Genomic DNA, 72,089 nt, shown 5'->3' with positions numbered 1-72,089 from the left:
TTTTCTTTTTCTTCTGTAATGAATCTGCTATTGTCCGGTTGGAATGTTATCGAAGTTTTACGTTAAAAACACCCTAAAGATTGATTGTGAACATCGTTTGACATGTTTCTACAAACGAAAAGCTGAGGGAACTTTATAACTTTTCATCAACGGTGGAGAGACGCGCTTCATGCATTTTGGAATGGTGATCTGGACGCGCCAACAAAGTGACTTATTTCAACATAAATGATGGACTTTATTGAACAAATGAACATTTCTTGTGGAAATGGGAGTCCTTCCGAGTGCATTCAGCCAAAGATCAGCAAAGGTAAGAAAATATTTCTAACATATTTTAGAGTTTTGTCGATGCCGTGGCTGGACGGCTAACTGTATAGCTTGCATTGACGGTGGGGCTCAATACTCAGAATATTGAACAATGTGCTTTCTCCGTGAAGTTATTTTGAAATCTGACAAAGCGGTTACATAAAAGAGTAGTTTATCTATAATTCTTATATTAATTGCTATATATTTTGTCAATGTTTATGATGAGTGTTTCTGTAAATTGATGTGCCCATTCATCGGAAGTTTTGGGGTGACTACATTTTCTGAACGTCATGTGCCAATGTAAAATGTGGTTTTTGGATATAAATATGAACTTGATAGAACAAAAAATGCATGTATTGTCTAACATGATGTCCTAGGAGTGTCATCTGATGAAGATCGTCAAAGGTTAGTGCATCATTTTAGCTGGTTTTCTGCTTTTGTTGACGCCTGTCCTTGCATTGAAAATGGCTGTGTGTTTTTTTTTGTTTAGGTGGTGTCCTAACATAATCTAATGTTTTGCTTTCGATGTAAAGCCATTTTGAAATCGGACAATGTGGTTGGGTTAACTTGTTATGGATAGGGGGCAGTATTTTCACGGCCGGATAAAAAACGTACCCAATTTAACCTCTTAGGGCTAGGGGGCAGTATTGAAACGGCTGGATAAAAAAACATACCCGATTTAATCTGGTTACCACTCCTACCCAGTAACTAGAATATGCATATACTTATTACATATGGATAGAAAACACCCTACATTTTCTAAAACTGTTTGAATGGTGTCTGTGAGTATAACAGAACTCATTTGGCAGGCAAAACCCTGAGACATTTTCTGACAGGAAGTGGATACCTGATGTGTTGTATTACCTTTAAACCTATCCCATTGAAAAACACAGGGGCTGAGGAATATTTTGGCACTTCCTATTGCTTCCACTAGATGTCACCAGCCTTTACAAAGTGTTTTGAGTCTTCTGGAGGGAGATCTGACCGAACAAGAGCCATGGAACGATGATGGCCCATTAGACACCTGGCGCGCGAGTTCATGTTGGGTACCCTCGTTCCAATACGTTATAAAAGAGTATGCATTCGTCCACCTTGAATATTATTCATGTTCTGGTTAAAAAGGCCCTAATGATTTATGCTATACAACGTTTGACATGTTTGAACGAACGTAAATATATTTTTTCCCCTCGTTCATGACGAAAGTCCGGCTGGCTTAGATCATGTGCTAACAAGACGGAGATTTTTGGACATAAATGATGAGCTTTTTTGAACAAAACTACATTCGTTATGGACCTGTGATACCTGGAAGTGACATCTGATGAAGAGAATCAAAGGTAATGGATTATTTACATAGTATTTTCGATTTTAGATCTCCCCAACATGACGTCTAGTCTGTATCGCAACGCGTATTTTTCTGGGCGCAGTGCTCAGATTATTGCAAAGTGTGATTTCCCAGTAAGGTTATTTTTAAATCTGGCAAGTTGATTGCGTTCAAGAGATGTAAATCTATAATTCTTTAAATGACAATATAATATTTTACCAATGTTTTCTAATTTTAATTATTTAATTTGTGACGCTGACTTGACTGCCGGTTATTGGAGGGAAACGATTTCCTCAACATCAATGCCATAGTAAAACGCTGTTTTTGGATATAAATATGAACTTGATAGAACTAAAAATGCATGCATTGTCTAACATAATGTCCTAGGAGTGTCATCTGATGGAGATTGTAAAAGGTTAGTGCATCATTTTAGCTGGTTTTATGGTTTTGGTGACCCTGTCTTTGAATTGACAAAACATTACACACAACTCTTGTAAATGTACTGTCCTAACATACTCTAAATTTATGCTTTCGCCGTAAAACCTTTTTGAAATCGTAAAACGTGGTTAGATTAAGGAGATGTTTATCTTTCAAAGGGTGTAAAATAGTTGTATGTTTGAAAAATTTGAATTTTGACATTTATTTGGATTCAAATTTGCCGCTCTTGAAATGCACCTGCTGTTGATGGAGTGCACCACGGGTGGCACGCTAGCGTCCCACCTAGCCCATAGAGGTTAATCTGGTTATTACTCCTGCCCAGAAACTAGAATATGCATATAATTAGTAGCTTTGGATAGAAAACACTCCAAAGTTTCTAAAACAGTTTGAATGGTGTCTGTGAGTATAACAGAACTCATATGGCAGGCAAAAACCTGAGAAGATTCTGTACAGGAAGTACCCTGTCTGACCATTTCTTGGCCTTCTTTGTCATCTCTATCCAAAACAGAGGATCTCTCCTGTAACGTGACACTTTCTAAGGCTCCCATAGGCTCTCAGAAGGCGCCAGAACGTTGAATGATGACTCTGCAGTCTCTGGCTGAAAAACAGTAGCGCATTTGGTTAGTGGTCTATCTAAGAACAATGAGACGGGTGCACGTTGTGCACGTCAAGAGGCCATTTTCTTATTTCAGTCTTTGAACGAAAACAACGACTCCCGGTCGGAATATTATCGCTATTTTACGAGAAACATTGCATAAAAATTGATTTTAAACAGCGTTTGACATGCTTCGAAGTACGGTAATGGAATATTTTGAATTTTTTTGTCACGATACACGCGTATCGTGACAAAAAATCACCCTTCGTCACCCTTCATTACCCTTCGGATAGTGTCTTGAACGCACGAACAAAACGCCGCTATTTGGATATAACAATGGATTATTTGGAACCAAACCAACATTTGTTGTTGAAGTAGAGGTCCTGGGAGTGCATTCTGACGAAGAACAGCAAAGGTAATCCAATTTTTCTTATAGTAAATCTGAGTTTGGTGAGTACCAAACTTGGTGGGTGTCAAAATAGCTAGCCTGTGATGGCCGGGCTATCTACTCAGAATATTGCAAAATGTGCTTTCACCGAAAAGCTATTTTAAAATCGGACACCGCGATTGCATAAAGGAGTTCTGTATCTATAATTCTTAAAATAATGGTTGTTTTTTGTGAACGTTTATCGTCAGTAATTTAGTAAATTCACCGGAAGTGTTCGGTGGGAATGCTAGTTCTGAACGTCACATGCTAATGTAAAAAGCTGTTTTTTGATATAAATATGTTCTTGATTGAACAAAACATGCATGTATTGTATAACATAATGTCCTAGGACTGTCATCTGATGAAGATCATCAAAGGTTAGTGCTGCATTTAGCTGTGGTTTTGGTTTTTGTGACATTTATATGCTAGCTTGAAAAATGGGTGTCTGATTATTTCTGGCTGGGTACTCTCCTGACATAATCTAATGTTTTGCTTTCGTTGTAAAGCCTTTTTGAAATCGGACAATGTGGTTCGGTTAAGGAGAAGTGTATCTTTCAAATGATGTAAAATATGTTTGAAAAATTAGAATTATGGTATTTTTGATGTTTTGTATTTCGCGCCATGCTAATTCACTGGCTAATGGGAGTGTGTCCCGCAGGTGTGACGCTAGCGTCCCACATAGCCCATACTAGTTAAATATGATTTATGGTGATGGGAAGAAAAAAAATCCAACACTAAACTTCATCTAGTAATAGTTTTCCTTTGTTATTTATTCCTTAACTTCTAAATGGATTGTGTGGAGGTGAGCTAGTGGTGTGGGTGAATATTCCAGTTGTGTTTAGGCATCTTCATGTCTGACATCCCTCAGTTCTGTTCAGACCCATTGAACTGAGGTTCTGCTCACGGTCGGTGAACAGGTAGGAGCTTAATTTATACATTCTTCTTCTAGAATGACCAAAGCTGTGGTTGTGTTCATGAAAAGAGCAAATTTGGTTGGTAGGCTAATTGCTAGCGGAATATTTGTAAGGGATGTGTTGGTGCCAGTTTCACCTCTCTCTACCCCTTCAACAAGAGTGGTTGTTGCAAATTTGCCTCCGTTTTTTACGGATGATCAAATCGGGAAAGATCTGAGTCGTTTTGGTAAGTTTGCTAGCGGTTTTTGTGTACTGTCGGCAGGTTTTCAGGCAGATGCCGTTAAGCACGTTGTTTCGTTCAGGAGGCAAGTGTTTATGTTTCTGAATAACAATGAGCAACAGCTAAATGTGCATTTTAAAGTGAGGAATGGGGAAGGGCTCTATGCAGGGTTTGCCAGCACAGATAGTGTACGGTGTTTTGAGTGTGGGGATTTGGGGCATAAGAGCTTTGCGTGTCCACATAAAGGCCGTAGACAAGGTGAGGGTACAAGCGCCTGTGGGGGAAATCGAGGTCAAAGTGCAGGGGGTAATGAGATGCAGACAGCAGAGGCTGGGCCTAGTCATGCCAGGGATGGTGATGTAGATGAGGCTGGGCCTAGTCAGGCTAGAGATGGTGGGGTAGCTGAGGCTGGGCCTAGTTATGCTAAGGAGGATGGTGTAGATGATGCTGGGTCTAGTCAGGTTATGCTGGTGGATGAGGAGAGTATAGTGGGGAAGTGTAAGAGACTAGGGGGGGAGGAGGAGGGTGTCAAGCGGAAAAGGAAAAAGGGTGTGGTCAAAGGCACCATGGAAACGTAGCTTGTTGCAGTGGGGGATGCCCTGACCAGAGAGGAAGGGCAGGTGGTCAGGGTGGGAGATAGAGATGAGGAGGAAAGTGAGTCTGAGGAAGAGGAGTTATTTTTTTCAGACTCCTCTTCAATGGGCTCGGAGCTGACAGCCAGTCAAGCAGAGGGGTCTAAGTACACGGTGAGAGAACTGACAAGGTTCCTGAATGAGACCAAGGGGAAAAAAGTTCATCTTGAGGCTTTTTTTCTGATCCAAGAAAGTTTGTAAGATCAGTACAACATGCTATGAAAAATGAGGGGCATGGTGTCCTCTCACCCAGGAAACGGTTTAGGTTGAGGAAGTGGGTCACAACAGTGCGTAAAGGTTTACCTTCAGACACTGTTTAGATGTATATTTTATTTCTGACACTGCGGCTTTTTGAGCTTTGCTATTGGTCTATTACTCTGCTGGCTTTTCTCCCACTTCTTATGGAGACTCTTCGGGTAGGCTCACTCAATATAAATGGCACCAGAGATGCGGGAAAGAGGAGTGTGTTGGGTGAATATGTAAAACAAAAAAAGTACAGGTGTTGTTTCTGCAGGAGACACATAGCGAAGTGTTGAATGAAGTCGATTGGGGGCTCTGGTGGAAAGGGGCAAGTGTGTTGAGCCATGGGACAAATGTTAGTGCAGGGGTGGCAGACATTTTGCACCGGGTCTGTCTGTAAAAATGTGCTCCTCAAAGGAGGTGTGTAGGGGTAGGCTGCTTGTTGTTCAAGCAGAAATTAACAACATGGGTTTTGTCTTTAAAAATGTGTATGCGCCTAATACAGGGAGAGAGAGAGAGGGGTTCTATTTGGGATTCTGAGACAGGAGCTCTCACAGGTAACGCCTGAGGAGACGCTGGTGGTCGGAGGGGACTGGAACTGTACAATGGATTTTACAAAAGACAGAAATGGGGAAGAGCCTCATTCAGTGTCAGTGGGAGTATTAACCAGAACATGAATAATATTCAAGGTGGACGAATGCATTCTCTTTTATAACGTATTGGAACGAGGGTACCCAACATGAACTCGCGCGCCAGAGTCTAATCGGCCATCACCGTTCCATGGCTCTTGTTCGGTCAGATCTCACAGTAAAAGACTCAAAACACTTTGTAAAGGCTGGTGACATCTAGTGGAAGCAATAGGAAGTGCCAAAATATTCCTCAGCCCCTGTGTTTTTCAATGGCATAGGTTTAAAGGTAATACAACACATCAGATATCCACTTCCTGTCAGAATCTGTCTCAGGGTTTTGCCTGCCAAATGAGTTCTGTTATACTCACAGACACCATTCAAACAGTTTTAGAAACTTTAGGGTGTTTTCTATCCATATATAATAAGTATATGCATATTCTAGTTACTGGGTAGGATTAGTAACCAGATTAAATCGGGTACGTTTTTTTATCCAGCCGTGAAAATACTGCCCCCTAGCCCCAACAGGTTAACTTCTCAGGGCTACGTGGGACGCTACCGTCCCCCCCACGGTTCACAGTATTCAACAGCCAGTGAAAAATCAGAGCGCCAAATTCAAAAACAACAAAATGGCATAATTCAAAGTTCTCAAACGTACGACTATTTTACACCATTTGAAAGATAAACATCTCCTTAATCCAACCACATTGTCCGATTTCAAAAAGGCTTTACGGCGAAAGCATACAGTTAGATTATGTTAGAACAGTACATAGACAAAAAATTACACACAGCCATTTTCAATGCAAGGACAGGCGTCACCAAAAGCTGAAAACCAGCTAAAATTATACACTAACCTTTGACATTCTTCATCAGATGACACTCCTAGGACATTATGTTAGGCAATACATGCATTTTTTGTTCTATCAAGTTCATATTTATATCCAAAAACCCAATTTTACATTGGCGCATGACGTTCAGAAAATGTATTTCCCCCAAAACTCCCGGTGAAAGGGCACATCAATTTACAAAAATACTCATTATAAACGTTGATAAAATATTAAACTGTTATTCAAAGAATTATAGATTAACTGCTTTGACAGATTTCAAAATAACTTTACGGGGAAAGCACACTTTGCAATAATCTGAGTACTGCGCTCAGAAAAAAACATCAGGCAATACAGATACCCGCCATTTTGGAGTCATCTGAAATCATAAATAGCATTAGAAATATTCACTTAGCTTTAATAATCTTCATCAGTAGGCACTTCCAGGAATCCCAGGTCCACAATAAATGTTGTTTTATTCGATAAAGTCCATAATTTGTCGAAATACCCTCTTGTTGTTTGCGCGTTCAGTAAACTACTCCAAGTGTAAGAAGCGCGCGGAAAATGTCACAACGAAAAGTCAAAAAAAGTTCTATTTACGTTCGTTCAAACATGTCAAATGTTGTATAGCATCAATCTTTAGATTATTTTTATCTTAGAACTTCAATAATATTCCAACCGGAAGATTGCAATGTCTTGAAAAACGTTTTGGAACACAGCTACCTCCTCACGTGAACGAGCGTCAGAAACCCATGTCATTTTCTGAGTCACCTACTTCCATGTCCTCTTGTTCGCTCTGTGTTTACCGCAAAAGCCTCAAACAACTTTCTAAAGACTGTTGACATCTAGTGGAAGCCTTAGGAAGTTTAAAATGAACCCTAAGTCACTGTGTGTTAGAAAGGCAAATACTTGAAAAGACTACAGGCATCAGATTTCCATTTCCTGGTTGTATTTTTCTCAGGTTTTTGCCTGCCATATGAGTTCTGTTGTACTCACAGACATCATTCAAACAGTTTTGGAAACTTTAGAGTGTTTTCTATCCAAATGTACTAATAATTTGCAAATATTTGACTCTGGGCCCGAGTATTAGGCCATTTACTCTGGGCACGCTTTTCATCCAAAAGTGAAAATACTGCCCCCTAGCCCAAACAGGACATCATTAATCAGTTCAACCTAGTGGATGTTTGGAGAACTAAACATCCAAACACAAGACAGTATACATGGGTGAAGGTTTTTGGGGCTAGGGTGAGTGCAGTCCGACTTGATCGATTTTACATGTCTAGGAGTCGGAGCAATAGGCTGTTGGGTGCTACCATTCTCCCGGTGGGGTTTTCGGATCATCACATAACCATGGCTCAGCTGTCTATTTCACCAGGGCCCCGGCAGGCATCCTATTGGAAGTTCAATGTAAAGCTCTTACAAGATGCCACTTTTTGCTCAGGTTTCCAGACCTTTGGGAAAGGTGGGGGCAGCGAAGAGAGGATTATGAGTCTCTGAGTAAATGGTGGGATGTGGGGAAAGTCCAAATTTGGCTTTTCTGTCAACAGTACACAGCTCTCTCATCCTCAGAGGCTAGGAGAGTAGTGGGGGAACTAGAGCGATGTATTAGTGAGATGGAGGTAGAGATGGTGGGGCAAGGCAATGTAGGCCTCCAGGCTAATTTAGCTGAATTACGTAGGGACCTGAGCAGTTTTTCCATGTTAAAGCAAAAGGAGCACTTGTAAGAGCTAGGTTCTCCATGCTCAAGAAGATGGATGCTCCCTGCTCCTTCTTCTTTGGTTTGGAAAGACAGAGCAGTGAAGCCAAGGGTATGCATTGTCTACGGCTGTCTGATGGGCGGGTGACCTCTGTGGTGGGTGAGATGCGGGAGCGGACTGTGGAGTTTTATACTGAATTGTATAGGGCAGAAGTGTGTGATCCTGTGTGTGCTCAGGTCTTGTTCGCAGGACTCCCTAAGCTCTCTCTGGCACAGAGGGATGAAATGGACATTCCTCTGTTGTCCCATGAACTGGCAGAGGCTGTAACCCAGATGTCCCCCGGTCGTGCACCATTGGTCGATGGACTCCCAATGGAGTTTTATAAAAGATTCTGGGGAATAATTGGACAGGACTTCTTTTGTGTGTTGCATGAATGCATCGGGGTAGGAGAGTTGCCGATGAGCTGCCGTCGGGCGGCTCTGACTCTCCTGCCCAACAAAGGGGACTTGTGTGAACTTAAGAACTGGAGGCCTGTGGCATTACTCTGTGCGCACTACAAGATATTTGCCAAGGTCATCTCTAACAGACTGAAGTCCCATTTGGACTCGATAGTACATCAGGACCAAACATATTGTGTACCAGGATGCTCAACCACGGACAACTTGTTCTTAATCAGGGACATGTTGGACTTGTCGAGAGGTTCTAATGTGAACTTTGGACTGGTCTCTTTAGATCAAGAGAAGGCTTTTGATAGAGTGGACCATGAGTATCTGTTTAATGTGATGTCTGTGTTTGGGTTTGGGAAGAGTTTTTTGACCTGTGTGAAGCTGTTGTATGCTGGGGAGTCATGTATGGTTAAGGTGGGAGGGGGGCTCAGTAGGCCAGTCTGGGTGAGACGGGGCATTAGACAAGGATGCCCTCTATCTGGACAGTTATATACACTGGCCATTGAGCCTTTTCTGGGCCTGCTACGCAGGAGACTGCAGGGAGTGTGCTGGGCAGGCATGGGTGTGGTGACAGGCATAGCAGTGTCAGCATATGCAGATGACATTTCTGTGATGGTTAGGGGCGGTCAGGATATGCAGGCACTAGAGACTAGTCTGGAGGCGTACGAGGAAGCTTCGTCAGCTAAGGTTAACTGGGGCAAGAGCAAAGCTCCGTTATGTGGGGCATGGGGGGATAGGGCTCCTCCTCTGCTTTCAGGGGGTTTGCAGTGGAGTTGGGAAGTGCTTAAAGTGTTGGGGGTGTACCTGGGCTCAGGAGGGGTGGGTCAGGAAGAACTGGAAAGGGCTGTCACAGGCAATGGTGTCAAGACTGGCCAGGTGGAGGTGGCTCCTGTCCCAAGTGTCATATGGAGGGAGGGTGCTGATAATAAACAACCTGGTGGCATCTTCCCTGTGGTGTATTTTTTCTGGTCGGGCCATCACTGGCTGATGGCGGCAGTGTTGTACATGACCGTCCACGAAGGAGGACAGGGTCTGGTGGAACTGGAGAGCAGGATGGCTGCCTTCCGAATAAAGGCGGTGCAGAGACTGCTGTACCATACTGATGTTTGCTGGAGGGAACCAGCACGCACACTGCTGAGGAGAGCTGGCGGATTAGGGTTGGACTGGCAGCTGTTCCTCATGAAGCTGGAGAGGCTGAGTACAGCAGGTCTCTCAGATTTTTACTCTGCAGTGCTGAGGGCCTGGCAGCTGCTAAGGCCCACACAAAAAGGGGGTGTGGAGCCTGGGCTGTGGGTGTGGGAGGAGCCTATCTTCCACAACCCAGCCATCCCTTTGAGATTGGTTCAGTCAGCCACCCTGCAGAGGCAACTGATGGCAGCGGGTTTACAAAGGCTGGGTGACCTGCGACTGCTGGGAGAGGAGGGGTGGAAAACCCCGGTAGTCCTGGCACAACAATCAGGAATAACGTCTCTTAGGCAGCTGGAGAGATTCCTGGAGGAGGTCCAGAAGGCACTGTCTGAGCAGGTAAGGGGGGTGTTTGAGCGGCCAAAGGGGGAGCGGCCACCAATGTTTCCACTATTGCAGGTGACGGCAGAGACTGGAGACTGGCAAGGGGGTCTGGAGGACTTTCTAGATTTTAACCTCTTGCATCTACACGTTCCGCTAGCGGAACCCCGTTCCGCCAGCGGGACACCTAGCCAAACCAATGGGATCGCATGGCGCGAAATACAAAAACTACTAAAATACCACAATTCAATTTTCTCAAACAATCAGAAATTTTACACCATTTTAAAGATAAGACTCTCGTTAATCTAACCACATTGTCCGATTTCAAAAAGGCTTTACAGAGAAAGCAAAACATTAGATTATGTTAGGAGAGTACATAGACACAAATAATCACACAGCCATTTTCCAAGCAGGGAAATATGTCACAGAAACCGAAAACACAGCTAAATTATGCACTGACCTTTGACAATCTTCACCAGATGACACTCCTAGGACATTATGTTACACTATACATGTATGTTTTGTTTGATAAAGTTCATATTTATATCCAAAAACAGCATTTTACATTGGCGCTTGATGTTCAGAAAATGTATTTCCCACCAAAAACTTCCGGTGAATTTACAAAACTACTCATCATAAACGTTGACAAAATACATAACAATTATTTTAAGAATTATAGATAGACTACTCCTTTATGCAACCGCTGTGTCAGTATTTAACCTCTATGGGCTAGGTGGGACGCAAGCGTCCCACCCGTGGTGCACTCCATCAACAGCAGGTGCATTTCAAGAGCGGCAAATTTGAATCCAAATAAATGTCAAAATTCTAATTTTTCAAACATACAACTATTTTACACCCTTTGAAAGATAAACATCTCCTTAATCTAACCACGTTTTACGATTTCAAAAAGGTTTTACGGCGAAAGCATAAATTTAGAGTATGTTAGGACAGTACATTTACAAGAGTTGTGTGTAATGTTTTGTCAATTCAAAGACAGGGTCACCAAAACCATAAAACCAGCTAAAATGATGCACTAACCTTTTACAATCTCCATCAGATGATACTCCTAGGACATTATGTTAGACAATGCATGCATTTTTAGTTCTATCAAGTTCATATTTATATCCAAAAACAGCGTTTTACTATGGCATTGATGTTGAGGAAATCGTTTCCCTCCAATAACCGGCAGTCAAGTCAGCACCACAAATTAAATAATTAAAATTAGAAAACATTGGTAAAATATTATATTGTCATTTAAAGAATTATAGATTTACATCTCTTGAACGCAATCAACTTGCCAGATTTAAAAATAACCTTACTGTGAAATCACACTTTGCAATAATCTGAGCACTGCGCCCAGAAAAATACGCGTTGCGATACAGACTAGCCGCCATGTTGGGGAGATCTAAAATCGAAAATACTATGTAAATAATCCATTACCTTTGATTCTCTTCATCAGATGTCACTTCCAGGTATCACAGGTCCATAACGAATGTAGTTTTGTTCAAAAAAGCTCATCATTTATGTCCAAAAATCTCCGTCTTGTTAGCACATGATCTAAGCCCGCCGGACTTCACTTCATGAACGAGGGGAAAAAATATATTTACGTTCGTTCAAACATGTCAAACGTTGTATAGCATAAATCATTAGGGCCTTTTTAACCAGAACATGAATAATATTCAAGGTGGACGAATGCATTCTCTTTTATAACGTATTGGAACGAGGGTACCCAACATGAACTCGCGCGCCAGGTGTCTAATGGGCCATCATCGTTCCATGGCTCTTGTTCGGTCAGATCTCCCTCCAGACGACTCAAAACACTTTGTAAAGGCTGGTGACATCTAGTGGAAGCAATAGGAAGTGCCAAAATATTCCTCAGCCCCTGTGTTTTTCAATGGCATAGGTTTAAAGGTAATACAACACATCAGGTATCCACTTCCTGTCAGAAAATGTCTCAGGGTTTTGCCTGCCAAATGAGTTCTGTTATACTCACAGACACCATTCAAACAGTTTTAGAAACTTTAGGCTGTTTTCTATCCATATATAATAAGTATATGCATATTCTAGTCACTGGGTAGGATTAGTAACCAGATTAAATCGGGTACATTTTTTTATCCAGCCGTGCAAATACTGCCCCCTAGCCCTAACAGGTTAAAATAGCTTTACGGAGAAAGCACATTTTTCAATATTCTGAGTACATAGCTCAGCCATCACGGCGAGCTATTCAGACACCTGCCAACTTCGGGGTCACCTAAACTCAGAATTAGTATTAGAAATATTGTATTACCTTTGCTGATCTTCATCAGAATGCACTCCCAGGACTTCTACTTCACACGAAATGTTGTTTTTATTCGAAATAATCCATAGTTATGTCCAAATACCTCCGTTTTGTTCATGAGCTCAGGTCACTATCCAAAGGGTAACGCGCGAGCGCAATTCGAGACACAAAAAGTCAAAATGTTCCATTACCGTACTTAGAAGCATGTCAAACGCTGTTTAAAATCAATTTTTATGGTATTTTTTTTTGTAAAATTGCGATAATATTCCAACCGGACAATAGCGTATTCATTCAAGGAGGAAAATAAAAAACAGCGTGCTTTCGGAGGAACGCGCATATCCAATCTCTTTGTCCTCAGGCAGACCACTCAGTAACTGAGCTCCTATACTCTGCCCAGAGACAGGAGACTGCTCAATCCACTTTCTGAAGGCTTTAGACAGCCAATGGAAGCCTTAGAAAGTGCAACGTAACAGCACAGATACTGTAGTTTCGAAAGGGACTAGAAAGAAGAACTACATTTCTCGAACCCTTCACTTCCTGGTTGACTTTTTCTCAGGTTTTTGCCTGCCAGACGAGTGATGTTATACTCACAGACACCATGTTTTGGATATACGGATGTAGGATGTTTTGGATATACGGTTGTAGGAGTGGGTATTGTGATGTTGGTTTGTATCATGTGGTCGATGGAAAGGTGAGTATGGTACATGTATGTAGCACAGGATATATTTGGGGTTTTATTTTTTAGGGGGGGTGAGTTTTAAATGATATGAGAATGTTTCAGTAAAGAAAGACATAAAGTCTCTCTCTCGCTCTCTCTCTCTCTCAGATAGCAGACAACCTCAATATGGTTTAATTCCTGTAGTTATCAGTACACATGGGGTGTGTCCCAATTATCTCCTTTCTCTCTAAGTGTGAACTTGTCCACTTCCCTTCATGTATTTAAAAGGAAACGACTGGTATATGTAAACTCCCTCTACCCCATGTCAACACCAATCCAATGCTTTTTCATTTGTGAGGAGTAGTGAAGGAAAGCTACACTTCAGGAGGAAGGAGACATTATTGGGACGCCCCCATGGAGAGATGATAGAGGGATGTGAAAGAGGAGAGAGGTAATGGTTGGACTCCCCCATGGAGAGATGATAGAGGGATGTGAAAGAGGAGAGAGGTAATGGTTGTACTCCCCATGGAGAGATGATAGAGGGATGTGAAAGAGGAGAGAGGTAATGGTTGGACTCCCCCATGGAGAGATGATAGAGGGATGTGAAAGAGGAGAGAGGTAATGGTTGTACTCCCCCATGGAGAGATCATAGAGGGATGTGAAAGAGGAGAGAGGTAATGGTTGTACTCCCGCATGGAGAGATGATAGAGGGATGTGAAAGAGGAGAGAGGTAATGGTTGTACTCCCCCATGGAGAGATGATAGAGGGATGTGAAAGAGGAGAGACGTAATGGTTGTACTCCCCCATGGAGAGATGATAGAGGGATGTGAAAGAGGAGAGAGGTAATGGTTGTACTCCCCCATGGAGAGATGATAGAGGGATGTGAAAGAGGAGAGAGGTAATGGTTGTTCTCCTCCATGGAGAGATGATAGAGGGATGTGAAAGAGGAGAGAGGTAATGGTTGTACTCCCCCATGGAGAGATGATAGAGGGATGTGAAAGAGGAGAGAGGTAATGGTTGTACTCCCCCATGGAGAGATGATAGAGGGATGTGAAAGAGGAGAGAGGTAATGGTTGTTCTCCCCATGGAAAGATGATAGAGGGATGTGAAAGAGGAGAGAGGTAATGGTTGTGCTCCCCCATGGAGAGATGATAGAGGGATGTGAAAAAGGAGAGAGGTAATTGTTGGACTGGACTTATTTATTCTCTTATTTCTGACTTATTCTGTTTCAATAACATAATTACAATACACAAACTAATTACATTCAAGGAATTATTGTATTAAAGTAAATCTGTATTAAAATTCACCATAAAATGTACAGTTCATTCCATAGCTTAACATTGGAAATGCTCCCTCCCTCCTATAAAAGTCATTGACGTGTTGGATGAGATAGGACCCTGCCTTCACCTGGGGATATTTGTTGGACCCATCACAACAGGTGATGAGGACCTCATCCTTCAGCTGCACAAAGCCAGGGACTGCAGTGTGCTCCAGTCTCCAGCAGGGGGCAGTAAAACCCTATGGACCTGAAAGAGAAAGTGAGGAGGCAAAGGTGAATTTACATTGATGTTTCCACAGAGACCTGAGTCATATTCACTAGGCACCAAACTGAAGAAAATTTACTGAAATTAGGAGGTGACTAATGAACGTAAGAAAATGAACTAAATATTTTGCTACAGTGTTCCCTATCTAATACGACCCTGGATTCAAATACCATTTGAAATCATGCAAATATATATATATGTATGCAGGGGCTGAGTTATTTGAATTAACAAATGACAATGGGGTTTCCGTTCTTGTATTGAAGTGATTGGATTACGAGATGAAAGGGCGGGTAAAGTTCAATGATGTTTTGGTGAGATGGGCTGAAGACACTGTAGAGAGAAGGTCGACTGGAATGTGTTCAGGAGAACATTAAATAAATCTGTTACGTTTATTATAAGCACAGAAGGATAATGACCATTAAAAACAACACAAATACAGAGATGAAAACAAGCAGACCATTTTTAAAAAGCCAGAGTACATACACTGTATAAACTCTATCCCACTCCCACAATAATATGACCCAGGAATACACTGTCTAAGCTCTGTCCCACTACCACAATAATATGACCCAGGAATACACTGTCTAAACTCTGTCCCACTACCACAATAATATGACCCAGGAATACTGTCTAAACTCTGTCCCACTACCACAATAATATGACCCAGGAATACACTGTCTAAACTCTGTCCCACTCCCACAATAATATGACCCAGGAATACTGTCTAAACTCTGTCCCACTCCCTCAATAATATGACCCAGGAATACACTGTCTAAACTCTGTCCCACTACCACAATAATATGACCCAGGAATACACTGTCTAAGCTCTGTCCCACTACCACAATAATATGACCCAGGAATACACTGTCTAAGCTCTGTCCCACTCCCACAATAATATGACCCAGGAATACACTGTCTAAACTCTGTCCCACTCCCTCAATAATATGACCCAGTCTCTTCTACAGGGCTGGGCAGGGTGGTCTGGCTGGGAGCCTCTTCTACAGGGCTGGGCAGGGTGGTCTGGCTGGGAGTCTCTTCTACAGGGCTGGGCAGGGTGGTCTGGCTGGGAGTCTCTTCTACAGGGCAGGGCAGGGTGGTCTGGCTGGGAGTCTCTTCTACAGGGGCTGGGCAGGGTGGTCTGGCTGGGAGCCTCTTCTACAGGGGCAGGGCAGGGTGGTCTGGCTGGGAGTCTCTTCTACAGGGGCTGGGCAGGGTGGTCTGGCTGGGAGTCTCTTCTACAGGGGCTGGGCAGGGTGGTCTGGCTGGGAGTCTCTTCTACAGGGGCTGGGCAGGGGTGGTCTGGCTGGGAGCCTCTTCTACAGGGGCTGGGCAGGGTGGTCTGGCTGGGAGTCTCTTCTACAGGGGCTGGGCAGGGTGGTCTGGCTGGGAGTCTTCTACAGGGCTGGGCAGGGTGGTCTGGCTGGGAGTCTCTTCTACAGGGGCTGGGCAGGGTGGTCTGGCTGGGAGTCTCTTCTACAGGGGCTGGGCAGGGTGGTCTGGCTGGGAGTCTCTTCTTCAGGGCTGGGCAGGGTGGTCTGACTGGTCCCAAGCTGGAGACTCTTCGTGACGGACCACCGCTGTGGCATTAAACACTTGCTGCAGGACCAAACACATTTCCATCAGAGACTTACGCATTTATAAATGATTCATTCACCATTAATAAACTAATTATAAACCTTTTATAACCCACTTGTAAAGAGACCCTTGTTGTAAAATGCCATTTTGCACCATAAAGCTGCCAAAATGTTCCATGAAGGTATAACAGTTGATAGCAGGAGAGGACAGTAAGAGTTGCCCACCCTCCGTTTGCTCTTGGTGAAGTTCTTGTTGATCTGGGCGCTGACAGACTCATGGATGTTCTGATCCAGGGCTGTGTCTCCATCAATCCTGAGGGAGTGAGAGAGACATGAGGGCCAGGCTGGAGGACAACAATATGTACCAGAAGGTGTGTGTGTTCACTCTACCAGGGCTGCTGAAGAGCCTGGTCACATGTGTAGCGTAACCTTGGGTCATTCTTTACCAGGTGGACTAGAAAGTCTTTATCTAAAAAACACCACAGGGACACACAACCATTTCTGTCTCTCTCATCTGAGAGACAAGATGTAAAAGACTGAAGACTGGACATACTTGATGTCTATGTGGGAACAGTAGCACTTACAGGACCAGAGGAGGACTGGACTGCTACCTACAAGACTAATGTAACTTACATTGTGTTTAAACGTGACCCTGGATCACAGGTCAACATCATTCCAGAGACTGAATTGTTACAGTTTCAGGTAAAACCAGTGGGAAACACAAAACAAAGGAGAAGATTGAAAGATTACAGTGGTGAAGCAATTGTCACTTCAGGGACATGAACATTGGTGCTGGAGGGAGATGATACATCTCACAAGGTTCAGTTTGTCATAGTAACATGAGAAAAAACAGCCATCATTGGGTTAAAGTCATGTAACTTACTGGGTCTAGTGAAACGAGTTCATATGGTAAATGACTCATGTTGAGGATGCAGATGCTGATGTTTTTCAGGGAAGATGGGAAGCTGCAGCACAACATGGAGTTAGAACAGCCAGATAGACCAGTGATCCATGTACCTACAAAGTTCTCATTATCACTAAGAGACCAGCTAAAAGCAGAGATACTGTAGACCAGTGATCCATGTACCTAGAAAGATCCCATTATCACTAAGAGACCAGCTAAAAGCAGAGATACTGTAGACCAGTGATCCTTGTACCTAGAAAGGTCTCATTATCACTAAGAGACCAGCTAAAAGCAGAGTTACTGAGGCTAGAGGCCTTAGATATCCTAGACAAAGTAGAAGAGCCTTCTGAATGGGTCCACTCACCGGTAATAGTGGAGAAGAAAGACGGCTCTCTCAGACTGTGTATGGATCCAACAGAGATAAACAAGTATGTAAAAAGGGAACACTTTCAGCTGCCTTCCAGAGGGGAGATATTCAGGGACATAACAGGGGATAAACACTACTCAAAGCTAGACGCCTCATCAGGGTTTTGGTAGATCAGTCTAGACAAGGAGAGTACAAGGCTTTCTACTTTCAATACTCCTTCTGGTAGGTTCTCATTTAAAAGGCTCCCGTTTGGTCTCACTTCAGCACCAGAAGTCTTTCATAGGACAGTCCAACAGATATTTGAGAGTGTGCCAGGCACCACAGTGTCCATTGATGATGTGTTAATATGGAGTCAGACTTTTGAAGAACACAACGCCAGGTTGAAAGCAGCACTTGATCTAACCAGAGATAACGGACTAAACATAAACACAGACAAATGGCAATTCAAAAAGACACAAATAACCTTCTTGGGTGAAAAACTAACATGTGAAGGTGTTCAGATAGACCAGAGCAAAGTGACGGCCATCAAGAACATGCCACCCCCTACCGATCAAGAGGGTGTACAAAGGGAGAAGTGTACTGTGTAAAACTACAGAGTGGTGTTGGAACAGTAATCAGCAGAAAGAGTTGGAGCAGCTCAAGGCATTGATCATGCATGCTCCAGTACTGAGGTTCTGTGATGAAAAGCTCAACACCAACATCTCAGCAGATGCCTTTAAAGCAGGTTTAGGTGCAGTGTTGTTACAGCAGTATGCCACTAGATGGCGCCCAGTCACATATGACTCCAGGGCTCTGACAACTTCTGAGTGGAACTATGATCAGATTGACAAAGAGGCATTGGCACTGTCATATGCATGTGATAAATTCCATGTGTTTATCTATGGTAAAACAGTGTGGACAGAAACAGATCAGAAACCTTTGGTTACTATTGTAAAGAAGGGTCTAACATACACACCACCAAGGCTACAGAGACTGTTTCTAAAACTCCACAAATATGACTTGCAACTGGAGTACAGACCAGGGAAAGAATTGTTAGTGGCAGACACATTGTCCAGAGCTTTTGACAGCTCACAACCAAACCAGATATACGAGCAGGACGACACCATACATGTAAACCTTATCAGAAAGAGTTGCCCTGTCTCAGATGAAATGTGGACCGTTATTTCACATGCTGCTGCAGAAGATGAGTGTTTGTTAAAGGTGATTGAAGCCATAACATGCAGGTGGTCTGTACAAGCTCTATCCTTATGGTCAATACAGGGATGAGATATCTGTACTGGAGGGAGTTGACCTATACCCTACCATTATAGTCAATACAGGGATGAGATATCTGTACTGGAGGGAGTTGACCTATACCCTACCCTTATGGTCAATACAGGGATGAGATATCTGTACTGGAGGGAGTTGACCTATAGCCTACCATTATGGTCAATACAGGGATGAGATATCTGTACTGGAGGGAGTTGACCTATACCCTACCATTATGGTCAATACAGGGATGAGATATCTGTACTGGAGGGAATTGACCTATACCCTACCATTATGGTCAATACAGGGATGAGATATCTGTACTGGATGGAGTTGACCTATACCCTACCATTAAGGTCAATACAGGGATGAGATATCTGTACTGGAGGGAGTTGACCTATACCCTACCATTATGGTCAATACAGGGATGAGATATCTGTACTGGAGGGAGTTGACCTATACCCTACCATTATGGTCAATACAGGGATGAGATATCTGTACTGGATGGAATTCTGTTTAAGGGTTCATGAATTACAGAAAAACATGCTGATCAAAATACACCAGGACCATCCAGGGATGGAAAAGTCAAAACGACGTACAGAAGCACTGTTATTCTGACCCAAGATGAATGCTGATAAAGTCAGAGCCTGTGGAACATGCAAGAAATGCAGGTCAAAACAGAGCAAAGAGCCAATGAGGGTTGAGGAAGAAGAGGTACAGAGGATCTCTGTTCTCTGGAGGGAGAGAACGATGTTCTACTGATGGACTATTACTCTCATTACTCAGAGAGCTTTGCTGCAGGACACCACTGCTAGTCAGCTGGTAACTCACATTGAGTCATTCTTTGCTCGTCATGGGGTCTCAGAGGTAGTCTGTATGGACAACACCTCACAGTTCAGCTGTTCATCTTTCAGTGATTTTGATCAGCTGTAGGGTTTCAAGCATGTCCCCTCCAGCCCACTGTACCCACAATTTAAGTGGGTTAGTGGAGAACGGTGTCAGACTGTACCCACAATCTAAATGGGTCTAATTGAAGCTTATCCTCAATACTGACAAAACTATACTAATGGTGTTTTCTAAAGCAGGAAATTGACGTCTGAACCTTTCACCTATTACTACCTGTCAGGGCAATGAGATTGAGACTGTAACCTCATATAAATATCTTGTAATTGTAATTGATGATGGCCTCTCTTTTAAATTGCATATTCAACAACTTACAAAAAAATGTAAGCTGAAGTTGGGATTTTATTTTAGGAATAAGGCCTGTTTTTATTTTTTTTATTTCACCTTTATTTAACCAGGTAGGCCAGTTGGGAACTAGGAGGAGGCTAGAAGGAGGGTAGTATCAGATACATTTATGCCTTTACTAGACTATGGGGATATTTTATATATGAATGCTTCTGCTCAGTGTTTGAGATCAATTGACACCGTTTACCATGGAGCATTGAGATTTATTTTAAACTGCAAAACCCTTACGCACCACTGCACTTTATATACCAGGGTTAGCTGGCCTTCTCTAGTCACTCGTAGGCTCAGTCACTGGTATACTTTTTATTTACAAAGCCATTTTGGGTTTACTACTATTTTATTTGGGCCTTTTTATTGTTCAGAAATGTGGTCGGTACTCTCTTCATTCGCAGGACTTTATCCTGCTAACTGTTCCAAATGTCCAAACTGAATTTGGTAAAAGGGCTTTAATGTACTCTGCACCATCGGTTTGGAACGCCTTACAAAATACTTTTAAACTGGAAGAACTTGTCCCGATTGGTGTTTTTAAATCACTGATGAAGGATTTTGAAGCTGATTCCCTGACCTATTTTTAATTAGCTGTTTTATGATTTTATAATACTCTTTTGAATGCTATGTTTTTTACTAGATTACTTGTAGTGTTTAATGTTGTCTGTGTGTAATTGTGTAATGACTTGGTGCTGCCTATCTTGGCCAGGTCACTCATGAAAAAGAGATTTCAAATCTCAATTAGCCCTTCCTGGTTAAATAAATGTTCAATTAAAATAAAAATAAAAAATGCACAAAGAAATATGTGTTATAGATCTGTCATTCTCATTGAAAGCAAGTCTAAGAAGCGGTAGACCTGTACTATGTGCCTATTTCTATGCTTCCCGTTCTTAAGTTTAGTTTTTGCATCTTTTACTTTCGGTTTGGTACATCAGCTTCAAACAGCTGAAAAACCTATATTTTGATTATGAAAAATATATTTCACAGCAGTTTAGATTATACAATGATGGGAGGCATTGAAACCATCATGCAATCAGAGTTATACGTTCAGAAAAGCGAAATGGTGGCAAAATCTCAACTTTGAATCCTCGTCTGGGTCACTCTGGGGACTCTATGGCTTCAGAATCTCTTAGATGGTGAGTTATCAGACTAATTTATAGTTAGTGTTATTGTCTTTAGATATTTTAAATATTCTGTGTCTTGAATGCCATGCCTTGAGTAGTTTGAAAAGGGTGAATATCCAGATGTACAGTACGTAATTAGTACGTGATAGAATGCAGTTGAGGCTCCTCAGAGGATCGGGGAGGACCATCCTACCTGAATTTCAGATATTATTTTAGAGTGAAATATTTTTTCAAGTTAAACTTTTTAGAAAAAAACTATACAAAAATATTAACGTCACCAAATAACTGATTTAAACATACTGGTTTGCAGTGAAGGTCTACAGTAGCCTCAACAGCACTCTGTCGGGTAGCATCATGGTCTAACCGGAGGACAGCTAGCTTCCGTCCTCCTCTGGGTATATTGACTTCAATTACAAACCTAGGAGACTCCTTCCATAGACTTACACAGTAATTATGACAACTTCCGGACGGATCGTCCTTCAACATATCAGAGCTATTGCAGCACGAACTGACATGTTGTCCACCCAATCAAAGGATCAGAGAATGAATCTATTCCTGAAAGCATAAGCTACAGCTAGCTAGCACTGCAGTGTATAAAATGTGGTGATAGTTGATTCAAAGAGAGAGAAAGGCAATTGTTGAATAGATTTTAACAAATTAATTGAAATTAATGTTCATTTACATGCACTGTAATATAACTTTAGTTAACTGAAGAGGAAACGTTTATATTAACTTGAATTATTATTCTAATAGTCTGTTGATCAAAACATCATGAACATCCTCTGTTGTCTGTCTAGAAATGGTGCTGTTAAAGATACTGCTTTGTGTTTTGTCATCAGAGAAAAGTTCAAACCAGGTTCATTCAGCCCACTGGATGCTGCATCTGCATAGCTTGTAAATAACCAATAAGCATTTATACAGTACCAGTCAAACGCTTGGACACAAGGAAATTCTAATCAAGTAAGGGAGAAGAGACTTTCAATTTCCTCAAACAATCAACCTTTAATATTGATTCATTATTGCAATAATGGAGCTGGTCAACGACCTCCCGTAGGTGATCATTGAGAGCCCAATAATACAGAAAATACAAAACAGCTTAGTCGTTGTTGGTTCCACCCTCCCCGGCAGATCGGAGCATCATGAGCTACCTTGTTTTCTTCTTGTGGTTATGTGTATCAGGTCTGTGAGGTCATAGTGCAAAAACAAGTGATAATGTCAGATCCGTTAGTTCTTTCTCTACCAAGCTAGCCTCTGTTCTCTTCATATCTCCACACAGATGTGCCACCTGTAAAATACGATAATAACAGGATGGGCTGAAGAACTGTGGTCACTCTCAGAGGCTCTTTGTCTTATGCAGTGTGACCAAGTTACTCAGAAGCAAACATGATTGAAAACAATACAGGTCTATTCTGTTCCTCAAGTTTATCTCTATTCGATGTACTTGACCACACGCCTAGACCAGCTCCGGGGAGTGAACGTGGAAGAAAGGAACCAACCCCAGTCGGGGGAAGTGGTTAAACTATAGTTTCACTCCTCCATATGTGCACAGCAATATGCCTTATTTATTCCTATAAGCAGAGATTTCTTTACCATCTCTAAGCCCCTATACTAAAGTCCTATTATCAAACTACACATAGTCTATAGCATCTAATAGATCAAGGCGTAGGGTGGCTACTTTGAAGAATCTAAAAGAAAGTTTGATTTGTTTAACACTTTTTTGGTTACTACATGATTCCATATGTGTTATTTCATTGTTTTGATGTCTTCACTATTATTCTACAATGTGGAAAACAGTTTTTTAAAAAAACTTGAATGAGTATGTGTTCAAACTTTTCACGGGTAGTGTACACTACTATCGTACACTACACTACCGTTCAAACGTTTGGGGTCACGTAGAAATGTCAAATTGGCCTTCTAGGCAGAGTTGCAAAGAAAAAGCCATATCTCAGACTGGCCAATAAAAAGAAAAGATTAAGATATGCAAAATAACACAGACACTGGACAGAGGAACTCTGTACCTTGACTAATCAAATTATTCCATGTATATAATTGTCTTTTTTCCCCTTCTGTGTAGCCAGATGAAACTTCCTGCTGACCAACCAATCACATCAAAGCACTCCCTGCTGCCTGGTGTGCTCTCTCGGGAGACCATCCCTACGAGCAAAAGACGTTGAAAAAACACATCTTTGTTTACTTTGCTCAATGGGATCCTTCCAAATGTCCTTTTGTTGATCTTGAGTGAAGCCTGGGTGTCCAAGGCTACCGATGTGGAGCCTGGGTTGGTGGTGATCACAGGTCAAATCAAATCAAATCAAAATCAAATCAAATCAAATGTATTTATATAGCCCTTCGTACATCAGCTGATATCTCAAAGTGCTGTACAGAAACCCAGCCTAAAACCCCAAACAGCAAGCAATGCATGTGAAAGAAGCACGGTGGCTAGGAAAAACTCCCTAGGAAAAACTCCCTAGAAAGGCAAAAACCTAAGAAGAAACCTAGAGAGGAACCAGGCTATGAGGGGTGGCCAGTCCTCTTCTGGCTGTGCCGGGTGGCTATTATAACAGAACATGGTCAAGATGTTAAAATGTTCATAAATGACCAGCATGGTCAAATAATAATAATCATAGTAGTTGTCGAGGGTGCAACAAGCACGTCCGGTGAACAGGTCAGGGTTCCATAGCCGAGGGCAGAACAGTTGAAACTGGAGCAGCAGCACGGCCAGGTGGACTGGGGACAGCAAGGAGTCATCATGCCAGGTAGTCCTGAGGCATGGTCCTAGGGCTCAGGTCCTCCGAGAGAAAGACAGAAAGAGAGAATCAGAGAGAGCATATTTAAATTCACACAGGACACCGGATAAGACAAGAGAAATACTCCAGATGTAACAGACTGACCCTAGCCCCCGACACATAAACTACTGCAGCATAAATACTGGAGGCTGAGACAGGAGAGATCAGAAGACACTGTGGCCGCATCCGATGATACCCCGGACAGGGCCAAACAGGCAGGATATAACCCCACCCACTTTGCCAAAGCACAGCCCCCACACCACTAGAGGGATGTCTACAACCACCAACTTACCGTCCTAGGACAAGGCCGAGTATAGCCCACAAAGATCTCCGCCATGGCACAACCCAAGGGGGGCGCCAACCCAGACAGGAAGACCACGTCAGTGACTCAACCCACTCAAGTGACACACCCCTCCCATGGACGGCATGGAAGAACACCAGTAAGCCAGGTGAGTGCTGTTTCACAATGTTTCACAATGAGGTTGCAACAGGAAGCTGGATGGTACATCCTGAATAAAAGAGCTGCAGTTAGTTTCAGAGCGGGTGGCAAGGAATAAGTTAGTCCAAAATATTTCTAAAACTTAAAGCATTGTATTTGGGACAAATCATTCACTAAACCCTAAACCTCAACTAAATCTTGTAATAGATAATGTGGATATTGAACAAGTTGATCAACAAAGCAGGTCCTACAGGCTCTAGTTTTGTTGCACCTGGACTACTGTTCAGTCGTGTGGTCTGGTGCTACAAAGAGGGACTTAGGAAAATTACAATTGGCTCAGAACAGGGCAGCACGGCTGGCCCTTGGATGTACACAGAGACATAACATTAACTATATGCATGTCAATCTCTCTTGGCTCAAAGTGAAGGAGAGATTCACTTCATCACTACTTGTATTTATGAGAGGTATTGACATGTTGAATGCACCAAGCTGTCTGTATACCCCACAAGACATGTCACCAGTGGTCTCTTCACAGTCCCCAAGTCCATAACAGACTATGGGAAGCAACACAAACACATACACATGGATTTTGTGTTATAGATATATGGTAGTAGAGTAGAGGCCTGAGGGCACACACTTAATATGTTGTGAAATCTGTTGTGAATGTATTGCAATGTTTTTAAAATGTGTAACTGCCTTAATTTTGCTGGACCCCAGGAAGAGTGGCTGCTGCCTCGGCAGGAACTAATGGGGATCCATAATAATCCCCAGGAAGAGTAGCTGTTGCCTTGGCAGGAACTAATGGGGATCCATAATAAACCCCAGGAAGAGTAGCTGCTGCCTTGGCAGGAACTAATGGGGATCCATAATAAACCCCAGGAAGAGTAGCTGCTGCCTTGGCAGGAACTAATGGGGATCCATAATAAACCCCAGGAAGAGAAAGATGTTCAGGGGAATTACTGTCTCTGTTCCAAATGCTTCCCTATTCCCTACGTAGTACACTATGGTGCTTCTGACCAGGTCTAAAGTAGTGTTCTACATAGGGAATAGAGTGTAGATGTATTACAATATCATGCTTTAGTGTTTGGCACAACAATACATTTGCTCTCCACCCTCCCACTTCATGTCTGTCATCCCCCAGTTCTGTTAAGACTTCCTCTCATTGAACTGGGCCTCGTTCTAAATGGTCACTTTGTATTGATAGTCCATAATGGGCTTTACTATGGTTCTACATACAGTATCTGTATAGATAGTCCATACTGGTCTTTACTATGGTTCTACATACAGTACCTGTATTGATAGTCCATACTGGGCTTTACTATGGTTCTACATACAGTATCTGTATAGATAGTCCATACTGGGCTTTAATATGGTTCTACATACAGTACCTGTATTGATAGTCCATACTGGGCTTTACTATGGTTCTACATACAGTATCTGTATAGATAGTCCATACTGGTCTTTACTATGGTTCTACATACAGTATCTGTATTGATAGTCCATACTGGTCTTTACTATGGTTCTACATACAGTATCTGTATTGATAGTCCATACTGGGCTTTACTATGGTTCTACGTACAGTATCTGTATTGATAGTCCATACTGGGCTTTACTATGGTTCTACATACAGTATCTGTATTGATAGTCCATACTGGGCTTTACTATGGTTCTACATACAGTATCTGTATTGATAGTCCATACTGGACTTTACTATGGTTCTACATACAGTATCTGTATTGATAGTCCATACTGGGCTTTACTATGGTTCTACATACAGTATCTGTATTGATAGTCCATACTGGGCTTTACTATGGTTCTACATACAGTATCTGTATTGATAGTCAATACTGGTCTTTACTATGGTTCTACATACAGTATCTGTATTGATAGTCCATACTTGTCTTTACTATGGTTCTTCATACAGTATCTGTGTTGATAGTCCATACTGGTCTTTACTATGGTTCTACATACAGTATCTGTATTGATAGTCCATACTGGACTTTACTATGGTTCTACATACAGTATCTGTATTGATAGTCCATACTGGGCTTTATTATGGTTCTACATACAGTATCTGTATTGATAGTCCATACTGGGCTTTATTATGGTTCTACATACAGTATCTGTATTGATAGTCCATACTGGGCTTTACTATGGTTCTACATACAGTATCTGTACCTGGAGGGTTTCTGCTCACATATTCCTTTATCTCCACAACTTTATCTGATTCTCTCTCTCCCACTTCCCTTCATGTATTTTAAAGGAAATGACTGGTATATGTAAACTCCCTCTACTCCATGTCAACACCAATCCAATGCTTTTACATTTGTGAGGAGTAGAGAAGGAAATCTACACTTCAGGAGGAAGGAGAGATTATTGGGACGTCCCCATGGAGAGATGATAGAGGGATGTGAAAGAGGAGAGAGGTAATGGTTGTACTCCCCCATGGAGAGATGATAGAGGGATGTGAAAGAGGAGAGAGGTAATGGTTGTACTCCCCCATGGAGAGATGATAGAGGGATGTGAAAGAGGAGAGAGGTAATGGTTGTACTCCCCCATGGAGAGATGATAGAGGGATGTGAAAGAGGAGAGAGGTAATGGTTGTACTCCCCCATGGAGAGATGATAGAGGGATGTGAAAGAGGAGAGAGGTAATGGTTGTACTCCCCCATGGAGAGATGATAGAGGGATGTGAAAGAGGAGAGAGGTAATGGTTGTACTCCCCCATGGAGAGATGATAGAGGGATGTGAAAGAGGAGAGAGGTAATGGTTGTACTCCCCCATGGAGAGATGATAGAGGGATGTGAAAGAGGAGAGAGGTAATGGTTGTCTCACAGAGTCTATTCACTCCTTCCCATGATGGCCATTTCTATAGACCAGGAAGAGTTGTGTTAAGACAGTGAAATCAGAGCTACAAACAATATGGGATATAAACTATGAAGTGATTTGTAAACTTTCAATGTATTCCTCTGGGTGGCCTGTTGAGTTCTGTTGCTAGATGGAGTTCTATCAGCCTGGTGAGTTCTGTTCCTAGATGGAGTTCTATCAGCCTGTTGAGTTCTGTTGCTAGATGGAGTTCTATCAGCCTGGTGAGTTCTGTTCCTAGATGGAGTTCTATCAGCCTGTTGAGTTCTGTTGCTAGATGGAGTTCTATCAGCCTGGTGAGTTCTGTTCCTAGATGGAGTTCTATCAGCCTGTTGAGTTCTGTTGCTAGATGGAGTTCTATCAGCCTGGTGAGTTCTGTTCCTAGATGGAGTTCTATCAGCCTGGTGAGTTCTGTTCCTAGATGGAGTTCTATCAGCCTGTTGAGTTCTGTTCCTAGATGGAGTTCTATCAGCCTGGTGAGTTCTGTTCCTAGATGGAGTTCTATCAGCCTGGTGAGTTCTGTTCCTAGATGGAGTTCTATCAGCCTGGTGAGTTCTGTTCCTAGATGGAGTTCTATCAGCCTGGTGAGTTCTGTTCCTAGATGGAGTTCTATCAGCCTGGTGAGTTCTGTTCCTAGATGGAGTTCTATCAGCCTGGTGAGTTCTGTTCCTAGATGGAGTTCTATCAGCCTGGTGAGTTCTGTTCCTAGATGGAGTTCTATCAGCCTGGTGAGTTCTGTTCCTAGATGGAGTTCTATCAGCCTGGTGAGTTCTGTTCCTAGATGGAGTTCTATCAGAGTGGATGAACTCTGTATATGGGTCACAGTGAGGTCAATCACTTTGTACCTGAACACTTATAGCAACAACAACCACAGCAGAGAATTTGGCTGAGTCTACAGCTGTTGCAATAGGCAGGCAGGCAGGCAGGCAGATGTTGTTTACTATGACAGTAATAACCACACTGTAATGTAAAGTATTACCTCATTCTCAATGATCAGTCAATACATACAGTATTCATTTCAACTACAGAACATTGTATCACTATCAAATCAATAATTATAATATGTACTTCATAGAAACTGTTAACCTTTATATATTCTAACAACTCACATTTGTTAGATTTATTCCATATTAAGGGCCCTAACCTAGGAACTAAAATATTAGTCTCCTTCTCGATGTTGCATGCAGTTCTCTCTCTCCTCCCTCTAACCCCTCCCTCTCTCACTCCCTTCCTCTAACCCCACCCCTCTGGCAGAACCAGGAAGTCCCTCCCCTTCGCAAACTATTTTCTGAGGAAACGAAACTGATCTGAGTCTCTGTGTTGTCTGTCTGTGTGAGAGTGAACAACTGTCCAAATGGCTCAGCAGGGAGTTCTGCAGGACCAGGACCAGTTCTGTTGTTCTGTCTGTCTGGATCTACTGAAGGAGCCGGTCACTACTGCCTGTGGACACAATTACTGTAGAATCTGTATTGAGGGCTGCTGGGATCAGGATGTTCTGAAAGGGGTCTATAGCTGTCCTCAGTGCAGAGAGACCTTCACTCCAAGGCCTAATCTGAGGAAAAATAACATGTTGGCTGATATGGTGGAGAAACTGAAGAAGACAGGACTCCAGGCTGCTCCCCCTCCTGCTCTATGCTATGCTGGACCTGGAGATGTGGCGTGTGATGTCTGTACTGGGACCAGAAAGCAGAAAGCCCTCATGTCCTGTCTGGCGTGTCTGGCCTCTTACTGTGAGACTCACCTCCAACCTCACTACGAATCTCCTGCTTTCAAGAAGCACAAGCTGGTCAAAGCCACCGCACAACTACAGGAGAAGATCTGCTCTCATCATGACAAACTGCTGGAGGTTTACTGTCGTACCGATCAGCAGTGTATCTGTTATCTGTGTACAATGGATGAACATAAAGGCCATGATACAGTATCAGCTGCAGCAGAGAGGACTGAGAAACAGGTAAGACCAGAACAACTTGTTTGTGACTGTCTGACAAAGAATTAAAGATACAGTAGGAACTAAGGCTGTTTGAATATGAGATCATTCAAATGAAATGGATCCACAAATATGAACACAAACCTTGAGTATATAGATATGTTAACCCAGATTCTCCAAATGTATCACCATTTTCTAATGTCAAACACTATTATCATTCTGACTGGCCTTTAATGAGTCCAAAGTTCAGTCTCAACCCCTTGATACATGTAGGCCTACCATAAAAACTATAATCATTCACATTGCAACATAATATCATATTGTAAAAGGACTTCCTCAGGATTGTAGACCTTCCTCTCTATGGGTCCTATATCACATTACTATACTATTGATCTACTGGACAAATAAAGCTTGATAGGTCATTGACGAGTGATTCTCCACAGAGGCAGCTGGGGATGAGTCAGCAGAAGGTCCAGCAGAGATTCCAGGAGAGAGAGAAGGAGCTGAAGGAGCTCCAACAGGCTGTGGAGTCTTTCAAGGTGAGTATTGTTGACCAGAGGAGACACACCATTTCACTTCTCTCCTCCAGTCAGAGAGAGGTAGAGGGGCCCCTCTCCAATCCCACTGACCCCACCGTTGAGAACAGGCTGTCTTGACCCCTTTAAGAGAATAGACTGCTTAATGTAACTGATGGGATATGAACCCAGGTCTACCGTGGGATAAACCAACATCCTGACCATTACACCAAGAGGACATTCCCTATTGGGCCGACACTGATTTAGAAGTCGCAGGCGGGGCTACCTCATCACATAACCATGACTAACCATGACTGACTCATGTCCCCTATACATTAACATGGATCTCTCTCTCTCTCTCAATACAATTCAAAGGGCTTTATTGGCATGGGAAACATATGTTTACATATGAACAGAAATGAACAGTGAACATTACACTCACAAAAGTTTCAAAGGAATAGAGACATTTCAAATGTTATAATTCAATTGGAAAACAGAGTTTTTTTGTGGTTTCACGGTGGGTGGGACTTTTGATATTTGTTTGTGTTTCTTCTGACCAGAGAGAGTGGTCGCTCCGTGTCACGCAACTTGGGTCAAGATCTGTTTCTTGTTTTGCTCTTAGGAACAGGGCACCATTGAAAGGAGTGATTTCTTGGGTAATGTTAGTGTGGAGGTGGAGCAATTGAAGTTGAAGGCTCTTGGTGTTTGTGATGCCCACCGTTTGGTGTGAAGCAGACCCTGTGGTGAGTGTGGTGAAACAGAGGAGTCACTGTCAGCGTTTGAGTCTTTACCCGACAAAGTCATGTTGGGATATATCAGTTATCCTGTTAGAGTCTTTGTGTTGAATCCACTGAGCTGTTTCAGGTGCAACGTTTATGGTCATGTTGCAGCAGTTTGTAGGAGGGAGATTCCAGGATGTGGGAAGTGTGCAGGAGGTCATGGGATAGAGGATTGTGTAGTTTCAGTGGATAAAGTTGTGTCAACTGTAGGGATGCCCATGTTGCTGGGGATCAGAGGTGTCTGGTGAGAGAGAGGCAGGTGTAGGTGTCTAGAGTCAGAGTAGTGAAGAAAGGAGAGGAGGATGGGTCAAGGCTGAGGGATCCTGAGAGGATCCCTGTGAGTAGTAGATCTGTGCCAGCACAGAGGAATTGGCCAACGAGTGATATATGATTCAGTAAGGTTGGCTTCTTAGAGTTCAAAGCAATGGTTATCAACTGTACCACAGAAATGGAACGTAAATCACAGACAACAGATGTTGTGGTGGCAGCTGCAGAGAAGTATTTGGTCAAACGAGATTTGACTTCAGAAGAGTTCCAGGGTGTGTTGAGTGGTGGTGTTCCTTCCTCCCAGGTCGTTGGCATGGTGCAGGAGCAGATAGGGTCAAAGTAGTGGAATGGGGTAGTGGGTTTTTAATGAGTGTAGGGTTAGTTGGCCTGGTGCAGGAGCAGATCGGGTCAAAGTAGTGGAATGGGGTAGTGGGTTTTTAATGAGCGTAGGGTTAGTTGACATGGTGCAGGAGCAGATAGGGTCAAAGTAGTGGAATGGGGTAGTGGGTTTTTAATGAGTGTAGGGTTAGTTGGAATGGTGTTAGTAAGTATTATCATAATTTCCCCTTTTCCCATTTTGTATCACAAAGTAAAATAGATTTATATTATAGTCCAGTTGGGGGCAGTAACACAACATATTGGATGCCAACCGCCGTTAAACTCCAAAGAAGAAGAAACGTTATATTATGTCTATGTACAGTGTTGTAAAGATGTCTCTCTCTTTCTCTCTCATTCCATCACTTTCGTGGTAGTTGGTTTTGTGGGTCTCTGGTTATGAATGGGGTGCTGACAGACAATCGTTGATGGATATTTATAGAGCTCTGATCAGGATGACAATTGATTACGGGTGTATAGTTTATAGAACAGCAGCAAAGACTTAAGCTGGACAGAATCCAGTATATAGCTTTAGGATATGTATTGGTGTATTTAAATCTACATCTGTTTGTGTCTTACTAGTGGAGGCAGGTGAGATACCTTTGGGTATACGGCATAATAAATTATCATTATCTTATTGGGTTGCAAGGCTGTGAGGTTGAGCATGCCACTGCTACTGTTCTAGATGACTGTTGGGAATATACTAGTAGACAAGGCTGTGGTTTTGGTTGGACAGTTGGAAAGCCATTATATCATAGAAGAAGAAGGTGTTGTGTGAGGGTTTTGTGGTTCCTGAGGGCTACTATTCTTTTTGCGTATTTTCCAAATGTATTTTGTAGTTGTTAAGGGTTTATTTACTAGTTTCCACTGTTTATCGGTTAGAGTTGAGGGGGGAGTAGGGTAGTTTGTTTGGGAGGTGTGATGTCTTCAACCGAGTGGAGAAGAAACGCTGTCTCTTCAGGTGTGTTCTGGAGAATGGTGTGGAGGAATTATTGATCATGGTCGGTGAACAGGTGGGAGAGGAACATATACACTCTGTATCCAGAATGAACAAGGTGGTTGTTGTGGTAATGTAAAAGGTGAGTCTTGTTGCCCGGCTAGTTACCAGTATGATTTATGTGAGGGGTGTGTTGGTGCTGATTTCAACAAGAGTAGTGGTGTCTAATCTGCCTCCGTTTATTACGGACGAACAGATCCGTAAAGAGTTGGTTCGTTTTGGTCCATTTCCAAGTGGTTTTCTGAACTAAATTCAAGGTTAAACAGGGGAGGGGTGGCACACAGGGTTTGTTAGCACAGATAGTGTGGACATTTTTTACAAATATTTTCTGATGAAACTATCCGCCAAGGAGCCCAGTGATATAATATTAGCATATGTCCCAGCTGTTTGCTGTGGTTTTGAAGTAATTCTCTTCCAGCCCACGTTAACCTTGTAGGTTTACCTCAGGTAACTTATTGTTAACTAGGTTACAGCTACTTGGTGAGGAAGCTCACTGTTCACCTGGTTACATGTTGTAGTGACCTACAGTGTTAGTGAGTAGAACAGATGGTTGGTGCAAAGACATCAAACGTTAAACATGTTTAAACATATTGTATTTCAGAAAAAGGTTTAAAACCTAAACAAAACGTATGTCCCTGTCCTCTTTTTCAAGATGTGTCCGATTTAAACAGATTTGTTGTTTCTAAATGGCTGCTGGGTAATATGATAATCGTTGAAATCTGTTGGTTCGTAGACATCAAATAGAGAGATTGCTGCGCAGGTTCACTGAGTTGTAAACCAAATGGATAGGTGGAGCTCATTGATTTGTAGCTCTGACTCAGTTGCTACCTCAGATTATGAGTCTATCAAGTGTGGTGAATGAGGTATGTAGTACCCACAGAAGACCACAGGGAGGAGCAAGAGAGATATAAACCCATACAGTTTTTCTCTTTAAATACCCTGAACCTAACAATCAATCAAATGTATTTATGAAGCCCTTTTTACATCAGCAGATGTCACAAAGTGCTGTACAGAAACTCGAACCCTACGTATAACCTATTTTAGCCTGAACCCTAATTCTAGGGTAGGGTAGCCTACAACTATTTTAGTAATAATATTATGTTAGTAAATACCGTTTTAGTACTAAATAACATTTGTTATTTTTTAAATAAAACCTATGTAAGCATTTGTTTTTTATTAGTTATTTTATTATATTTATTATTGCAAGGCAGAACACTTGATAAACAAGACTCATTTGTTTTATATGTTAAATGTGGTTTGAACTGGGTGACATAGTAACCTCTATGTGAAAGTCCAGCAATTGGCGTGGGACAGGTGGGGCAGGTTTGAGACTGATCTCTCTAATTAAATACACTTTATTTCTCAGCTGCCTCACCAATGTCTTTACGTGAATTAATAACTTTTAATTGGTAAATATTTCCAATAGATGGCAGCATAAGACCACGTAGCATCAGTTATAGGCTACAAGGAGCAATATGATTGACATAAAATAGCATGCAACCAAAGACAATGTCCCATGATTTTCTAAAATGGTAACTACCTACTGTCTCTGTCTCTCTGTTTCCCTCTCTCTGTCTCTGTCTCTTAACAGCGCTCTGCACAGGCAGCAGTGGAGGACAGTGATCAGATCTTTACTGAGCTGATCCGCTCCATTGAGAGAAGGAGCTCTGAGGTGAAGGAGCTGATCAGAACCCAAGAGAAGGCTCAAGTGAGTCAAGCTGAAGGACTCCTGGAGCAACTGAAGCAGGAGATAGCTGAGCTGAGGAAGAGAAGCACTGAGCTGGAACAGCTCTCACACAAAGAGGATCACATCCATTTCCTCCAGGTAACTAAACTGCCTTGTTACATGTGATATGATACTAACTTAATGTGAAACTATTCATCTCAATCATTATGTTGTCCTGTCTCTCTCTCTGTCCCTCTCTCTCTCTGTCTGTGTCCCTCTCTCTGTCTGTGTCCCTCTCTCTGTCTGTGTCCCTCTCTCTGTCTGTGTCCCTCTCTCTGTCTGTGTCCCTCTCTCTGTCTGTGTCCCTCTCTCTGTCTGTGTCCCTCTCTCTGTCTGTGTCCCTCTCTCTGTCTGTGTCCCTCTCTCTGTCTGTGTCCCTCTCTCTGTCTGTGTCCCTCGCTCTGTCTGTGTCCCTCGCTCTGTCTCTGTCCCTCTTTGTCCCTCTCTCTCTCTGTCCCTCTCTCTCTCTCTCTCTGTGTCCCCCCCTCTCTCTCTGTGTCCCCCTCTCTCTCTCTGTGTCCCCCTCGCTCTCTCTCTGTCCCTCTTTGTCCCTCTCTCTGTGTCCCTCCCTCTCTCTGTGTCCCTCCCTCTCTCTGTGTCCCCCCCTCTCTCTGTGTCCCCCCTCTCTCTGTGTCCCCCCTCTCTCTGTGTCCCCCCCTCTCTCTGTGTCCCCCTCTCTCTGTGTCCCCCCTCTCTCTGTGTCCCCCCCCTCTCTCTGTGTCCCCCCCTCTCTCTGTGTCCCCCCCCCTCTCTCTGTGTCCCCCCCTCTCTCTGTGTCCCCCCCTCTCTCTCTGTCCCCCTCTCTCTCTCTGTCCCTCTCCCTCTCTGTCCCTATTTGTCCCTCTCTTTGTCCCTCTTTGTCCCTCTCTCTGTGTCTCCCTGTGTCCCTCTCTCTGTGTCCCTCTCTCTGTGTCCCTCTCTCTGTGTGTGTCTCTCTCTCTCTCTCTCTGTCCCTCATTGTCCCTCTCTCTCTTTGTCCCTCTTTTTCCCTCTCTCTCTGTCCCGCTCTGTCTCTGTCCCGCTCTGTCTCTGTCCCTCTCTGTCTCTCCCTCTCTCTCTCTTTGTCCTTTTTTGTCCCTATCTCTCTTTGTCCCTCTTTGTCCCTCTCTCTCTTTGTCCCTCTTTGTCCCTCTCATTCTTTGTCTCTCTTTGTCCCTCTTTGTCCCTCTCTCTCTTTGTCCATCTTTGTCCCTCTCTTTGTTTGTCTGTCTTTGTCCCTCTCTCTGTCCCTCTCTCTCTGTGTACCTGTCTCTGTCACCTCTCTTTGTGTCCTTGTCTCTGTGTACCCCTGTCTCTCTTTGTCCCCCTCTCTCTCTGTGCCCCCCTCTCTCTCTCTCCCTCTCTCTGTCCCCATCTCTCTCCCTCTCTCTGTCCCCATCTCTCTCCCTCTCTCTGTCCCCATCTCTCTCCCTATCTCTGTCCCCATCTCTCTCCCTCTCTCTGTCCCTCTCCCTCTTTGTCCCTCTCTCATTGTCCCTCTTTGTCCCTCTTTGTCCCTCTCTCATTGTCCCTCTTTGTCCCTCTCTCTCTTTGTCCCTCTCTCATTGTCTCTCTTTGTCCCTCTCTCTCTTTGTCCCTCTCTCTCTTTGTCCCTCTCTCTCTTTGTCCCTCTCTCTCTTTGTCCCTCTCTCATTGTCTCTCTTTGTCCCTCTCTCTCTTTGTCCCTCTCTCTCTTTGTCCCTCTCTCATTGTCTCTCTTTGTCCCTCTCTCTCTTTGTCCCTCTCTCTCTTTGTCCCTCTCTCTCTTTGTCCCTCTTTGTCCCTCTCTCTCTGTGTCCGTCTGTGTCCCTCTCTCTCTCTGTGTCCCTCTCTCTCTCTGTGTCCCTCTCTCTCTCTGTGTCCCCCTCTGTCTCTGTGTCCCCCTCTGTCTCTGTGTCCCCCTCTGTCTCTGTGTCCCCCTCTGTCTCTGTGTCCCCCTCTGTCTCTGTGTCCCCCTCTGTCTCTGTGTCCCCCTCTCTCTCTGTGTCCCTCTCTCTCTGTGTCCGTCTGTGTCCCTCTCTCTCTGTGTCTCTTTGTGTCCCTCTCTTTCTGTGTCCCTCTCTCTCTCTGTGTCCCTCTCTCTCTCTGTGTCCCCCTCTCTCTCCGTGTCCCCCTCTCTCTCCGTGTCCCCCTCTCTCTCTGTGTCCCCCTCTCTCTCCGTGTCCCCCTCTCTCTCCGTGTCCCCCTCTCTCTCCGTGTCCCCCTCTCTCTCCGTGTCCCCCTCTCTCTCTGTGTCCCCCTCTCTCTCCGTGTCCCCCTCTCTCTCTGTCTCTCTCTCTGTGTCCCCCTCTCTCTCTCTGTGTCCCCCTCTCTCTCCGTGTCCCCCTCTCTCTCTGTCCCCCTCTGTCTCTGTGTCCCCCTCTCTCTCCGTGTCCCCCTCTCTCTCCGTGTCCCCCCTCTCCGTGTCCCCCTCTCTCTCCGTGTCCCCCTCTCTCTCCGTGTCCCCCTCTCTCTCCGTGTCCCCCTCTCTCTCTGTCCCCCTCTGTCTCTGTGTCCCCCTCTCTCTCCGTGTCCCCCTCTCTCTCTGTGTCCCCCTCTCTCTCCGTGTCCCCCTCTCTCTCCGTGTCCCCCCTCTCTCCGTGTCCCCCTCTCTCTCTGTGTCCCCCTCTCTCTGTGTCCCCCTCTCTCTCTGTCCCCCTCTGTCTCTGTGTCCCCCTCTCTCTCCGTGTCCCCCTCTCTCTCCGTGTCCCCCTCTCTCTCCGTGTCCCCCTCTCTCTCTGTGTCCCCCTCTCTCTCTGTGTCCCCCTCTCTCTCTGTGTCCCCCTCTCTCTCCGTGTCCCCCTCTCTCTCCGTGTCCCCCTCTCTCTCCGTGTCCCCCTCTCTCTCTGTGTCCCCCTCTCTCTCTGTGTCCCCCCTCTCTCTGTGTCCCCCCCTCTCTCTGTGTCCCCCCCTCTCTCTGTGTCCCCCCCTCTCTCCTTGTCCCCCTCTCTCTCTGTCCCCCTCTCTCTCTCTGTCCCCCTCTCTCTCTCTGTCCCCCTCTCTCTCTCTGTCCCTCTCCCTCTCTGTCCCTATTTGTCCCTCTCTTTGTCCCTCTTTGTCCCTCTCTCTGTGTCTCCCTGTGTCCCTCTCTCTGTGTCCCTCTCTCTGTGTCCCTCTCTCTGTGTCCCTCTCTCTGTGTGTCTCTCTCTCTCTCTCTGTGTCCCCCTCTCTCTCCGTGTCCCCCTCTCTCTCCGTGTCCCCCTCTCTCTCCGTGTCCCCCTCTCTCTCCGTGTCCCCCTCTCTCTCCGTGTCCCCCTCTCTCTCCGTGTCCCCCTCTCTCTCCGTGTCCCCCTCTCTCTCCGTGTCCCCCTCTCTCCGTGTCCCCCTCTCTCTCTGTCCCCCTCTGTCTCTGTGTCCCCCTCTCTCTCCGTGTCCCCCTCTCTCTCCGTGTCCCCCTCTCTCTCCGTGTCCCTCTCTCTCTCCGTGTCCCCCTCTCTCTCTGTGTCCCCCTCTCTCTCTGTGTCCCCCTCTCTCTCCGTGTCCCCCTCTCTCTCCGTGTCCCCCTCTCTCTCCGTGTCCCCCTCTCTCTCCGTGTCCCCCTCTCTCTCCGTGTCCCCCTCTCTCTCCGTGTCCCCCTCTCTCTCCGTGTCCCCCTCTCTCTCCGTGTCCCCCTCTCTCTCCGTGTCCCCCTCTCTCTGTGTCCCCCCCTCTCTCTGTGTCCCCCCTCTCTCTGTGTCCCCCTCTCTCTCTCTGTCCCCCTCTCTCTCTCTGTCCCCCTCTCTCTCTCTGTCCCCCTCCCTCTCTGTCCCTATTTGTCCCTCTCTTTGTCCCTCTTTGTCCCTCTCTCTGTGTCTCCCTGTGTCCCTCTCTCTGTGTCCCTCTCTCTGTGTCCCTCTCTCTGTGTGTCTCTCTCTCTCTCTCTGTCCCTCATTGTCCCTCCCTCTCTTTGTCCCTCTCTCTCTTTGTCCCTCTTTTTCCCTCTCTCTCTGTCCCGCTCTGTCTCTGTCCCGCTCTGTCTCTGTCCCTCTCTGTCTCTCCCTCTCTCTCTCTTTGTCCTTTTTTGTCCCTATCTCTCTTTGTCCCTCTTTGTCCCTCTCTCTCTTTGTCCCTCTCTCTCTTTGTCCCTCTTTGTCCCTCTCTCTCTTTGTCCCTCTTTGTCCCTCTCATTCTTTGTCTCTCTTTGTCCCTCTTTGTCCCTCTCTCTCTTTGTCCCTCTTTGTCCCTCTCTCTCTTTGTCCATCTTTGTCCCTCTCTTTGTTTGTCCGTCTTTGTCCCTCTCTCTGTCCCTCTCTCTCTGTGTACCTGTCTCTGTCACCTCTCTTTGTGTCCTTGTCTCTGTGTCCCCCTCTCTCTCTGTGTCCCCCTGTCTCTCTGTGTCCCCCTCTCTCTCTGTGCCCCCCTCTCTCTCTCTCCCTCTCTCTGTCCCCATCTCTCTCCCTCTCTCTGTCCCCATCTCTCTCCCTCTCTCTGTCCCCATCTCTCTCCCTATCTCTGTCCCCATCTCTCTCCCTCTCTCTGTCCCTCTCCCTCTTTGTCCCTCTCTCATTGTCCCTCTTTGTCCCTCTTTGTCCCTCTCTCATTGTCCCTCTTTGTCCCTCTCTCTCTTTGTCCCTCTCTCATTGTCTCTCTTTGTCCCTCTCTCTCTTTGTCCCTCTCTCTCTTTGTCCCTCTCTCTCTTTGTCCCTCTCTCTCTTTGTCCCTCTTTGTCCCTCTCTCTCTGTGTCCGTCTGTGTCCCTCTCTCTCTCTGTGTCCCTCTCTCTCTCTGTGTCCCTCTCTCTCTCTGTGTCCCCCTCTGTCTCTGTGTCCCCCTCTGTCTCTGTGTCCCCCTCTGTCTCTGTGTCCCCCTCTGTCTCTGTGTCCCCCTCTGTCTCTGTGTCCCCCTCTCTCTCTGTGTCCCCCTCTCTCTCTGTGTCCCCCTCTCTCTCTGTGTCCCCCTCTCTCTCTGTGTCCCCCTCTCTCTCCGTGTCCCCCTCTCTCTCTGTCCCCCTCTGTCTCTGTGTCCCCCTCTCTCTCCGTGTCCCCCCTCTCTCTCCGTGTCCCCCTCTCTCTCCGTGTCCCCCTCTCTCTCTGTGTCCCCCTCTCTCTCCGTGTCCCTCTCTCTCTCCGTGTCCCCCTCTCTCTCTGTGTCCCCCTCTCTCTCTGTGTCCCCCTCTCTCTCTGTGTCCCCCTCTCTCTCCGTGTCCCCCTCTCTCTCCGTGTCCCCCTCTCTCTCTGTGTCCCCCTCTCTCTCTGTGTCCCCCTCTCTCTGTGTCCCCCTCTCTCTCCGTGTCCCCCTCTCTCTCTGTGTCCCCCTCTCTCTCTGTGTCCCCCTCTCTCTCCGTGTCCCCCTCTCTCTCTGTGTCCCCCTCTCTCTCTGTGTCCCCCTCTCTCTCTGTGTCCCCCTCTCTCTCTGTGTCCCCCTCTCTCTCCGTGTCCCCCTCTCTCTCCGTGTCCCTCTCTCTCTGTGTCCCCCTCTCTCTCTGTGTCCCCCTCTCTCTCTGTGTCCCCCTCTCTCTCCGTGTCCCCCTCTCTCTCCGTGTCCCCCTCTCTCTCCGTGTCCCCCTCTCTCTCCGTGTCCCCCTCTCTCTCTGTGTCCCCCTCTCTCTCCGTGTCCCCCTCTCTCTGTGTCCCCCTCTCTCTCTTTGTGTCCCCCCCTCTCTCTTTGTGTCCCCCCCCTCTCTCTCTGTGTCTCTCCCTCTCTGTCCCTCTCTCCCTCTCTGTCCCTCTCTCCCTCTCTGTCCCTCTCTCTGTCCCCATCTCTCTCTCTTTGTCACTCTCTCTCTTTGTCCCTCTGTGTCCCTCTCTCTCTGTCCCCCTCTCTCTCTCTCTCTCTCTCTCTCTCTCTCTCTCTCTCTCTCTCTCTCTCTCTCTCTCTCTCTCTCGTCTCTCTCTCTCCAGAGTTATCAGTCTCTCTCCAGTATCAGTGTATCTTCAGACTTACCCAGCATCGTTGTCCGTCCTCTTCAGTACTTTGGAGATGTGAGTAAGACTGTGTCTGAACTGAGAGAGAAACTAGAAGACTTCCTTAAAGGAGAATGGACCAAGATCTCCACTACAGGTGTGTTGAAAACAATAAGAACATCAACTTTAGACCATTGAAAGTTCCCTACTAGTCATATACATGTGGAATATGGTATGATGATAACATTCCCTCTCTCTGTCAATGTGTTTGTGTGTCTGTAGTGAATATAGTGGATGTTGTACTGCCTCCAGAGCCCAAGACCAGAGAACAGTTTTTACAATGTGAGTCTCTTACTGACACTCCTAACAATCCCTCTAGAAATATATAGCAATAGTAGATCTAATCAAAGACTGGGTATCTATCTGACTCCTCATATTTCTCTGATTTGATCTCTGCTGTGCTCTAATCAAAGACAGGGTAGATACAGTATCTGACTTAACTTATTGTTCTGACTCCCCTCATTGGTCTCTGCTCTTCTCCCAGATTCCTGTCAGCTCAGACTGGACCCAAACACAGCAGACACACTCCTCTCTCTGTCTAAAGGGAACAGAAAGGTGACCAATAAATGCCAAGTCCAACCATATCCTGACCATCCAGACAGATTCACCAACTACTCCCAGGTTCTGTGTAGAGAGGGTCTGTCTGGATGCTGTTACTGGGAGGTGGAGTGGAGTGGTGACAGGGTTGATACAGCAGTCTCATATAAAGACATCAGCAGAACAGGGTCAGATGGTGGATTTGGAAACAATAACAAGTCCTGGAGTTTACTGTGCTATAGTGATGGTTATTGGTTCAGACACACTAATGTTAAGACTAAAGTATCAGGCCCTCAGTCCTCCAGAGTAGGAGTGTACCTGGATCACAAGGCAGGTACTCTGTCCTTCTACAGTGTCTCTGACACAATGACCCTCCTCCACAGAGTCCAGACCACATTCACTCAGCCCCTCTATCCTGGGTTTAGTCTCTTTTATAGTACTGCTAAGCTGGTTAAACTGTAGTTGGGTCCACATAGATACTAGTCATGCTGGTGTAGACTATAGCTGAGCTGGTTTAACTGTAGTAGGGTCCACATAGATACTAGTCATGCTGGTGTAGTCTATAGCTGAGCTGGTTAAACTGTAGTAGGGTCCACATAGATACTAGTCATGCTGGTGTAGTCTATAGCTGAGCTGGTTAAACTGTAGTAGGGTCCACATAGATACTAGTCATGCTGGTGTAGTCTATAGCTGAGCTGGTTAAACTGTAGTAGGGTCCACATAGATACTAGTCATGCTGGTGTAGTCTATAGCTGAGCTGGTTAAACTGTAGTAGGGTCCACATAGATACTAGTTATGCTGGTATAGTCTATAGCTGAGCTGGTTAAACTGTAGTAGGGTCCACATAGATACTAGTCATGCTGGTGTAGTCTATAGATGAGCTGGTTAAACTGTAGTAGGGTCCACATAGATACTAGTCATGCTGGTGTAGTCTATAGCTGAGCTGGTTAAACTGTAGTAGGGTCCACATAGATACTAGTCATGCTGGTGTAGTCTATAGCTGAGCTGGTTAAACTGTAGTAGGGTCCACATAGATACTAGTCATGCTGGTGTAGTCTATAGCTGAGCTGGTTAAACTGTAGTAGGGTCCACATAGATACTAGTCATGCTGGTCTAGTCTATAGCTGAGCTGGTTAAACTGTAGTAGGGTCCACATAGATACTAGTCATGCTGCTGGTGTAGTCTATAGCTGAGCTGGTTAAACTGTAGTAGGGTCCACATAGATACTAGTCATGCTGGTGTAGTCTATAGCTGAGCTGGTTAAACTGTAGTAGGGTCCACATAGATACTAGTCATGCTGGTGTAGTCTATAGCTGAGCTGGTTAAACTGTAGTAGGGTCCACATAGATACTAGTCATGCTGGTGTAGTCTATAGCTGAGCTGGTTAAACTGTAGTAGGGTCCACATAGATACTAGTCATGCTGGTGTAGTCTATAGCTGAGCTGGTTAAACTGTAGTAGGGTCCACATAGATACTAGTCATGCTGGTGTAGTCTATAGCTGAGCTGGTTAAACTGTAGTAGGGTCCACATAGATACTAGTCATGCTGGTGTAGTCTATAGCTGAGCTGGTTAAACTGTAGTAGGGTCCACATAGATACTAGTCATGCTGCTGTAGTCTATAGCTGAGCTGGTTAAACTGTAGTAGGGTCCACATAGATACTAGTCATGCTGCTGTAGTCTATAGCTGAGCTGGTTAAACTGTAGTAGGGTCCACATAGATACTAGTCATGCTGGTGTAGTCTATAGCTGAGCTGGTTAAACTGTAGTAGGGTCCACATAGATACTAGTCATGCTGGTCTAGTCTATAGCTGAGCTGGTTAAACTGTAGTAGGGTCCACATAGATACTAGTCATGCTGCTGGTGTAGTCTATAGCTGAGCTGGTTAAACTGTAGTAGGGTCCACATAGATACTAGTCATGCTGGTGTAGTCTATAGCTGAGCTGGTTAAACTGTAGTAGGGTCCACATAGATACTAGTCATGCTGGTGTAGTCTATAGCTGAGCTGGTTAAACTGTAGTAGGGTCCACATAGATACTAGTCATGCTGGTGTAGTCTATAGCTGAGCTGGTTAAACTGTAGTAGGGTCCACATAGATACTAGTCATGCTGGTGTAGTCTATAGCTGAGCTGGTTAAACTGTAGTAGGGTCCACATAGATACTAGTCATGCTGGTGTAGTCTATAGCTGAGCTGGTTAAACTGTAGTAGGGTCCACATAAATACTAGTCATGCTGGTGTAGTCTATAGCTGAGCTGGTTAAACTGTAGTAGGGTCCACATAGATACTAGTCATGCTGGTGTAGTCTATAGCTGAGCTGGTTAAACTGTAGTAGGGTCCACATAGATACTAGTCATGCTGGTGTAGTCTATAGCTGAGCTGGTTAAACTGTAGTAGGGTCCACATAGACACTAGTCATGCTGGTGTAGTCTATAGCTGAGCTGGTTAAACTGTAGTAGGGTCCACATAGATACTAGTCATGCTGGTGTAGTCTATAGCTGAGCTGGTTAAACTGTAGTAGGGTCCACATAGATACTAGTCATGCTGGTGTAGTCTATAGCTGAGCTGGTTAAACTGTAGTAGGGTCCACATAGATACTAGTCATGCTGCTGTAGTCTATAGCTGAGCTGGTTAAACTGTAGTAGGGTCCACATAGATACTAGTCATGCTGGTGTAGTCTATAGCTGAGCTGGTTAAACTGTAGTAGGGTCCACATAGATACTAGTCATGCTGGTGTAGTCTATAGCTGAGCTGGTTAAACTGTAGTAGGGTCCACATAGATACTAGTCATGCTGGTGTAGTCTATAGCTGAGCTGGTTAAACTGTAGTAGGGTCCACATAGATACTAGTCATGCTGGTGTAGTCTATAGCTGAGCTGGTTAAACTGTAGTAGGGTCCACATAGATACTAGTCATGCTGCTGGTGATGGTCCCCAGATGTGATGATTCATTCTACTCTGTTTTATCTACAATGATTTAACTGATTTGATCTTCAGATGTTCTGAATTAAAATAAACATTCAATGTATTCATATTTTTGTAATTGCAATGTTTTAATCTTGTACATTTCTATGAATTATGATGTATGGTGTTGATGTATATTGGTTGTCATTCAGAACCATTGATATGTTTTCTCAGTTGGTTCTCTGTCTCTATGTAATTCTCCTCAGTATCATTGATCAGCTTGTAGGCTCGGCCCTAATTGATGTGTTCTCTGTCACCTGGAGCTGCATGGAAAATGGTCCAGGAACAAAAGGACAATTCAGGACTAGTCAGCCCACTACAAGCTGGAATCACTTACTTTCTACTAAAGTATATGGTCTGGTTTCCCAGACACAGATTAATCCTAGTCCTGGACTAAAAAGCATGTTCAATGTAGATGTCCAGGAAAGCGTCCCTAAATGTGTCATCTTTCATCCTCCCATACTGCTCAGTCCAGCAACATTAAACCTGTCCAGCAGGTGGTGCTATTGACCAAACAATAAAACCAGCAGATATCTTGACTTGCCACTCAGTATATCAGTAATGTTCAGAATAGTACTTTAATATCATTGGAGATTGATGGTCTTTTTAACCCACTATCCAGAGTCAGGAACAGATTCAACCTCCTGTTGTGTTGGTTTCATGTTAATTCATTCTGTGTTCCCGGTCCAAAATGACCGCCCCATTATAGCTGATTATAAATCCATAATAATACATATATTATCACCTAATGTTGTGTTAGATCTTTTTATCAACTGAAGTTCTTGTGAACATTACAAGTTCTGATCTTCTATTTACTATTTATGGCCTGTAGGCCTCATTGACCTGAGTTCATACAACACGTTCTGAGTAAATAAATCATAATGTATGGATTATTCTGACTATAACAAATACTCAGATGAAACATATTGTGCTATTTATCACAGACTACTTTGTGTCAAAGTTTAACAAGGACATTTGTTTTGAAACCATTTTTAAATGTTTAAATAGTGTCACAAAATAGCATCTGTTGTGTTCCTGGTCCAAACTGACCGGTTTGATTTGATTAGTAAAGAAAGGACATCAGCCCAAAACTACACATGAAAACTTTACCATATTACAAAATGAATGTCTGAACACATTAAAGAACAACAGTAACAATAACAGTATTACTAACAATTACAAAAACATTAAAATGTTCACAATCTGTCAATCAATGGTGGCTACATGTTGTGTGTTCTCATGCACATGTTGGACAATACGTGGTGTTGTTGCATGTGCCTTGCAAATATATGCACTGCATTTATGGAACGTGATGCTGGTTTTGACATCTCTTGGTGCACACAGATTGCCCCTCTTCCTCCTGTCTCTTCTGTCTCTGCTGGTCGTAGATCTTGCTTCTGGCCCTTGTATATCTCTCACCAATCCAGCAGAGGATGGTGTTGGTGCTTTCCCCAACTCATCTAGGAATAGTCTCCTCTTGAAACATTTCCCCTGCTTCCAGCCTGGATTCACCTCCATCCACACCAGGAACGCGCTGTAGGCCGACACATCTAGATGTTGAAGAACACCACCATGGGCCAACGTGACGTCATCCTCAGTGCAACAATCAGGAAACAAAATAATGACTACATACAAGTGATACTTCATGTCTTGCATAGTGACGTGAAAAACTGCATCAAAGCTTTGTTTTCATTTATCACATCTAGAACATATTTACATATTCAAATGAATAGAATTGACTCCATATTGTTCACAAATTCAATGAGCATTTCACCAAACAACAACATGTCTTATTTTTGTGGTGCAGATAAAACAATCTGGTAATAGCAAAACAAATACATGAGACTTGAAAGATAAAAAGTAACGTACTTTATCAAGGTTGTGAGCTCCTCTTTGTTCCTGTTGTAGTCCAGGACAGCGTTGGGCTTCTTGTCCTCCCTGGTACTCCCTGTTTGTTCCTGTTGTAATCCAGGACAGCGTTGGGCTTCTTGTCCTCCCTGGTACTCCCTCTTTGTTCCTGTTGTAATCCAGGACAGTGTTGGGCTTCTTGTCCTCCCTGGTACTCCCTCTTTGTTCCTGTTGTAATCCAGGACAGCGTTGGGCTTCTTGTCCTCCCTGGTACTCCCTCTTTGTTCCTGTTGTAATCCAGGACAGCGTTGGGCTTCTTGTCCTCCCTGGTACTCCCTCTTTGTTCCTGTTGTAGTCCAGGACAGCATTGGGCTTCTTGTCCTGCCTGGTACTCACAGTGGCATCCCTGTGCAGAGTTGTCATCAGGAGCGCATTCTTCTTCTTCTTCTGGCAGTAGGACGCAAGAGTGTGTATCGGTGAAGGCAAATTTAGAGGAAAAACGATCCCTGTCCTTGGTGGTGAGTTCGGCAGGAGGCGACTCAGGCTTGTTCCTTCTGACCCACCATGGTCATCAGCATATGAGGTGAAGAAATGGTCACATGTTATGTTGTTCCTCTGGAGACCTGCAGTCATTTCCAGGACCACCCACTTCCCCTGGTTCCTTTACGGGAACACCGTCAGCAGGTTCCCCTGGTTCCTTTACGGGAACACCGTCAGCAGGTTCCCCTGGTTCCTTTACGGGAACACCGTCAGCAGGTTCCCCTGGTTCCTTTACGGGAACACCGTCAGCAGGTTCCCCTGGTTCCTTTACGGGAACACCGTCAGCAGGTTCCCCTGGTTCCTTTACGGGAACACCGTCAGCCGGTTCCCCTGGTTCCTTTACGGGAACACCGTCAGCAGGTTCCCCTGGTTCCTTTATGGGAACACCGTCAGCAGGTTCCCCTGGTTCCTTTACGGGAACACCGTCAGCAGGTTCCCCTGGTTCCTTTACGGGAACACCGTCAGCAGGTTCCCCTGGTTCCTTTATGGGAACACCGTCACCACATATCCCTGGTTCCTTTACGGGAACACCGTCAGCAGGTTCCCCTGGTTCCTTTACGGGAACACCGTCAGCACATATCCCTGGTTCCTTTATGGGAACACCGTCAGCAGGTTCCCCTGGTTCCTTGCAGGAACACCGTCAGCAGGTTCCCCTGGTTCCTTTCAGGAACACCGTCAGCAGGTTCCCCTGGTTCCTTTCAGGAACACCGTCAGCAGGTTCCCCTGGTTCCTTTCAGGAACACCGTCAGCAGGTTCCCCTGGTTCCTTTACGGGAACACTGTCAGCACGTTTCCCAGTGTAAACCTGCATGTTCCAGGCATAACTTGTCCTGGCATCACATGCTGCCCATATCTTTATTCCATATTTAGACAGATTGCTTGGCATGTCCTGTTGGAATGAGCAGCGTCCCCTAAAAGCGACCAGACGCTCATCCACTGTGATGTCTGGACTTGGGTTATAGATGAGTGGCAGGCACTCCACCCACTTGTGCCAAACCTCTCTGATCGCTGCCAGCTTGTCTTGTTGACAGCGGCCTGGTCTTTTGACATAGTGGCAGGAGAAATCCCCCGACCAGACTCTGCATCCCATAAACAGGTGGTAGATTAGTTTCTGGATCTGTACACACCTGCCAAAATCAAGAGACCCTCGTCTGCTTGGACGTGTGTCCGGTCCACCTCCTTCCAGTTGTCTTTGTAAACGCGTCTCCCCTCCAAGTTGGTCATGTTTATCACTATAGTCTCCATTGACTGTCAGGAACAGTTTGAAACAGGATGTTATGTCATCAACCCGGGATATGGCGTACCTTGATGGCCCTGGTGTCATCCTGATAACATTTTCAGCAGACAGCCGACCTCTCTTCTCAGCTGGGGATGAAGACCAAGACAAATTCACATTATTTGACCGGAATGTACCAACAACCTCAGCAGGGCCCTCTTCGTCATCACTGGATTGTTCCACATCGGTTGTCACTTGGTCTGGATCATATTCTGTGTTGTCTTCAACTTCTGATACTTCCTCTTCTAATGCATCTTCACTGTCAGTTTCCTGGCCTCTCTCCTCCTCACCAGCACGTGTGTGTGTGTGTGTGTGTGTGTGTGTGTGTGTGTGTGTGTGTGTGTGTGTGTGTGTGTGTGTGTGTGTGTGTGTGTGTGTGTGTGTGTGTGTGTGTGTGTGTGTGTGTGTGTGTGTGTGTGTGTGTGTGTGTGTGCGTGCTCAAACACACATGCATGTGGGGGTCTGGGAGAGGAAGTGTGTCCATCTGATGAATGGACATGTGCCTGAACTCAATTTTATACACTAATTATAGTCTCACCCATTCATTACTAATGACCGGCCATTTTTGACCGGGAACACCACAGGTGTACAAAAGTTAAATAAAACACCCAAAATGTAATTGTGTGTTAAGATGCCCTGTGTGGACAAAGTCATGGAACCTTATGACAATCAGATTAAATGAACTACATTTTTCAGAGAGAACTTATAAATCGGTCCAATTCAACCCGAACACAACAGAAGGGGTTTAACCTCTTACATCTAGACATTCCGCTAGCGGAACACCTGCTCCAATATCCAATGATGGGCATGGCGCGAAATACAAATTCCTCTAAAATCCGAAAACTTCAATTTTTCAAACATATGACTATTTTACAGCATTTTAAAGACAAGACTCTCGTTAATCTAACCACACTGTCCGATTTCAAAAAGGCTTTACAAACTTTCAAAAGGCTTTCAAACTAATGGTACAGCTATTTTTACCTTGGTGAAACACATTCTGCACCAAGTAAAGCACAGACAGGTTTCTATGATGAGTACATTATGTAAAAGCTTGTGCCATTTCCCACTGTTCACTACCGGCAAATAGCATATCATCCAAAACCAGCAGATTGTTTTTATGAGGAGGTAAAAGTTCATCATCAGGCAGGGATGCGGGTATTCCTTCAACAAACTTGATTTTTATTTTCTTCAACAGCTCATCATCCAAAGGTTGGTAATATGATTAACACCACACAATATTCTCAGGTTTCTGACATAATACATGTTCAGAATTCTCTAAAATACTTTTTACAACACAAGTTTTACCGCTATTGGATAGGCCTGCGATTAAGGCCGAAAATGGTAGTTGCAACCTGGGATCAAAGCCTTCTACAGCAGCCATTATATCTTAAGGGTTAAGACACACGGGGGCTTGTAACCTAAGTCAGTAACCAAAGGGCAAGGTGGTCTATGACAAGAGATTGCTTTTAGTAAGTGGGGCATTCCGTAGATGGAAACCCTTTTAATCCCTAACAATCTTTTCTTAGGATTTCAAAATGTCCAATTCACTATTCTGTCCGTTTATGAACCCCTCGACCAAGCGTGTGATTGAATCCAAGTTTAAACACGGGGCATTTTCATAGTTTTGAGTCATTCCTTTGGCTTTCAACACCACGTGATTGTCTTTAACCTCTTGGGGCTAGGTGGGACGCTAGCGTGCCACCCGTGGTGCACTCCATCAACAGCAGGTGCATTTCAAGAGCGGCAAATTTGAATCCAAATAAATGTCAAAATTCAAATTTTTCAAAAATACAACTATTTTACACCATTTGAAAGATAAACATCTCCTTAATCTAACCACGTTTTACGATTTCAAAAAGGTTTTACGGCGAAAGCATAAATTTAGAGTATGTTAGGACAGTACATTTACAAGAGTTGTGTGTAATGTTTTGTCAAGTCAAAGACAGGGTCACCAATACCATAAAACCAGCTAAAATGATGCACTAACCTTTTACAATCTCCATCAGATGACACTCCTAGGACATTATGTTAGACAATGCATGCATTTTTAGTTCTATCAAGTTCATATTTATATCTAAAAACAGCGTTTTACTATGGCATTGATGTTGAGGAAATCGTTTCCCTCCAATAACCGGCAGTCAAGTCAGCGTCACAAATTAAATAATTAAAATTAGAAAACATTGGTAAAATATTATATTGTCATTTAAAGAATTATAGATTTACATCTCTTGAACGCAATCAACTTGCCAGATTTAAAAATAACCTTACTGGGAAATCACACTTTGCAATAATCTGAGCACTGCGCCCAGAAAAATACGCGTTGCGATACAGACTAGACGTCATGTTGGGGAGATCTAAAATCGAAAATACTATGTAAATAATCCATTACCTTTGATTCTCTTCATCAGATGTCACTTCCAGGTATCACAGGTCCATAACGAATGTAGTTTTGTTCAAAAAAGCTCATCATTTATGTCCAAAAATCTCCGTCTCGTTAGCACATGATGTAAGCCAGCCGGACTTCTCGTCATGAACGAGGGGAAAAAATATATTTCCGTTCGTTCAAACATGTCAAACGTTGTATAGCATAAATCATTAGGGCCTTTTTTAACCAGAACATGAATAATATTCAAGGTGGACGAATGCATACTCTTTTATAACGTATTGGAACGAGGGTACCCAACATGAACTCGCGCGCCAGGTGTCTAATGGGACATCATCGTTCCATGGCTCTTGTTCGGTCAGATCTCCCTCCAGAAGACTCAAAACACTTTGTAAAGTGTGTAGTTTTGTGCAACAGGCCCCAGGTTACTAATGAGTTAATTGTTGCATGATTAATTGAATCACGTAATAATTAAAATGTTAGGTAATTGATTTGATAAAACAGCATGTTATCACATTAATAGCAGTCTAAAAGTAGACTGCGGTTGGAACCAAAAATCTCACATTAGGGCTCATCAGACCAAAGGACTGATTTCCACCAGTCTAATTTCCATTCCTCGTGTTTCTTGACCCAAGCAAGTCTCTTCTTCTTATTAGTGTCCTTTAGGAGTGGTTTCTTTGCAGAAATTCAACCATGAAGGCCTGATTTACACGGTCTCCTCTGAACAGTTGATGTTGAGATGTGTCTGTTACTTGAACTCTGTGAAGAATTTATTTGGGCTGCAATCTGAGGTGCAGTTAGCTCTAATGAACTTATCCTCTGCAGCAGGTAACTCTGGGTCCTTAGTTCCTGTGGCAGTCCTCGTGAGAGCCAGTTTCATCGTAGCGATTGATGGTTTTTGCACTTGAAGGAACTTTCAAACTTCTTGACTGACCTTCATGTGTTAAAATAATGATGGACTGTCGTTTCTCTTTGCTTATTTGAGCTGTTCTTGCCAGAATATGGACTTGGTATTTTGCAAAATAGGGCTATGTTCTGTATACCACCCATACCTTGTCACAACACAAGCTCAAACGCATCAAGAAGTAAAGAAATTCCACAAATTGACCTATAACAAGGCACATCTGTGAACTGAAATGCATTCCAGGTGATTACCTCATGAAGCTGGTTGAGAGTATGCCAAGAGTGTGTCTCTCCGATCTGTTTATCTCTCTCTCTCTCTCTCTTTCTCTCACTCTCTGTACTGTATATAACACATCAGTGACTCTTTGATTCACCAAAGGTTCTTGTTCTCTACAGTTTAACATAAACAATATTTCCCGCCCCTCTAAAAACAGACTTTTGGATTATAAATATGTAAATAAAAAAACGGACACTAAAATAGCCAATGTATCTTATCTTATAATAAAAATAAAGTGTTACCTGCAGCTGTAAGCAGACAATAGAGTTGTGTACTCTATCGCCCTGCTGATCAGGATCAATCTGAACTACAGTACGCTGATCAGGATCTATCTGAACTACAGTATGCTGATCAGGATCTATCTGAACTGCAGTATGCTGATCTGGATCAATCTGAACTGCAGTATGCTGATCAGGATCTATCTGAACTACAGTATGCTGATCTGGATCAATCTGAACTACAGTACGCTGATCAGGATCTATCTGAACTACAGTACGCTGATCAGGATCTATCTGAACTGCAGTATGCTGATCTGGATCAATCTGAACTACAGTATGCTGATCAGGATCTACCTGAACTACAGTACGCTGATCAGGATCTATCTGAACTACAGTACGCTGATCAGGATCTATCTGAACTACAGTATGCTGATCAGGATCTATCTGAACTACAGTATGCTGATCAGGATCTATCTGAACTACAGTATGCTGATCAGGATCTATCTGAACTGCAGTATGCTGATCTGGATCAATCTGAACTACAGTATGCTGATCTGGATCTATCTGAACTACAGTATGCTGATCTGGATCAATCTGAACTACAGTACGCTGATCAGGATCTATCTGAACTACAGTACGCTGATCAGGATCTATCTAAACTTCAGTACGCTGATCAGGATCTACCTGAACTACAGTACGCTGATCAGGATCTACCTGAACTACAGTATGCTGATCAGCATCTATCTGAACAACAGTACGCTGATCAGAATCTATCTGAACTACAGTACGCTGATCAGGATCCATCTGAACTACAGTACGCTGATCAGGATCCATCTGAACTACAGTAGGCTGATCAGGATCAATCTGAACTACAGTATTTTGATCTGGATCTATCTGAACTACAGTATGCTGATCTGGATCAATCTGAACTACAGTATGCTGATCAGGATCTATCTGAACTACAGTATGCTGATCAGGATCTATCTGAACTACAGTATGCTGATCAGGATCTATCTGAACTACAGTATACTGATCAGGATCTATCTGAACTACAGTACGCTGATCAGGATCTATCTGAACTACAGTACGCTGATCAGGATCTATCTGAACTACAGTATACTGATCAGGATCTATCTGAACTACAGTATGCTGATCAGGATCTATCTGAACTACAGTATGCTGATCAGGATCTATCTGAACTACAGTATGCTTTCATTATTTTGCAGAAAACCTTTATTGACCTTAAATTATTATTGAATATGTGTAAAACTAAGTATTTGTTTTTTTCTAGAGTACACAAAAATGATTCTACTGATTGAAGTGTACATACCTAGTATGGTGTATCTATATAGATGTTAAGCTGCCTTTAAAAATATATTTATACATTGATGAGTTAATTAAGTTGTCTTTTTAAAAAAACATATTGATGAGTTAGTGTTGCAGGAGATTTCTGCTTGAGTGTAAATTATTAAATAATTCTACCCTGAATTTAGGGATAGGGTCAATATAGCCTGTAGAATGAGTAACTAAATGGTTAAGCATAAGTCTCAGGAGATTGACTAGAATGAGAGAGGAATTGGGGGCTGTGTGTTTAAGTAAACATTAAGAACTGTTAAACTGTGGTTTACCTGACATAGCTTGAACCCTCTAGGTTTCCCTAATCTCAGAGATATGAAACTGTCGGCTGGGTAAGAATTTATGGTGTTGAGAGTTCTGGAGAAGATCAATTAACTCTCCTTAGTGTTAGTGTGTAATGTGTGTGCATAAATGAGGAGCTTGGTATATAATAGATGTTTTGTGTATGAACTGCAGAACATTCTCTGAATAAACTGTGCAGATCTTTTGCAGAAAGCTGAGTCCTTGCCTAATTATTATTAACCCAGTGTCTTACAAACCTTGGGGATTAGTCAAGGCTTATTGAGTGGTAATGAAAAGCATTGGGATTTGAAAATTCCCATATCAATTGGTCCTTCGAGGGGATCTCAATACCTGTTGACTGTCTTTCCAGTGGACACTGATAACCATGCACATCCGTAAAAAACAAAGTCCTGCCCTCTAATATTGAGGGTTAATTTCAGGCCGGTGGCGAACTGGAACACGACAGTAAACGGTGACGAGAGCTAACCAAAATTATACCTCAGCTGCAAAGAAAAGGTAAGTAATCTTTATTCATTTGTTTGGGGGTTAAGTAAAAAAAAACTTGCTTACAAAAATTTACTTTGCAATTAGTCAAAATAGAGTGGGAAAATGCTTGATTCTTAAACCAAACTGGTGAAAGGAGTGTAACGGAATCGGACGGGTCCGTAATGACTCGTAGTAGTTGAGGCCATTACTAAAAAGAAACTACTCCGTATCGAAAGTAGTCTGGGACTAGTAAGAATATATGGGAAGTAGTCTGGGACTAGTAAAAAGATATGGGAAGTAGTCTGGGACTATTAGGGGTATATGGGAAATAGTCTGGAACTATTAAAAATATATGGGAATAAAAGCACACACATAGATTGTGAGAATAAGCATAATAACAAGGAAAGTAATTGAATAATATGGGTGGTAAATCCTCAAAGGAGGTCCTGGAATTAAGAGAGATATATGAGAGATATATTGAATCCAAGGATAAAAGGAACATTTATTTTGACCCAAAATTGAGAAATAAGTACGAATTTGATGGACGTTTAGATGTAAAAAAGCTAGAGTTAATGGTAGAACATAGACAGGTAGATAGTGAAGAGGACAGGGCAGTCAAAGCCCTGAGAAGGCTGCTGGAAGAACAGGGTAAGGAGAGAGAGGAGCTACTGAAGTTGAGAGAGGATGGAGAGAGTGGCCAGTACCCTATGATAGCATTGCCAAACCCACGGGCTGGGGATGATGGGGCCCAGGCCACTCTGGATGTATACAGGGCATGGACACAGAGAGATGTGGTCCGAGCCGTAGAGGGTGTAGTGCATCCTAAGACAGGTATAGAAGGGTTCAGAAGAGATCTGGAAGGTCTAGCAGACAGCTTTAAGCTAGACACAGGGGAAATTGAGAGAGCAGTAAGACAGCTGGTGGGGAAGGACTGGGCAGTGATCCAGGGACAGTGGGTACGTGGACATAATGATTTGGTGGTATTGCCCTGGGCGATAGATGGACAGTATGTCAAGAAAATCACACAGCTGTGTAATAATCTGAGGGACCACTATCACCCGCATGCAGATTTCTCTAAGGTCCACGAATGTAAACAAGAAGACAATGAGACTATAAGTCAATACCTAGAGAGATTAAAGGAGGTATTCAATGCCAACAGTGGGTTAATAGAGCCACCGGTAGCCCAGGGGAACGATACAGCATATCACCAGCAACTGAAAATAGCTTTCCTCAGTGGAATGCGCCCAGAGATAAGTCGTGCCATAAAAACGACTCTTGTAGGATGGGGCACAGCAACTCTGGCAGCATGGGAAAAACAACAGAATTAAAAAAGAACAGAAAAAAGCAGAGTACCTGATAGCAACCCTAGGGGAAATAGCAGGGAGGAGAAGAGACTCTGTAGACAGAAGGGGAAAAACAGGGAGACGTGCTGACAAGGACGGAGAGAAGCGGTGTTTTAATTGCGATAGAACAGGACATTTCGCCAGAGACTGTAAAACACCCTGTGCACATTGTGACCGAGTAGGACACAACTACCGAAATTGCAACCATAAGAAATAGCATTGGTGGTTCAGTGGTAGAAATCTTGCCTGCCATGCAGGAGGCCTGGGTTTGGATCCCAGCCCATGCACCATGGGACTAAAATGTAACTTAATTATTGGTATGTTTTGACTGGAATGATACGGTTGTTAGTGTTTGTTTACGATAGAAACCGAATGTTTTGATAGCTTGTTTAGTTTAAATTGAAAGACAGATTCATTCAAAATAATAGCGAGGCAAATTCGATAAAGTACATTGTTTGTGGTCTAAATGGCCTGTTTAAAGGATTTATAGAGAATGGAAGTTGTAATTGAATGACGGAATCAAGGAAAAGGCAGTTACCTAAATCTAATGAATTATAAGGAGCGGATAGGTAATTGAGATAGAATTGTAACCACCGAAAGGTGTTTATTTTTATGCTAAAAGAGTTGAAAGAAGTTTTTTATAAATTTGGCGATATACATGGTATTTTTCAAGTCTTGGACATTTCATAAGAGTGAGGCTGAGAAAGAGAGGATAAAGTTGTAACATTGGTTTTAATCTTACGATAGAGGTAAGGCAGAACGCTGTTTGAAAAGAGGTAATATTTTTTCCTACGGGTTAAAAGAGGAGAGTTGGTTGTGAGCGCTGGACTATATGTGGCTGGAAGCGATTCTGGTCTGAATGATGGAATCGTAAAAGTTTGGTGATAAATTCTGGTTATTGATTCGTGGTTTGATTGCTTAGTAACACCAGTGAATTGAACAGGAAGTGAATGTATGCTAACATTATAATGTTTCCATTGCATGGAACAATGTCAAGTCTGTAAAGTGAATTGCAGGTTGAGTTAATTTTATTTTTACAGGGAAGGTGCACATTAAACACAGTTGTGTGTATAATGGCAGGGTATTCCTAGCAAACAGAATGGGCCTGTTTGCAGACAAATGGAAGGGATTTTAACGTTGTAAAAGCAAGCTGGGGTTGAATTAGTCAAATAGTACGTTAAATATGGGAGTTTCATAGATTGGAAGTACAGGATTGTATCCAAGGGTAGTGTATGTTCAATTAAAGTATACAGAACCATCGAGAAGGTTTAAAACGAATGATTAATGATTTGAGGAAGTACAGTGGAATTATTATTAGGTTTGGTTTGCAGTTAACGTTTGGGTTTCTGAAGCGGTGTAATATAAGGAATGATGACCAAATGAACGTGGTTATTTTTTTGAAAAAGAAACGTTAGCTCTCTTTGGAAAAATTCCTAGGGACAGGATATCTTAAAGGGGTATACACACATGGCATTTTGGAAGGTTTATTTTCTGAGTTTTAATTAAACACGTGAATTATTTTAATAAGAGATGTTCTGGGAACCTGGGACAAAATGTAGATAAAGTTCTTAGCTTTCATTTGTCTAATGTAGTAAGGAACACGGTTCTGAAAGAGTGGTATAAATTTTGACCCCTCTGGTGACTTTTCCTTTGTGGTCTGATCAGCCGCATTGAAAAGCCATTTGGATAATGAAGAAAAAGGGTCACTTGTGATACTAACTTTAAGGAAATTTGTAGAACTGATAATTAGGATGGAGTTTAAAGTTCTTAGACATATCTGTAATTTAAGCACATGAGATGGCAGTGTAAGATATTGAAGACTACAAGGCTGTGAAATTGATATAATAAGTATTATTATATTTTGTTTTTGAACAAGGTTATTGAGTTAGCAAGAATGAGTTTAAAAATGGTAAACTTATTTTAAGTATTTAGGATGTATTTTAAGTCTGAAGGAGTAAGAACAAATGAGGAAAAGATTTTGGTTGTTCAACTTCTGGACATCAGACAGTGGAAAGACTGTCTGCTCCATTGGTTATGAAACAGGGGATGTCAGGAGAGTAGGCAGGCATTCCAATCCTGAACTCCAGGTTATGTACAGATAACCTGTTGAATGATTCTGTTGAATGTGTCAGTTAGTTAATTAAGATGTTGAATATAAAATGGGGCTTCTTCTATAGAAATATTCAGGCCTCTTGCTTAATAATAGTACAAAGCAGATAGTTCAATCGATGTTCTTCCTGGTTCTAGACTGTGGTGAAATCATCTATATGAATGCAGCTGCCACTTCATTAAAGCCATTAGATGCATGTGACCATAGAGCACTTTGTCTTATTATGGGTCCAGGTTATTCCAAGGTGTGTCTTTAATTCTAAATGGATTGTGTGGAGGTGAGCTAGTGGTGTGGCTGATAGAATAGAATGAAAAGGGAGGAGGGGAGGAAGAGGGGAGGAGTGAAGGGCTGTTCAAGAAACCAGATGAGGAAGAGGAAGATGTTCAAGGGAATTACTGTCTCTGTTCCAAATGGTCCCCTATTCCCTACGTAGTGCACTACGGTGCTTCTGACCAGGTCTAAAGTAGTGGTCTACATAGGGAATAGGGTGTAGATTTATTACAATATCATGCTTTAGTGTTTGGCACCAAAAATATTAGATCTCCACCCTCCCACTTCATGTCTGTCATCCCCCAGTTCTGTTAAGACTTCCTCTCATTGAACTGGGCCTCATTCTAAATGGTCACTTTGTATTGATAGTCCATACTGGGCTTTACTATGGTTCTACATACAGTATCTGTATTGATAGTGCGTACTGGGCTTTACTATGGTTCTACATACAGTACCTGTATTGATAGTCCATACTGGACTTTACTATGGTTCTACATACAGTATCTGTACCTGGAGGGTTTCTGCTCACATCTTCTTTATCTCCACAACTTTATCTGATTCTCTCTCTCTCCCACTTCCCTTCATGTATTTAAAGGAAATGACTGGTATATGTAAACTCCCTCTACCCCATGCCAACACCAATCCAAGCCTTTTACATTTGTGAGGAGTAGAGAAGGAAAGCTACACTTCAGGAGGAAGGAGAGGTTATTGGGACACCCCCATGGAGAGATGATAGAAGGATGTGAAAGTGGAGAGAGGTAATGGTTGTACTCCCCCATGGAGAGATGATAGAGGGATGTGAAAGAGGAGAGAGGTAATGGTTGTACTCCCCCATGGAGAGATGATAGAGGGATGTGAAAGAGGAGAGAGGTAATGGTTATACTCCCCCATGGAGAGATGATAGAGGGATGTGAAAGAGGAGAGAGGTAATGGTTGGACTCCCCCATGGAGAGATGATAGAGGGATGTGAAAGAGGAGAGAGGTAATGGTTGTACTCCCCCAAGGAGAGATGATAGAGGGATGTGAAAGAGGAGAGAGGTAATGGTTGTACTCCCCCATGGAGAGATGATAGAGGGATGTGAAAGAGGAGAGAGGTAATGGTTGGACTGGACTTATTTATTCTCTCATTACTGACTTTCTTTATCATATAATTGCATAACACAAAATAATTAATGCTAGACAGAATGCTCACTTCCTCTCATAAGAGTCAATGAAGCGTTGGATATTTGTTGGATCCTACACTACAGTTGACATCGTCCAGCTGCACAAAGAAAGCCAGGGACTGCAGTGTGCTCCAGTCTCCAGCAGGGGGCAGTAAAACCCTATGGACCTGAAAGGGAAAGTGAGGAGTCAAAATCAAAGGTGAATATACATCGATGTTTCCACAGAGACCTGAGTCATATTCACTAGGCACCAAACTGAAGAAAATCAACTGAAACGGAGGGACTAACTGGACTTAAGAAAATAAAAGTGTTTTGCTACAGTGTGCCCTAAGAAATACAACCCTGGATTCAAATATCAATTACCCTGTAACATCTTGTATGATCTTATCAGGAAAAGGTGTGTCAAATAGAAAGGAAAGTCTCACCACTGAGAGGAAAACATCACTGGTCCACCTCTGCATCAGGTCAGCTATGTTGATCAGTACTGTCCCAGGGATGCTGGGAGCAGAGATGAACTCCCCTGACCTGGTACCACCTATGGAGTTGTCATTTTAATATCAGTTTAACCCCATTACTGCTATAACACACATGTTAATAGAATGAAATGGATCCAGGTTCCATTTATTCTACAATAGATTTCATCACAGGTCACTTGGTAAGTTTGTTAATATCTCCAAAGTGGTCTGAAATCAAGATGACTGCAGGTCTCAAACCCAAACTAATGGGGGGAAATGTCTCCATCTAATAAGATGGTATTTAGAGGTATGGAGAAAAACTAGTTAGACAAACTTTAATATTGGGGTGAACAAATTCTATTAACATACATACAGTGCATTCAGAAAGCATTCAGACCACTTCCCTTTTTCCACATTTTGTAACGTTACAGCCTTATTCTAAAATTGTTTAAATAATACATTTTCATCACCAATCTACACAAAATACCCCATAATGACGTCACACATAATGCCAAACTGAAAACAGATTTTTAGAATATTTTGCAAATGTATGAAAAAATAAAAAATAATATATATATATATTTAACCTCTATGGGCTAGGTGGGACGCTTGCGTCCCACCTACGTAACAGCCACTTGCAGCCTGTGGCACGATTTTCAAAACCTTAAAAATCCTATTACTTCAATTTCTCAAACATATGACTATTTTACAGCTATTTAAAGACAAGACTCTCGTTAATCTAACCACACTGTCCGATTTCAAAAAGGCTTTACAACGAAAGCAAAACATTAGATTATGTCAGCAGAGTACCAAGCCAGAAATAATCAGACACCCATTTTTCAAGCCAGCATATAATGTCACCAAAACCCAGAAGACAGCTAAATGCAGCACTCACCTTTGATGATCTTCATCAGATGACAACCCTAGGACATTATGTTATACAATACATGCATGTTTTGTTCAATCAAGTTCATATTTATATCAAAAACCAGCTTTTACATTAGCATGTGACGTTCAGAACTAGCATACCCCCTGCAAACTTCCGGGAATTCGCTAACATTTTACTAAATTACTCACGATAAACGTTCACAAAAAGCATAACAATTATTTTAAGAATTATAGATACAGACCTCCTCTATGCACTCGATATGTCCGATTTTAAAATAGCTTTTTGGTGAAAGCACATTTTGCAATATTATAAGTACATAGCCCAGGCATCACGGGCTCGCTATTTAGACACCCGGCAAGTTTAGCACTCACCATAATCATATTTACTATTATAAAAGTTTGATTACCTTTTGTTGTCTTCGTCAGAATACACACCCAGGACTGCTACTTCAATAACAAATGTTGGTTTGGTCCAAAATAATCCATCGTTATATCCGAATAGCGGCGTTTTGTTCGTGCGTTCCAGACACTATCCGAAATGGTAAAGAAGTGTCGCGCGCATGGCGCAATTCGTGACAATAAAATTCTAAATATTCCATTACCGTACTTGAAGCAAGTCAACCGCTGTTTAAAATCAATTTTACGACATTTTTCTCGTAGAAAAGCGATAATATTCCGACAGGGAATCTCCTTTTCGGCAAACAGAGGAAAAAATCACAAAGGCGGGGGCGGTCGGGTCATGCGCATAAGCCCAGAGTCCCTTGATCGGCCACTTGAGAAAGGCGATAATGTGTTTCAGCCTGGGGCTGGAATGACGACATTCTGTTTTTTCCCGGGCTCTGAGCGCCTATGGACGACGTGGGAAGTGTCACGTTAGAGCAGAGATCCTTAGTAAAAGATAGAGATGGAAAAGAAGTTCAAGAAATGGTCAGACAGGCCACTTCCTGTAAAGGAATCTCTCAGGTTTTGACCTGCCATTTGAGTTCTGTTATACTCACAGACACCATTCAAACAGTTTTAGAAACTTTAGGGTGTTTTCTATCCATATGTAATAATTATATGCATATTCTAGTTACTGGGTAGGAGTGGTAACCAGATTAAATTGGGTATGTTTTTTATCCAGCCGTGTCAATACTGCCCCCTAGCCCTAACAGGATATATTGCTATGAGACTCGAAATTGAGCTTAGATGCATCCTGTTTCCATTGATCATCCTTGAGGTGTTTCTACAACTTGAATCGAGTCCACCTTTGGTAAAATCAATTGATTGGACATGATTTGGAAAGGAACACACCTGTCTATATAAGGTCCCACAGTTGACAGTGCATGTCAGAGCTTGAGAGGATCTGCAGAGATGTGATGAACAAGTCACATAAGTTACATGGACTCACTTCGTGGGCGGCAGGTAGTCTAGTGGTTCGAGCGTTGGACTAGTAACCGGAAGGTTGCAAGATTGAATCCCCGAGCTGACAAGGTGAAAATCTGTCGTTCTGCCCCTGAACAAGGCAGTTAACCCAATGTTCCTAGGCTGTCATTGAAAACTAGAGAAAAAGTGTTTCCTGTCAGGAGATGTAGCCAGTAAAACTCCTGTCCCCAAATAGAAACTGCAGAGTATTCAGTGGTGTCTTGTTTACCTGCAGGCCACCCTCTTGGTTCTAGAAGACCAGAGGATTCAGTGGTGTCTTGTTTACCTGCAGGACACCCTCTTGGTTCTAGAAGACCAGAGGATTCAGTGGTGTCTTGTTTACCTGCAGGACACCCTCTTGGTTCTAGAAGACCAGATGATTCAGTGGTGTCTTGTTTACCTGCAGGACACCATCTTGGTTCTAGAAGACCAGAGGATTCAGTGGTGTCTTGTTAACCTGCAGGTCACCCTCTTGGTTCTAGAAGACCAGAGGATTCAGTAGTGTCTTGTTTACCTGCAGGACACCCTCTTGGTTCTAGAAGACCAGAGGATTCAGTGGTGTCTTGTTTACCTGCAGGCCACCCTCTTGGTTTTAGAAGACCAGATGATTCAGTGGTGTCTTGTTTACCTGCAGGCCACCCTCTTGGTTCTAGAAGACCAGAGGATTCAGTGGTGTCTTGTTTACCTGCAGGCCACCCTCTTGGTTCTAGAAGACCATAGGATTCAGTGGTGTCTTGTTTACCTGCAGGCCACCCTCTTGGTTCTAGAAGACCAGAGGATTCAGTGTTGTCTTGTTTACCTGCAGGCCACCCTCTTGGTTCTAGAAGACCAGAGGATTCAGTGGTGTCTTGTTTACCTGCAGGCCACCCTCTAGGTTCTAGAAGACCAGAGGATTCAGTGGTGTCTTGTTTACCTGCAGGACACCCTCTTGGTTCTGAAAGACCAGGGTGATGCTGCCATAGTCAGTGTTCTCCACAGCACAGCTGGCCCTCCTTCACCCTGTCACTCCTCACCGGGGGTAATACAGAGACCTCAGGGTTCTGCTGTTCTCATCACCTGCAGGGGACAACAACAATCAAGCCTGATTCACACAATAGGGCCCCAACTGTACTGGCTCTGATATTTTATATTTCAGTTCCAGCAACTATGGTGGATGTGTAACCAGGCCAGTTTGGCCCTGCTTGGCTTGACTCTGCTCTATAGTGAGAAACAGACATCAGTTTGTTTAAGGGGTCAGAGTGAGCAAGGCAAGGTGCAGAATCACTGATCTGGATCTCTTAGGGTGTTTTCAGACAGAGTTCTGAGTAGAGGATTAAACTCCACTCAATGGAGAAGTCATTTTCTAATGAACTGCATCAGAAACCTCCTTCACAATGGAGTGGAGTTTCATCTGTTAAGTTATGAGCTGTAGTTGGAATCAGAGTTTGATTATTTTTCACATTTTATTTTTTTAATTTGGTCTGGTTGGTTTCACATTGCCAAATGTCAAACGAACTAAAATTCCTAAACAAAACCAGGTGTTTATGCAAGTCAAATGTTTATTCATCAGAAATGGTCACATGACATCTATCTATGATCATCATGAAGCATCACTTGTCTTCCTCCCAACTTCATATTACTGTTGCTTTGGTCTTCTGACTAGAACTGTGAGGTGCAGTGAATATATTCAGTAACCTTTATCTCCTGTTTAGCCCTGGTCTCCTCTAAGCTGCATAGGAGGTGTTACCCTTTCTATGATCTGATAATATAAACTACAACGTGAAAGATACTATTTACTAGAATTGTTATCATGTCAGTCTGATGTTACAGCATTTGTTGTTAGTTTTTCTTCCTCTCCCCCAGTCCACTAGAACTGTCCTTCTATATTCCCCATGGGCTTCCCCCTAGTGGCTGGAATACAACTGTTCTTCTTTATTCCCCATGGGCTGCCCCCTAGTGGCTGGAATACAACTGTTCTTCTTTATTCCCCATGGGCTTCCCCCTAGTGGCTGGAATACAACTGTTCTTCTTTATTCCCCATGGGCTGCCCCCTAGTGGCTGGAATACAACTGTTCTTCTTTATTCCCCATGGGCTGCCCCCTAGGGGCTGGAATACAACTGTCCTTCTTTATTCCCCATGGGCTGCCCCCTAGTGGCTGGAATACAACTGTTCTTCTTTATTCCCCATGGGCTGCCCCCTAGTGGCTGGAATACAACTGTTCTTCTTTATTCCCAATGGGCTGCCCCCTAGTGGCTGGAATACAACTCTTATTATTTATTCCCCGTGGGCTGCCCCCTAGTGCCTGGAATACAACTGTTCTTCTTTATTCCCCATGGGCTGCCCCCTAGTGGCTGGAATACAACTCTTCTTCTTTATTCCCCGTGGGCTGCCCCCTAGTGCCTGGAATACAACTGTTCTTCTATATTCCCCATGGGCTGCCCCCTGGTGGCTGGAATACAACTGTTCTTCTTTATTCCCCGTGGGCTGCCCCCTAGTGGCTGGAATACAACTCTTCTTCTTTATTCCCCGTGGGCTGCCCCCTAGTGCCTGGAATACAACTGTTCTTCTTTATTCCCCATGGGCTGCCCCCTGGTGGCTGGAATACGACTGTATTAATCCCCTTACAGATGTGCTCATAAATGCCCTGCTATTCACAACATGTTTCAGAGATATCAAGTTATTATAATGCCGCTTTTGATCAAACGCTCCCAGTCAAACAACCAATAATACTGAGCGCTTGGTTCTTTTCCTGTGTTTGTCCGAACTGGGTTGACACCTGCAGCAAACCGCACCACGGTACTACAGCCCCACGGGGTATGAATGGAAACGGAACTAGACCAGCCTTTTAGAGAGAACCTAGGTGGATTGTTTGGTGCACTCCAGAGTGTGGATAGTGTTCACACCACACCAGACAAGTTGGAAACCTCAACGCTCCAAACCAGTTTGGTGTGAAACCCTCCGCTCCAAACCAGTTTGGTGTGAAACCCCCCCGTTCCAAACCAGTTTGGTGTGAAAGCCCCCTTAGTGAGTCAGTATTTGAGATGAAAGGTGATTTGTAGATGAGTTATTCTTCTCAGTTGATTGCAATGGAGTTGATCTCTAACATGCACAATGTCATGGAGACCACTGCTGCTCCATAGAATGAAACCATCCCCTATGAGGACTAATGACCAACTCTGAACCTCACCACACTATGCTGAACTGACAGCATCATCATCACACTAGTATTAATGTTCACACTGGGTCTCATTGGTCCAAATTTAAACTGGTCTCGGTCTCATTACAGGTGAGACACATTTAAACTGGTCTTGGTCTCATTACAGGTGAGACACATTTAAACTGGTCTTGGTCTCCTTACAGGTGAGCCACATGGGTCTAGAGGTCTCTAGTGGTTGAGTCTTGGTCTGGGTCTCACTGGTTCTGTTCCAGTCTGTCCTGTCTCCATCTCTGGTATATTCAGACTAGTAGACTAGAACACCCCCTAGTCACGCCCTGACCTACAACACCATAGAGAACCAAGGGCTCTCTATGGTCAGGCCCTGACCTACAACACCATAGAGAACCAAGGGCTCTCTATAGTCAGGGCCCTGACCTACAACACCATAGAGAACCAAGGCCTCTCTATGGTCAGGGCCCTGATCTACAACACCATAGAGAACCAAGGGCTCTCTATGGTCAGGGCCCTGATCTACAACACCATAGAGAACCAAGGGCTCTCTATGGTCAGGGCCCTGACCTACAACACCATAGAGAACCAAGGGCTCTCTATGGTCAGGGCCCTGACCTACAACACCATAGAGAACCAAGGACTCTCTATGGTCAGGGCCTGACCTACAACACCATAGAGAACCAAGGGCTCTCTATGGTCAGGGCCCTGATCTACAACACCATAGAGAACCAAGGCCTCTCTATGGTCAGGGCCCTGATCTACAACACCATAGAGAACCAAGGGCTCTCTATGGTCAGGCCCTGACACTATTTGAAATCTTTCAAATACATTGAGTGTTTGCTTTTGCCTGCCTGGAGTGTCAGGTGGTCAGGGTTTTGAACTTTTAGCATTGTTCTATTTGTTCCATTGTACCAGCCAAGTTTAATCAAGCCCAGATAAAGTTTCATTAAATGACTTCAAATAGTGAAATGGTAAAATAAGGTTCAGGACGACAGATTCATTCCCTTCAATGATATGAATTGTTGACGTGTTTCCCAGCAGATTAAATCCATTCAATGATATGAATTGTTGACGTGTTTCCCAGCAGATTAATTCCCTTCAATGATATGAATTGCTAACGTGTTTCCCAGCAGATTCATTCCCTTCAATGATATGAATTGCTGATGCGTTTCCCAGCAGATTAATTCCCTTCAATGATATGAATTGCTGACGCGTTTCCCAGCAGCTTCTTGGTCAAAGCACTATTAGAACACAGTGTTATTAAAAATCCATATTGACATGGAAAGGAACCATGATTAATGTCTATGTAACAGTCTGACACTGTGATAGATCACTCTGTTACATTGACATGGAAAGGAACCATGATTAATGTCTATGTAACAGTCTGTCACTGTGATAGATCACTCTGTTACATTGACATGGAAAGGAACCATGATTAATGTCTATGTAACAGTCTGACACTGTGATAGATCACTCTGTTACATTGAATAACATTGTTTCTTCAACGATCAACAGAAAAGTGGAGCACGTTGAAGTGTAGAACAACAGCTGAAATAAGACAGAAACATTGACAACATTTGTTGTTTGTTTTCTAGACAGAAAAAATATGTTTGATCACCTTTTGGTCCCAAAATGAAACGTTAGGTTAATAACTTTTCAGGGCTGCCTGGGACGCTACCGTCCCACCTACGGTTCACACTATTCAACAGCCAGTGAAATATCAGGGCGCCAAATTCAAAACAACAAAATGTCATAATTCAAAGTTCTCAAACACACGACTATTTTACACCATTTTAAAGATACACTTCTCCTTAATGTCCGATTTCAATAAGGCTTTACGGCGAAAGCATAAAGTTAGATTATGTTAGGACAGTGAAAACACAAGAAAAACCACACAGCCATTTTCCAAGCAGGAGAGGGGTCACAAAAACCATAAATTCAGCTAAAATGATGCACTAACCTTTGACGATCTTCATCAGATGACACTCCTAGGACTCAATGTTAGACAATACATGTATGTTTTGTTCGATAAAGTTCATATTTATATCCAAAAACAGCATTTTACATTGGCGCGTGATGTTCAGAAAATATTTTGCCTCAAATACTGCCTGTGAATCAGCACAACAATTTACAAAAATACTCATCATAAACGTTGATCAAATATTAAACTGTTATTCAAATAATTATAGATGAACATCTCCTTTATGCAAACGCTGTGACAGATTTCAAAAAAGCTTCAAGAGGAAAGCACACTTTGCAATAATCTGAGTACTGCGCTCAGAAAAATAGATCAAGCAATACAGATTCCCGCCATTCTGGAGTCATCTAAAATCATAAATAGCATTAGAAATATTCACTTACCTTTGATGATCTTCATCAGAAGGCCCTTCCAGGAATCCCAGGTCCACAATAAATGTTGTTTTGTTCGATAAAGTCCATAATTTATGTCCAAATACCTCCTTGTTGTTTGCGCGTTCGGTAAGCTACTCCAAATGTAGGAAGCTCGGCCAAAATGTCACAACGAAAAGTCTAAAAAGTTATATTTACATTCATTCAAACATGTCAAACGTTGTAAAGCATCAATCTTTAGGGCCTTTTTAACCTAGAATTTCAATAATATTCCAACCGGACGATTCCAATATCTTGAAAAACGTCATGGAACACAGCTACCCATCACGTAAGCGTGCATCACAAAACCCATGTCATTTTCGGAGTCACCTACTTCTAGGTCCTCTTGTTCGCTCTGTGTTCACCGCAAAAGCCTGAAACTAGGTTCTAAAGACTGTTGACATCTAGTGGAAGACTTAGGAAGTGCAAAATGAACCCTAAGTCACTAAGTCACCACAGACATCATTCAAACAGTTTTAGAAACTTCTATCCAAATCTACTAATAATATGCAAATATTTGACTCCCGAGTATTAGGCAGTTTACTCTGGGCACGTTTTCATCCGAAATCGAAAATACTGCCCCCTATACCTTGACAGGTTAACCTCTCTGGGCTAGGTGGGACGAATTCGTCCCACCTACGTAACAGCCAGTTGAATCCTGTGGCGCGATTTTCAAAACTTTTGAAATGCTATTACTTCAATTTCTCAAACATATGACTATTTTACAGCTATTTAAAGACAAGACTCTCGTTAATCTAACCACACTGTCCGATTTCAAAAAGGCTTTACAACGAAAGCAAAACATTAGATTATGTCAGCAGAGTACCAAGCCAGAAATAATCAGAAACCCATTTTTCAAGCTAGCATATAATGTCACAAAAACCCAGAAAACAGCTAAATGCAGCACTAACCTTTGATGATCTTCATCAGATGACAACCCTAGGACATTATGTTATACAATACATGCATGTTTTGTTCAATCAAGTTCATATTTATATCAAAAACCAGCTTTTTACATTAGCATGTGACCTCCAGAACTAGCAAATTCCCCGCAAACTTCCGGGGAATTCGCTAACAATTTACTAAATTACTCACGATAAACGTTCACAAAAAGCATAACAATTATTTTAAGAATTATAAATACAGAACTCCTCTATGCACTCGATATGTCCGATTTTAAAATAGCTTTTTGGTGAAAGCACATTTTGCAATATTCTAAGTAGATAGCCCGGCATCACAGGGCTAGCTATTTAGACACCCACCAAGTTTAGCCTTCACCAAAGTCAGATTTACTATTTTGAAAAGTTTGATTACCTTTCCTGTTCTTCGTCAGAATGCACTCCCAGGACTTCTACTTCAATAACAAATGTAGGTTTGGTCCAAAATAATCCATAGTTATGTTCCAACAGCGACGTTTTGTTCGTGCTTTCAAGACACTATACAAATGGTAAATAAGGGTTACGAGCACGGTGCATTTTGTGACCAAAAAATTCTAAATATTCCATTACCGTACTTCGAAGCATGTCAACCGCTGTTTAAAATAAATTTTTATGCCATTTTTCTCGTAAAAAAGCGATAATATTCCGACCGGGAATCTGCGTTTAGGTAAATAGACGACAGAAAATAAAGCATGGGGTTCGAGCTCGGTACGCGCCTAAGCCCATTATCCTCTTATCGACCACTTGCCAAAAGCGCAAATGTGTTTCAGCCTGTTGCTGGAATGACATCATTCAGCTTTTTCCCGGGCTCTGAGAGCCTATGGGAGCCGTAGGAAGTGTCACGTTACAGCAAAGATCCTCAGTCTTCAATAAACAGAGACAAGAATAACAAGATCTTGTCAGACAGGCCAGTTCCTGTTCAGAATCTTCTCAGGTTTTTGCCTGCCATATGAGTTCTGTTATACTCACAGACACCATTCAAACAGTTTTAGAAACTTTAGGGTGTTTTCCATCCAAATCTACTAATAATATGCATATCCAATCTTCTGAGCCTGAGTAGCAGGCAGTTTACTACGGGCATGCTTGTCATCCGGACGTCAAAATACTGCACCCTACCCCAAAGAAGTTAACATGGAGCTCTCTCTCAATTCAATTCAAAGGGCTTTATTGGTATGGGAAACATATGTTTACAAATGAACAGAAATGAACAGTAAACATTACACTCACAAAAGTTTCAAAGGAATAGAGACATTTCAAATGTTATAATTCAATTGGAAAACAGTTTTTTTGTGGTTTCACGGTGGGTGGGACTTTTGATATTTGTTTTTTTCTTCTGACCAGAGAGAGTGGTCGCTCCGTGTCACGCAACTTGGGTCAAGATCTGATTCTTGTTTTGCTCTTAGGAACAGGGCACCATTGAAAGGAGTGATTTCTGGGGTAGCATTAGTGTGGAGGTGGAGCAATTGAAGTTGAAGGCTCTTGGTGTTTGATTTCTGCCGTTTAGTGTGAAGCAGACCCAGTGGTGAGCGTGGTGAAACAGAGGAGTCACTCTCAGCGTTTGAGTCTTTACCCGACAAAGTCATCAGTTATCCTGTTAGAGTCTGTGTTGAATCCACTGAGCTGTTTCAGGTGCAACGTTTATGGTCATGTTGCAGCACTTTGTAGGAGGGAGATTCCAAGATGTGGGAAGTGTGCAGGAGGTCATGGGATAGAGGATTGTTTAGTTTCAGTGGATAAAGTTGTGTCAACTGTAGGGGTGCCCATGTTGCTGGGGATCAGAAGTGTCTGGTGAGAGAGAGGCAGGTTGAGGTGACTAGAGTCAGAGTAGTGCAGAAGGTGTCGTATGCTGAGGCAGTGAAGAAAGTAGAGGAGGATGGGTCAAGGGTGAGGGATCCTGAGAGGATCCCTTTGAGTAGTAGATCTGTGCCAGCACAGAGGGATAGGCCAACGAGAGTTATATGCTTCAGTAAGGTTGGCTTCTTAGAGTTCATAGCAATGGTTATCAACTGTACCTCAGAAATGGAATGTAAATCACAGACAATAGATGTTGTGGTGGCAGCTGCAGAGAAGTATTTGGTCATATGAGATTTGACTTCAGAAGAGTTCCAGGGTGTGTTGAGTGGTGGTGTCCCGACCTCCCCGGTCGTTGGCATGGTGCAGGAGCAGATAGGGTCAAAGTAGTGGAATGGGGTAGTGGGTTTTTAATGAGTGTAGGGTTAGTTGGCATGGTGCAGGAGCAGATCGGGTCAAAGTAGTGGAATGGGGTAGCGGGTTTTTAATGAGTGTAGGGTTAGTTGGAAGGGTGTTTTTTATTTGAAAAATATGAAATGTTCCTTTTCCCATTTTGTATCACAAAGTGAAATAGATTTATATTATAGTCCAGTTGGTGGCGGTAATTCAACATATTGGAAGCCAACCGCCGTTAAACTCCAAAGAAGAAGAAACGTTATATTATGTCTATGTACAGTGTTGTAACGATGTCTCTCTCTCTCATTCCATCACTTTCATGGTAGTTGGTTGTGTGGGTCTCTGATTGTGAATGGGGTGCTGACAGACAATCGTTGATGGATATTTATAGAGCTCTGATCAGGAAGACAATTGATTACGGGTGTATAGTTTATGGAACAGCGGCAAACACTTAAGCTGGACAGAATCCAGTATATTGCTTTAAGGATATGTATTGGTGCATTTAAATCAACATCTGTATGTGTCTTACTAGTGGAGTCAGGTGAGATGCCTTTGGGTATACGGCGTAATAAATTGTCATTATCTTATTGGGTTGCAAGGCTGTGAGGTTGAGCATCCCACTGCTACTGTTCTAGATGACTGTTGGGAATATACTAGTAGACAAGGCAGTGGTTTTGGTTGGACAGTTGTAGGTATCAATGTTATTATGGAGAAATTAGAGAATGGGTGTAATAGTGAGATTCTGCTGGGTCCCAGCACATTAAGGTGTGGGAGGGAATGAAATTGTAGACCAGTTAGTTAAAAGAGCTTTAGAACAAGATATAATATATATTAATGTTCCACTGGGTAGAGGTGAGGACAAATGTAAGATCAGAGACATTTTGATAGATGTGTGGCAGAAGAGATAGGACTCTGAGCATAAGGGACGGCATTTATATGTCCTCTAAAGGTCGGTGGACCAAGGTTCAAAGGTCAGATTAGGAAGGAAGAGGTGGTGTTTACTCGATAGTTTAAGTTTACATGTGAGTCATTTAGCAGACACTCTTATCCAGAGCCACTAGGGTTAAGGTCCCGCATCTGCCTAAAAACGGCTATTTAGAGATTTTTCACCTAGTCGGCTCGGGGATTCGAACCAGCCACCTTTCAGTTACTGCCCAACGTTCTTAACCTGCTAGATTACAAACCACTAAATGTTAAACACAAAGTCAAATGGTCGTAGATAAATGGAAAGCTGGTTAAATAAAAGACTGCTGTTATAACTTTCAGACTGCCATTGTTTTGGGGAAGTAGGGACATGTCTGTTTCTCCAATTATCTGTAATAGATGTATTTATTTTAATGGTTTGAAGTTCTACACCATTTTAATCAGGATTACCTATTATTTCTAATGATGTAAGTTTGAGCAGCTTAGTTATGGTATGTCTGTTTATTTCACTAAATATCTCACAATGTGTAAATTTAGATGTTTTCATGTCGGACACCATTTTAATCAGGAGAATCTCCTCTTTCTAATGACATAAGGTTGGGCAGCGTCCTCTGCTGTCATCGATCGCTAGACCAGAAATAGTCAGAAGTTGCCCGTTTTTTCCTACTTCCTGGTAATGCAGACATAAACACACTTGGCACCATCGAGATGCGGATGTTTACTTTCTACACCAGTTGTTATTTTTCAGTTTGGTCCTAAGAACAGGTTTTAGTGGTAAAATAAAAAGGTAGACATTTTTTTGTGCCATTTAGGGGAAATGGAATTCTAAGGATCATTCCAGTCAGAAGAGGCTCTGTGAAGGTTTGTTTCAATTCATTTGCTACGGCCTCGCTAGTGTTCCAGCTCAGACAACGTTCTTTGGCCGTTTTGACTCGTTCTATTCTCCAGCCTACTAGGACTCAGGGGACAGAGGCTGGGTCGAGCTCTGCTGCGGGGCAGGCTACTGGAGGGGGGACCAGGAGGGAGGAGAGTAGAGCAGGGCCAAGCGGTGTTCTGTACCTGCCTGTCCAGGAGGGGGGGACAAGGCCTGGTGGACCTGGAGATTAGGGTGGCAGCGTTCTGACTCAATGCGGTGCAGAGGCTACTGTACCTACTGTCTCTCTGTGTCTCTCTCTGTCTCTCTCTCTGTCTCTTTCCTCTCTCTCTCTCTCTCTCTCTCTCTCTCTCTCTGTCTCTCTCTCTCTCTCTGTGTCTCTCTCTCTATCTCTCTCTCTGTCTCTGTCTCTGTCTCTCTCTCTCTCGCTCTCTCGTAACAGCGCTCTGCGCAGGCAGCAGTGGAGGACAGTGATCAGATCTTTACTGAGCTGATCCTCTCCATTGAGAGAAGGAGCTCTGAGGTGAAGGAGCTGATCAGAGCCCAAGAGAAGGCTCAAGTGAGTCAAGCTGAAGGACTCCTGGAGCAACTGAAGCAGGAGATAGCTGAGCTGAGGAAGAGAAGCACTGAGCTGGGGCAGCTCTCACACACAGAGGATCACATCCATTTCCTCCAGGTAACTAAACTGCCTTGTTACATGTGATATGAAATTAACTTAATGTGAAACTTTTCATCTCAATCATTATGTTGTCATTTTTCTCTCCCTCTCTCTGTCCCTGTCCCTCTCTCTCACTGTCCGTCCCTCTCGCTCTCTGTCCGTCTGTCCGACCGTCCGTCCGTCCGTCCGTCTCTCTCTCTCTCTCTCTCTCTCTGTGTCTCTCTCTCTCTCTCTCTCTCTCTCCAGAGTTATCAGTCTCTCTCCAGTATCAGTGTATCTTCAGACTTACCCAGCATCGTTGTCAATCCTCTTCAGTATTTTGGAGATGTGAGTAAGACTGTGTCTGAACTGAGAGAGAAACTAGAAGACTTCCTTAAAGGAGAATGGACCAAGATCTCCACTACAGGTGTGTTGAAAACAATAAGAACATCAACTTTAGACCACTGAAAGTTCCCTACTAGTCATATACATGTGGAATATGCTATGATGATAACATTCCCTCTCTCTGTCAATGTGTTTGTGTGTCTGTAGTGAATATAGTGGATGTTGTACTGCCTCCAGAGCCCAAGACCAGAGAACAGTTGTTACAATGTGAGTATCTTTATTGTGAAGTAACTAACAGTCTCTTTTTACTGAAAC

The 72,089-nt window shown here is 43.4% G+C and overlaps 1 protein-coding gene and 1 long non-coding RNA gene across 2 annotated transcripts; one reads left to right on the top strand and one right to left on the bottom strand.

Annotated features, from left to right (window-relative positions):
• Positions 1 to 14,383: 14,383 nt before the first annotated feature.
• Positions 14,384 to 58,167, bottom strand: LOC106561507 (uncharacterized). The gene is made up of 2 exons (XR_006762928.1): positions 58,011 to 58,167; positions 14,384 to 14,651 (listed from the first exon to the last, which is right to left on the bottom strand). It is a non-coding gene; the product is annotated as an uncharacterized lncRNA (long non-coding RNA).
• On the top strand, positions 28,471 to 40,842 carry LOC123731935 (tripartite motif-containing protein 16). The gene is made up of 6 exons (XM_045711306.1): positions 28,471 to 29,162; positions 29,582 to 29,677; positions 33,663 to 33,896; positions 39,574 to 39,733; positions 39,859 to 39,918; positions 40,121 to 40,842. The coding sequence occupies exons 1-6, from the start codon at positions 28,566 to 28,568 to the stop codon at positions 40,633 to 40,635; spliced, it is 1,662 nt and encodes a 553-aa protein (XP_045567262.1). The 5' UTR covers positions 28,471 to 28,565; the 3' UTR covers positions 40,636 to 40,842.
• Positions 58,168 to 72,089: the final 13,922 nt, after the last annotated feature.

The sequence above is a fragment of the Salmo salar genome, unplaced genomic scaffold (assembly GCF_905237065.1).
Source record: "Salmo salar unplaced genomic scaffold, Ssal_v3.1, whole genome shotgun sequence".
NCBI lineage: Eukaryota > Metazoa > Chordata > Actinopteri > Salmoniformes > Salmonidae > Salmo > Salmo salar.
This window is presented reverse-complemented; position numbering and strand designations above follow the sequence as displayed.

Coding starts and splice junctions, on each gene's coding strand:
- LOC123731935 (XM_045711306.1), top strand. CDS start 28,566: ATGGCTCAGCAGGGAGTTCTGCAGGACCAGGACCAGTTCTGTTGTTCT. Junction 39,734..39,858: donor GACCAAGATCTCCACTACAG/GTGTGTTGAAAA, acceptor GTGTGTCTGTAG/TGAATATAGTGGATGTTGTA. Junction 39,919..40,120: donor CAGAGAACAGTTTTTACAAT/GTGAGTCTCTTA, acceptor CTCTTCTCCCAG/ATTCCTGTCAGCTCAGACTG.